The sequence below is a fragment of the Vulpes vulpes genome, chromosome 16 (assembly GCF_048418805.1).
Source record: "Vulpes vulpes isolate BD-2025 chromosome 16, VulVul3, whole genome shotgun sequence".
Taxonomy (NCBI): domain Eukaryota; kingdom Metazoa; phylum Chordata; class Mammalia; order Carnivora; family Canidae; genus Vulpes; species Vulpes vulpes.
Window position 1 is genome coordinate 64,277,516 of NC_132795.1, and position 72,089 is coordinate 64,349,604.

The window sequence follows — 72,089 nt, forward strand, 5'->3', positions numbered from 1 at the left end:
TGAATATTAGCCAGCAAAGTGAAATATTTGCCTCAAATTATTAAAGTCAACATTTTTTGCCTGAAGTAAGTGCAACATTTTTTGCCTGAAGCCTTCCATAGGTAGCAATCCATAAGTGTATGACTATTGCTCCAGCATAGATTCTATAAACAAATTTCCCTGAAAACAAACATTTCAATATCATTTTTCAGTTTCTTTTTTTTTGTTTGTTTGTTTGTTTTTTTTAATTTTTTTTTCATTTTTCAGTTTCTATTGCAGATTTAATCTAACTCCAATTTTTTCTTGTTTTCATCTTAGCCTTGCATTTGGGAAGAGACAACACACCTACACGACATTAGCAAACTGCAGAATCAAAAGCCAAATCTCCCAGCATTTGGAGAACAGTGATGGATTGCCCAGCGCTATGCCAATTACATGGGGAAGATGTGTCTTACTTTTCAAAGAAACTTTAGCTTGCCACCTGCTCTATACCTTCCTTTAGGAAACTAGAACTTGTCTGTTTGGTTAATGATTACAGATTCAAAGGAATTCATTTTTTTAAAAAATTTTATTTATTTATGATAGTTACACACACACAGAGAGAGGCAGAGACACAGGCAGAGGGAGAAGCAGGCTCCATGCACCGGGAGCCCGACGTGGGATTCCATCCCGGGTCTCCAGGATCGTGTGCCCTGGGCCAAAGGCAGGCGCCAAACTGCTGCGCCACCCAGGGATCCCCCAAAGGAATTCATTTTTTAAAGTGAAATTCATGACTCATTGTTTGAATTAACACTCCTCCACCCCAGCCCACCCTCTGTTTTCTATATTGTTAATGTTGATAAAGAAGTCATCACATCTTATTGATTCTGTTCTCCTGGCTTCCTCTACATCAGGATATAGCACAAATGGGAGTCGTCAACTCATTAGAGATAGCCACTTTAATAGTGACCTCATCAATCCAGTCTGTTTCCACATTAGAGATGCCATGAGAATTTCTGCTTCAGAGACTTCATCTTTATAGTTTTGCCATTGTGCATACACCCAGGTGAGAAGAGGTTTCTAAGCTAGTGAGACAGAACTAGAGAAGTTGACATGTTATTATAGAATAAATAGGAAAAGCTCGGGGCACTTTACTAAGGATCTGAAAGTAGATTAGATTTATAACCTGCCTACAGTTATTTAAAAATACACACACAGCTCTTACAGATCGATATTCTTGAAAATGCAAACTGGTTAGTGTTTTCTCTTCTAAATAAAGGAGGCTAGATTGATGGAGAGCCCATTACTTCCAAATTTAATCACCTCCAGGCAATTAAAGCAATTTTGTGTTTTCTACTTTAGTGTTCCCCTGGAACGACAGCATCTGGACAACTTTAATTACCGTTTCAATTCAGTAGAAGGCACAGAAATGGCAAGTTTGGTGATCTAACGGCTCTTTTCCTTATTGGTTTCTTTGTTTTTTTTTGTTTTTTTTTTTTTTTTTGTTGTTGTTGTTGTTGTTTTTGGATTTCTTGACTGTGGGGTTTTATTTTCTGTTAGTGCCAGGGGAAGTGACCACACATTTGAGGCTGCTTGTCCTCCCAGGGAGGACCCTGAGGGAAGGACACCCAAGAGGAAGCTGAGATGAGGGCATTGAAATATTTAATGGACACAGTGTTGCTGATGGACTCTCTCTGATGTAATTCTTGATGTCACTTTAGCTATCTCTTTCAGTCCTCTGCTCATATTCTGTCAGAACTAACAGTCTGAAAAGTAGTCCCTGGAATGCAACCGGAATGTTGTAGAGACTGAATGCCTGATGCTGGCCATTAAGTGACTAGGTCACTGCAATTCGCGATCACTCACTGGGTGCTGCTCTTCACCAGCTCCTAAGGTTGGGTGAGCCCGGCCGCAGTCCATTATATACTGGAAATGGTATATCATGGAGCCTGTCTAGGCAGGGCCAGGGATACAAGTAGTTTGTGTGATAGGAGCTCAGATCTTCTCATCACTGCTTCTATTCTACTAATGTGACTCTTGGAGACAAGACATGCCTGACCATTCTACCCCAAGAACATTCTGTTTAACCTAATTGACTTATAAGCCTGCTTTGCAGAAAGTTAACCTACTGCCACAAGACTGAGTAAGACTGTGAAAAACGGGGAAGGAGTCTTGCAGCTGCACAGAAAGGACCGAGAATGAATAAAAGGAACCTCCATGACAACACACGCGAGATGTCCCCTGACTCCACCATCTTTTCTACTTATGCCATAAGTGCCTAGAGGTCATTGGGTGGCACCTGAGCAGAAGTAGTGAGGTCTTTTTCCTTACCTCACCTTTCCAAATGTCCAATCACCTCCATCCACCTTCCAGATCCCCACTCCCTTGTAAAATCCCGTAAGTGCTCAGGTCCCCCTATCCTGGGGGAGACGAATTTTAGAAATTTACTCCCTGCTCCTTGCTTGGTGCCCAGCAATAAAACTCTTTCTCTGCTGCAAGAACTGCTGTCATTGTTTGGCTTACCATGCATTGAGCAGGACCCTTGTCCAGTAATAAACACTTCTTTAGCTAACAGCTGTGATTCCATAGAAGATCCCTATAATTAGATGATAAAGCATTTAAAATTTCATGCTTGATTCACAAATAAATCAATTTGGTATACTGATGGGAGCAGAAATGGATTGCTGCCACATTGTACCCCCACTAGCTTAGCTTTAAGAGACTGTGGATAGGATACATTCTTCCATTGAGCAAAGGCTGGAGCAGTAAATCTGGTCATAAACTTGCTGTGGAGAGAACGATGGCCTGAGGTAAGGACTCCCGGGTAATGGCTGAGGACTTGTTGGTCAAGTAACTGGAAAAAAAGCAATATATATATATATATATATATATATATATTTTTTTTTTTATTGCAGTCACATTTTAATCCATTTCACATCTAAGACCAGGCTCTCAAGTAACCCCTTCTGCAGCTACCTCACTGTATATACCCATCCTCATTCAGTCCATCCCCAAACAAATTCTGACAATGACACATGAGCTGCACATAGCTGGCTGGCCTACCAGGTCCTTTATGCAGTTGAATTTATAAGGGGACACCAAGGTAAGACAAGTAAAGTTCCAATTTGAGGGCCTCTGTCTCCCTCCCATGAATCCTGATCCACTGGCTGCCAAAGCCAGAAGGGGTTTGGGATAGGGTGCTTGGTCACGGGAAAAGCTGCTATGGTTGGCCCAGCAGATGGGCAGAAGGGAAGGTTTCACTTCTTCACAATCTGAATAATATCCTCGTCCTCCAACGTATGGTCTTTACCCACTTTTTGAGGATTATGTTTCACAGACAGACCCCAGACCAAAGTGTATTTAAATTCTTTGATAAGATTTTTATGAATCTTCATGCAGAAATCCTCCACTGTAGTCCTGGAATAAGTGATCTCCACCACTGGAGATGTGTAATCAGGCAACTGGCCTTTGGGTTTGGTGTAAATCCTCACTAGTTTCAGATAGTCCCAGATCTTTTCCAATAGGTCATCAAAATTCCAGCGGTGATGGGCAGAAATGGGTACACAGTGAGGCACCTTATAGATGATATCCAATTCCTCAATGGAGATCTGATCAATCTTATTCAACACATAGATACAAGGGATATAAACTCTGTTTCCTTCCACCACATCAATGAGGTCGTCTGCTCACTATGCAGCATCACAAGAGCATTGTGAATTTTGTATTCAGCCAGAATGCTCTTCACAGTCTCAGCATCCAGCTCACTCTGAGGGCAAGTGGCCGTGAGATTAATGCCTCCTTTATCCTTCTTCTTAAAGCCAATGTTGGGGGTTTGCTGTTCAAACGAATGCCAAAGTCTTCCAGCTCATTTTCAATTATCTTTTTATGTCCCAAGGGTTTCAGGACATCCAGAACAATCAGGATCAAGTTACATGTTTGGGCCACTGCAATGACTTGACGGCCTCTACCTTTCCCATCCTTGGCACCCTCAATGATACCTGGATGATCCAGGAGCTTCTCCTGGCCCACCACCACCACCACCTTTTGGGGTAATGAGTTCTCTACGAAGCTTAGCAAGGCAAGCCTTAAGCAGCCCTAGGTGGTATGCTGTGGCCTTGTTCTTTTGAGTCCAAGCCATCTCGGCTTCGATCTCCACGATCTTCGCTAAGGTGCTGCTCATGATGGCGAGTCCCTGGGAGGTTGCTGGGGAGCATAGCGGCCTCCGCACAGATGATCACCCCCCAAAAAAGCAATATTGGAAGATGGGAGATAAAGTTAGGGAAGAGGCGTGTGAATGAATCTATGGGAATGGGCAAACAGTATGCAAATATCTGTGTCTCATATCAGTACCTGCTAGAAAGCATCTACCTCAGAGGGAACACTAAATCAAGTAAGTGGATGACTTGTCCCCACCAGCCTCCATAACTGAGCACTCTCTGCTTGCCCAGTGGAACTATGCATTCATCTCTATCATGCATCTCTATTGTAGGGGAAGAGATATCTACCATTGAATTTATGAACTGTTAGCAACAGAGGTAAAAAGAGGTAAAAATGGACCTCCACATGGTCCTATCCTGCATATATTTAAAGGAGATCAACCAGACACTTGAGAACAAGTCAATTTCCATTTTAGGGAAAGTGGTTATTTGTCTATAATGAGATTGATATGTGTGCTAGGTCTGGGTTTACCTCCCTTTCCCCAGTGCCTCAGTGTATGCTATTTGTAGCTTCATAGTGTTTTTGACTTAACTAACATGGTATCCCCCAGGGCCATGGATACATGATTATGGGATCCATTATTTGTACCATTTACTCCATTATCCAGAAGCTGCTGGCCTGATAGAGCATCAGAATTGCCTCTGTAAGGTACAGCCTTGGTGTCACTTTATTTTTTTTTAAAGATTTATTTATTTATGATAGACAGAGAAAGAGAGAGAGAGGGAGAGAGAGAGGCAGAGACACAGGAGGAGGGAGAAGCAGGCTCCATGCTGGGATCCCGATGCGGGACTTGATCCCGGGACTCCAGGATCGTGCCCTGGGCCAAAGGCAGGCGCTAAACCGCTGAGCCACCCAGGGATCCCCTTGGTGTCACTTTAGAGATGATACTATGAGGACTTGGATTCTGTTCTTTATACATGCTGTCCTCTTTGAATCAATAACTTTTATACAATATTGTGTCCCTAATAGAGTACCTGGATTCAGGACCCGCGGAATGGAATTAGTTCTCACCATTTTATCTCAAAATTTCCTATGGAGCACCTATGCTTCCTGTTCCTATAGCTTTGATTTATTGTATCAGAGACCTTCGTTTCAGGTGTGAATAGGGGGTGCTTCTAACCAAAAAAAGACAGTGGAGATTACATTAAACCTAAAATTGTGGCTGGTCATTTTGCAATTCTTATGCCAGTAGGCAATGAAAAAGTTATATTGGCAGAGGTAATGAACTTTTATTATCATGAGCAGGAAGTTGCTGCTACTTAACGTGGGTGGGCAGGAATATGAAGAAACATAGGTAACTCACTGAAGCACTTCTTGGTGCTTGTATTTCCAGTGAAAACTATGAATGGGCAATTGCCCCAATCATAGCCTAATAAGAATACGGTAAGATGGATGGTTAAAAAGGGAAATAATGAATATAATTTCTGTATCAGTGCTCCTGTTAGTTAGATGTTCTTTGATCTGTCTCTGGACACCTTGACCACACCTAGTATCGCCCTGTCTCATCCAGAGAGTTCTCTACTTGACTGGAAATATCCTTAGCCTTCCACAGGAACAACCTGCCAGTATAAGCGCTGTATAAACCTTTATCTATCCTTTCCCCACCTTTGCTAAACTCCTAAATCAAAATCTTTTTCAATGAAGTGTCTGCTTTTGGGAAACCTCCTGTGTCGTGGGGCTCCTCCTTGATGGATTCTCTGAGTCTCACTCCTGGGTTATATGAGAGTTACTATGTTTGAGAATATGATTCTCTAGATCCATAGACATTTTTATACTGCAGCAAATCTTATTTCCTTTATGCTTCTAACTTGAGTCTTTGCAAAACACGATCATTCATTATTTCTTCAAATGCAGTAATGAAAACCTTAAAGTATCGTCACTGGTGTCTTTCTGACCTCCCAAAAATGACTGTACTTCAATTCACAGCTCTCTGAATACTGCTGGGATATTGCTTACATTACCTTTCTCACTAAATTTGAGCCACTTTACTCTAGAAAGCTGTTTTAAGTAACAATAAAGCAAAATGAGGTGAAAATACATAAAACTTACTTGATTTGCCTTTTCTCAGATTGTGAGCTGTGTAATGAGGGACTATAAAAGTCATTTGATAAAGTGGTATCCAATTAGACATATGGAATTATCAGGCACGGAGATTTACAAGCCTGAAAAGTGTGCTAAATGAGAGTTAATTAACTGAACAATGGAACTCTCTCAGCAATATTGTGCAGTTTTCAAAGTAGAAGTTTTTAGATACTTTTCATTAGGTATTTTTCTAGACTCAAGATGAAATTTTCAAATTCTGTTTTTTTTATCATTTGCTGCTAAAATGATATACCATAATTAGTGTCTGATTATTAATCTTGTATTCTGTGTCTTCCTATTTGTATTAGTTCTTTCCAGTGTTTTATTGATTTCCAAAGATTTTCTATATAAACGAACATGTAATTCACAAATAGATATAGTACTGTATTCCCAATTTATATGCTTTTTTTTTTTGACCTTGTAGTACTGGGTTAGATTAGTACAATGTTAAATACAAATGGAGACAGTGGTCATCTCAAACTTGTTCCCAGTTGTAGGGTGCAAATGTTCAATATGTCAGTGTCACAGGGCTAAAGGATTTTTTTTTTTTTTTGTAGATGGTCTTTAGCAGATTAGGTTCTCCTCCTTTCTTAGTTTCTTGAAGAGAGGAAGATTTGTATTTCCATGTGAATGAATGATTGAATTTAGTCAGCATTTTATCTGTATGTATTTAAATTATCATATTTTCCTCCTTTGTTCTATCAATATGCTAAATTTATTGACCAACATTCTATAATTCAACCTAGCATTCCGAGTATAAATCTCTCTTGGTCATGATATTTTATCCTTTTTATATATTTATGGATTTATTTTGCTAATGTTTTGTTGAGAATTTTTATGATAGTTTTATTGGTCACTAGTTTGTCTACTTAATTTAAATTGCAAAGTTTGTTGGAATTTTAATAATTCAATTTTTAATAATTTTTTACTATTTTTTCTTCTTTTTCCTTTTTTAAAATTTAATTTAATTTTTCCTATTCTTTTACAGCCTTTAGGAACTACAGTGATCAATTCTTCTCCATTCCTAATATTGGCAATTTGCATTTTCTCTGTCTTATTTTCTTGATTAATCTATCTACCAGTTGTCAATTTTGTTAAACGTCTCAAAAAATGAGATAATGATTTTTTTAACTTTAGCTCTTATTTTTATTATTCACTTTCTTCTAAAGGTACCTGAGAACCTGGGTTTTAAAAATATTTTTCCTTCTTTCATTTAGAGTGAATACTTTTTATTGAGCTATCTTCATTATTGGTTTTTTCCTCTGTCATCCTTCCCTTAAACAATTTAGTGAATTTTTTTTTTCACTACTGTAATTTTATGTTCTAAAACTTTGGCCCTTTAAAATTATTTTTACTTTCCTGATGAGATTTTTTTAAATAGTTTCACTCAATATATATAAAATATAAAAATATACATAGCTATATGCACATATTATATGGTGTATATGTGTTATGTACATATACATAGAATACAATATATGTGTGTTATACACATACAAAAGACAACTGATACCAACTCCTACATCAGTCAGATGTATTTATCAGAGAGAAACTTTAAAGCAGCTATTATAACTGTGCTCATTGAGGTAAAAAGATATGCATACCAAGCTAGTTATAACTGCTTGTCTTTTCTTATAAAGTTATTTCATAATTTTCCATTAGAAATTATATCCACTGCATGCCATAGACTTCCAGATTGTGTTTTTGACGTTATAAATTTGTGTTGTGGAAAATCTGGATTTTCTCCCAGCTTTGAGGAATACCCCTGTTTTGCCTTCGCAGGGAACACAACCAGATTCACTTGCATCCTTCCATAGTTGGGGTGGCAGCAGCTCAGATCTCAGCTCAATTCTGCCTCCCTTGGCTGCAAATCACTTTTGCTTGTCCTCACACAGGCATGGTCTAGGAATCTTGGAGTTTTGAGCTCAATTCAAAGCATATTTAGGTTGGCATATAATTTTTCAAAACATTTTTTATAATTGTATATCTGTGTTGTTTATAATCTCTTATCTTTCATTCATGATTTTATTTATTTGGCCCCTTTCTCTTTTTTTTTAAATAAATATGGCTAGGAGTTTATTAATTGTATTAATTCTTTCAAAGAACCAGCTCTCAATTTTCATTGATCTGTTCTACTGCTTTGTTGTTGTTGTTTCTGTATCACTTATTTCTTCTCTAATCTTTATTATTTCCCCTCTTCTGCTGGCTTTAGGCTTTATTTGCTGTTCCTTTCTTAGCAACTTTAGGTTTAAATTTAGGTTGTATATTTGAGACTTTTCTTGTTTCTTGAGGTAGGGCTATATTGCAATATACTTCCCTTGTAGGACCACCTTTGCTGCATCCCAAAGGGTTTGGACTGTCATGTTTTCATTTTCATTTGTTTTCATGTACTTTTTTATTTCACCTTTAATTTCCTGTTAACTCATTCATTCTTTAGTCCAAAAACTCCATGTATTTGTGATCTACCTTTTTTTTCTTTTTGTGGTTGACTTCAAGTTTCATAGCATTGTGGTCTGAAAATATGCATGGTAGGAGTTTAGTCTTTGTACTTGTTTAGGGCTGATTTGTGACTCAATATGTGATCTATTCTGGAGAATGTTCTGTGTGGTCTCCAAAAGAATTTGGATTCTGCTGTTTTAAAGATGAAATGTTCTGAATATATCAAGTCCATCCAGTCCAGTGTGTCATTCAAAGTCATTTTGTCCTTGTTGATTTTCTGCTTAGATGATCTATTCATTGCTGAACTGGGGTGTTAAAATCCCCTACTATTATTGTATTATTATCAATGAGTTTCCTTATGTTTTTTATTAATTGAATTATATATTTGGGTACTCTCAAGTTGGGGGCATAACTATTTACAATTATTAGATCTTCTTGAGGGACAGACCCCTTAATTATGATATAATGCCCTTCTTCATCTCTTGATACAGTTTTTGTTTAGAAATCTAGTTTGTCTGGTATCTGTATGGCTACTTTGGTTTTCTTTTAATGTTCATTAACATGATAGATAGTTCTCCATCCCCTCACTTTCCATCTGTGGGTGTCTTTAGTCCAAAATAAGTCTCTCATCAGCAGCATATAGATGAATACATCTTGCTACTCACTTCTGACCTGTTAAGTTTCTGGGGACAGATCTGCTGTGAACCTGATCTTTCTTCCCTTGTAGGTCAAGGAATTTTTTTTCCCTTTCTGCTTTTGGGAGATTTCCTTGTTTGTGTATTTTGTGAATTTGACTATGATGTCTTGGTGATGGCCAGCTTTTGTTGAATTTAATGGGCATTCTCTGTGCTTCTTGGATTTTGATGTTTGTTTTTTTCCCCAGATTAGGGATGTTTTCAGCTATAATTTACTTAAACATGATTCTTTTTCTTTTTCTTCTACTTCTGGGACTCCTATGATATGAATGTTATTATGGTTTAAGGAGTTGCTAATTTCCCCAAGTCTACATTTATAGACTTTCTTTCTCTCTTCTTTTCAGCTTATTTTCCATAATGGTATAATCTATACCACTGATTTGTTCTGAGTCATTCCTCCTCATTATATTGCATGCATTTGGTTTTACAACTTGGTTGTGGCAAAGTTTTATTTTGGACTAATTTTTAGTTCTTTTATCTCTGCAGTAATGGATTCTCTAGTGTCTTCTTTGCTTTCCTCAAGTCCAGCTAGCATCTTTATGATTACTGTTTTAAATTCTGGTTACCATACCTTACTTGTATCTATATAGATTAAATCCCTAGCCATGACTTCTTTCTGTTCTTTCTTTTGGGGGTGAATTCCTCTTTCTTGTCATTTTTGTCTGGATCACTCTTTTTTATTATGTGTGTGATTATTAGGAAAGCTTGTTGTATTCCTGCTTCTTAAAGTAATGACTAATGCTATATTAAGAAGAGGTTAAAAAAAAAAAAAAGGAAGCTAGATCCTAGGGTGTGTTTTTGTCTGCTTGTTAAAAGAAGCAGGCCAAAAAATAAATAAATAAATTTAAGAAAAGAAGTTAGATCCTATTTCTCCTAGAGCTGAAGCTTTGCAGCCCTCTGTGATCAGTAGACTTGGTGAGAATGAAGCATTTGTGCTTGTTGTCTGGGGTGATAAGCCTGCTGCTCTGACTCCCAGGCAGACTTCCCTAGTGGAGATGCACCTGCATGATGCAGCAGGGAGGGATTTAGTACAAGTGACTCCAGGCACCACTGGGTGAGGCGGTTCTCCTCTCTGAAGTTGGTCAGGGTCAGGGTCAGGTCACCCCTGCTGATGGGCAGGGGTAAAAATGGCGTTCCCTTGCTCTCTCATCCCTGGATTGAGGAGCTTGTGCCTACCACTCTTCAGGAAGCTCTCACAGAAGAGCAAATAATAATCTCTTTTGTATCCCCAACTTCCACCAGATCCCTTCCCTCACCCTTTCTGCATCTGAGCTGTCTGCCTGCCAAGTGGCATAGCACTTCTGTGTTTTATCTCAGGCATGTGGTTGTGTTTCAGAATTCCAAATTTTAGAGATCCGCATGGTGCAGGTCCACACTCATTCTCTAGGGGAGGGTCTTGCTGTGCTGTGGCCAGTGCTGGCTTATCCTGGAAATTAGTTGCATGACTGAGCAGCAGCTCGGAGTTTATGGTAAAGTGCAGCTAAAAGCTGACACCAAGTTTTGCTGTCCTCAGCTAGTGTCTTTGTTCCTGTGCTACAGAACAGGGCAGCACACTGGCACTGCTTGTTCTTTTGCCCCCAGAGAAGCTGTGCCATCTCTCCCAAATGCACTCCAAGTAGAGGAACTGTTTCTCCCTATGTGTGATCCAGGGATCTTCAGACTACACTGCCTGCTCTCGGGTCTCTGCTCTCCTTCCCCACAGGAAGTACCACCAAGCCGGCCAGCCATGACCCTGGTGATGGCTCAGACCTCTGAAACTTCAGACTCTATGCTCCACTGTTTATAAAAAGTTGCATTTTTCAGCCCCTCCCCATTTCTCAGTCCATAGTTTTGAGGAATTGTCTTTCTTGTGCAATTCCCTGCATGCATTTTCACTCCTTTTCTTTCTCTCTTGCTCCTCTCTTCATGGTCAGGGCTACCTCCTCTTTGCAGCACCTGTAGCTCTTTCTCCCCCATATCAAGTCTCTGGAGCACCTATCTTCCACAATGTGGTGTTTTTCTTCTACCTCTAGTTGTTCAGTTTTGCCCTTTCAGTCCTCAGATTAATTTCTTAGGTGATCAAAATGATTTGATTTTTATCTAGCGGTGTTCCAGGGACAAAGTAAGCCTAAGATCCCCTTACTTCTCTACCACTTTAACTCCTCCTTCATACTGTGTTTGTCTTTCTCTGTCTGACATGTCACTGAGCAGAAATTTGTCTTAAACTCAAAGGGTGGCTCAATATGAGAATTTCTTTCTCAGTCATGGGCTGGTATAAAGAACTTTTGGCACACAGCTTTGCATGACTTCTAAATCACAGGAGGTATATATTCAGTTTCATTTGCATGTTATTAAGCTCAAAAGAACTGTTGGTCAACAATATGCAATCCAGCTGACAAGCATGCATGTATATAACAATAGATTAAATCTTTAAATTTCTAGCAACATTTAACTAAAGAAGGCAAGCCATCTGATGATATACCCCCTTGTGGCCATTTTATAACTTTATGTACACATCAAATTGCTTTTATTCATTAAAAGTTAATGAGATTCTGTCTAGATAGAAAGCATGTTATTCTTGGCTCTTTGACATTTAAGGTCCTTAGTTTAAATTCAGGAAGAACTTTTACTTCCTTTGAAGGCTCATCAACTGTCAGTAGCCTTCTATATTCTCTTTTCTAGTCACATATGACTACATTTCATTCATTTTTATTTCTATATGCTTTTTCTTATCTCTGTGTCTTGAATTCCTACGCATTCTTAAACATGTGGAAAATTTCTAGCCTGTACTGAAAAGCCACTTCTCTGCATAGCTTTTATTTTCCAGAAAAGGAATGAATTGTCCCTGTCTGTATTTCCTTTGGAAGTAGTTCATAGGGTTGGCATTAAAGTGTGGTAGTAGATGTGTTCTGGAATTATACATGTCTGAATTTGAATCTCTGTGTTATCACTTACTAGTTGTTTGATATTGAGCCAATCTTACAACCTTTCAAATATTTCTTTCTCTGTGAAACAGAAGTAATAATGTTTCCTAGTTCATCAGATTGTTGTGATGCTTAAATGAGATAATGTGTACTTATTCTAGTTCCTGACAGGTATGTATTTGGTAAGTGCTACTTGTTGTTGCTGTTGTTCTATTATTACCATTACCTTTAATATAGTTAATGATGTTCCAACAGTATCCTCCCCAGATGATGAATTCTTTGGGAACAAAGACTATTTCTTATTCAGTTTATCATAATTACTATCTAACAAACATTCTTGCACAGAGCTGGACAATAAGTATTCAGTGGATTTTTGCCAAATAAGTTATTTAACAAACAACTCCATTACCAGTTCTCACTGTCTGTTTAATGTAGTCCATCGTGTTATTAAAATAATTTTCTTGGCAACCATTGGTGATATCACACAATACTATTTGGGTTTAGAATATATTTTTTATTTATGAATACCACTCCAACATTTCAAGATTATTATGGAAAATAATGACATGGATTTGTTTTTTTTTTTTTAATGTTTAAAAAGACTTTTAAATAAGAATAGAAATCTCTCATGGTTGATTATAATTTTAGGTAGGAAATGAACAGTGAGACCCAATTCACTCAGTGTTAGCAAAGAGAATTAGAGGTTTATACAACCATTGAGATGACTGGGGGAGGAAATGTCTCTTTTTTAGAGACATGGGAAGTACACAGACTGTTAGCCCAGCTTCTTCAGCACCATGGTGAGTTATTCTCAGGAGAAGCCCTGGAAGTCAAGGGGAGCTACTGCCAATGATTTGTGTTGTCTTCCCTTTGCAGAACAATGGTTTTCCCTTCTCTTCTGCTTTCCACATATTATGTATGTCCCTTTTATTGACTAATTTTAAAGGCAAAGGAATTCTGGGACATAAAATTTCAGTTTTTTCTCCTGAACTGCTGAAGCTAACACATTGCTAACTTGTACTAGGCAATCCATTTTCAACACATTTTCTAGAGTAAAAAGACAAAGCAAAAAATCAAAATACTTGAGAAAAATGAATTATCTGAGAAAAGTTATAATCCATTGTCAAGTGGATCCTATTTGTTTCTTCATACACCAGCCTCTTCTTTGTATTTCTATTTCAGGTGTCATGGCTTCTAGGATCCTGGGGAAAGCTTACTACTCAGAGAATAATAGATGATATCTTGGTCACATTATGATGTTACTGATTTAAAATGCTGCCCATTCCTGGTTATTTTCCATATTTTCATGGAAAAAATGTAGCTATGTTTATCCCAAATGTATAGCATTTTGAGAGCAGAGAGTAACTAAGTATCATCAATTTCTGTCAATTTCTTCTAATATTTCTTTCTACTATTTCATCACTTTCTCATGGTCACTGCACCACAACCCTAATCCAAATAATTAACGGCCTAGACTGCTGTTGAAAATTTTTTTAAAAAGATGTTATTTATTTGAGAGAGAGTATGCACCAGTGGAAGGGGGAGGGGCAGAGGGAGAAGGAGAAGCAGACCCCACCCTGAGCTGGGAGCCGGATAATGTGGGGCTCAGTCCCAGGACTCCAAGATCATGACCTGAGCTGAAGGGAGAAACTTAACCAACTGAACTACCCAGGTGCCCCTGGTGCTGAAATTTTTTAACAGTGTACATACATCTTTTTTTGCACATAAACATCTGCTAGAGTAAATTTTTTCCAGATGAAAATCTTATCTCTTCACTTTTAGTAAAATAACCTTTAAAATAACCTCTTAAAAAATAAAATGATCTTTTAATATATTCTCATTCAAAAAATAAACAAAATATTTTTTGGATTACAAAATTAACACAAGCTATTAATAAAACACACAAAATTATTAAAAAATTCTATTGCAGAAGTATCCATTGCTATAACTGTAGCGTATATTTTTTAGATGTTTTTCTATGCACTCATATATGCACATATTTCCAAATTAGATAGCAGTTAACATATTCCTCAGGAAAGTTAACCAATATGTTTACATTTGGCAATTCATTATGAATATTTTCAGTGTCAATAGCTTATAGGATTAATACTACAATGTTTGATGGCTAGGTACTTCATACTGTCAGATCATAGGGTCTTCTGCATTTTTATCACCTTAAGCAGTATTTTGAGTAGTGTGTGCAAACATACAGAGTGATGAATGAACACGTTGAGGAATTGTTGGCAATAAATATGTAACTTCATTATATTTTATAGGAGGTAAGATTAAGATATTGATGAAACTAGAAAAATAAGCTACGGTTGAATAGTGAAGAGTCTATATGCTGTAGCTGAAGAATATGAAAAAAGTTAAGTGTGATTTATGTTAATCCTGGCTATAATTTGTCCCCAAAAATGTAAGTGCATATTATTTTTTCACAAAATTTATTCCTCTTTTGAGTTGTTAGAAGTTTAGTCATGTAAATTTCTCACGGAAGTGAAGTTCACATAAAATAAAAGTAACCATTTTAAAGCATGTGATTCATGGGCATTCAGCACATTGACAATGTTATGTAACCACCACTTAATATCACATTCTAAAATATTTTCATCACCCTCAAAGAAAACTCCAAATTGATTACACAGTTGATTCCCATTCTCCCTGACCGCTGGTGCCTGACAACTATCAGTTTGCTTTCTATCCTCTGTGGATTTCACTATGCTATTTATTTCACATAAGTGGGATAATGAAATATGTGACCTTTTTGTCTGACTTCTTTAACTTACCATAAAGTTTTTAAGGTTCATTCATGTTATAACATATGTCAGTACTTGGTTCTTTTTTATAGATGAATAATATTATTATTCATATATATATACCACATATTATTGATTCATCCAACTGTTGAGTGGAATTGCTGGATCATATGTCAATTCTGTGTTTTGCACAGTGCCTGAGACATGTTGCATCCCCACCAGCAGTATATGAGGGTTCCAATTTCTCCATTTCCTCATCAACATTTGTCATCCCCTCCTTTTAAAATTATAACTATCCTAGTGGTGCAAAGTGTGTCTCATTTGGTTTTTATTTATATTTTCTTAATGATTAGTGATGTTGAGTGCTTAGTAGCTATTTATATATTTTATTTAGAGAAATATCAATTCAAATACTTTGCTTATTTTCATATTGAGTGGTTTATCTTTTGTTGTTGAGTTCTGAGAATTCTTTATATGTTCTGGATATTAGACCCTTATTAAACACATGATTTGCAAATATTATCTCCAATTCTATAGGGTATCTTCCACTTTTTTAATAATGTCTTTTGATGCACAAAAGTTTAACATTTTGATTGAGTCCAATGTATCTATTTTTTCTATTGCTACTCTTGCTTTTTGGTGTCATATGAAGAATCCATGGCCAATCCAGCATCATTAAGATTTACACTTATACTTTCTTCTAAGAGTTTAATAGTTATAGTTCTTCTATTTGCATCGTTGATTCATTTTTAGTGAATTTTTATAGATGGTGTGAGGTTGCAATAAATTAATTCATTCTTTGCATATGAACATCCTGTTGTCTCAGCATCATTTGTTGAAGCAACTATTCATTCCTCTTTGAAAGATCTTAGCAATCTTGTCTAAAATCATTTAAGTTTATTTCTGGAATGAATGAATAAATTTATTCTGTTGGTTAATAACTCTATCCTTATGCCAGTAACACATTGTTTGATTCTTCTTTGTTGCTTTCTAATTAGTTTTTTTTTTTTTTTTAAAGATTTTGTTTATTTATTTATGAGAGACACAGAGAGAGAGGCAGAGACCTAGGCAGAAGGAGAAACAGGCTCCATGCAGGGAGCCTGATGTGGAACTGGATCAGGGTACTCCAGGATCCTGCCCCAGGCCAAAGGCAGGCGCTTAACAGCTAAGCCACCCAGGCTTCCCTCTAATAAGTTTTTAAGTCAGGAAGTGTGACTCTTCTATCTTGGTTCTTCTTTTTCAAAATTATTTTGGCTCCTTAGAGCCCTTTGTAATTCTATAGGAATCTGAGGATTGGTTTTTTGTTTCTACAAAAGGTCCATTGGAATTTTAATTGAATCTGTAAATTCCTTAGGGTAGTATTGTGATTTTAACGAGATTATCTTCCAACCACAAACACCAGATGCATTTACATTATTTAAGTTTTCTTTATTTTATCAGTGCTTTGGAGTTTTCAGTGAACAAGTCATCCACTTCCTTGGTTAAATTTATTCCTAGACATTTTATTCTTTTGAATGCTGTTGTAAATGCAATTGTTTTCTTAATTTCATTTTTAGATTGTTCATTACCGGTGTTTAGAAATGCAGCTGACTTTTGCATGCTATAACCTGGCTTAATTTATTTATTAGCTCTAACAGTCTCTGTGCATTTTTATTCCAGCTTTAAGCTCATGACATCTGCAAATAAGGATACTTTTACTTTTTCCTTTGAAATTTGGATGCCTTTAATTTTTTTCTTGACTAATAACCCTGGCAAAAGCAAACATTCTTGTCTTGTTCCTGATCTTAGGGTGAAGGCTTTCAGGCTTTCACCATTGATCATGAAGTTAGTTGTGGAATTTTCATTAATGTTCTTTACCAGATGGAGGAAAATTCTGTTTTCAGTTTGTTAAGTGTATTTTTTCATAAAAGATTGTTGGATTTCACCAAATTCCTTTTATGCCTCAATTGGGATAATTCTATTTAAAACATTGATTCTATAGATGTGCTCATGAAATAAGTCCTATTTGGTCATTGCAGTGTCCTTGAATGTTTGTATTCCCTCTCACCCACAAATTCACCTGTTGAGACACTAATCTCAGTGTGTTGGTATTTGGAGGCAAGGCTTTTGGGAGGCAATTAGATCACAAGGTTGAGCCCTCATGAATGAGATTAGTGTCCTTATGAAGGACACCAGGGAGCTGGCTTTCTATCTCATTCTGCTCTCCACTATGTGAGGGTACAATGACAGCTGGCCATGTGCAAACCAGGAAGCAGGGCCTCACCAAGAACCTGACCCTGATGGCACCCAGATCTCAGACTTCCAACCTCCAGAACTATGAGAAGTTTATGGTATTTTGTTATAGCAGTCTGAGCTAAGATAGTTGTGCTATTAATGTTTTTAATATACTGCTGGATTTGCTTTGCTAGTATGTGAGGATTTTTACATCATTATTTATATGGGATTTGATCTGTAGTTTTCTTTTCTTATGTTGTCTTTGTCTGACTTAGGTATTAAGATAATGCTGTCCTTAAGGAATGAGTTAGGAAGAGTTCTCTCTTCTGTGTTTTAGAAGAGTTTGAGGAGACCCAGTAGTATTTCTTCATTAAATGATCAGTAGATTTCTTCAGGGAAGGCATCTATTCTTGAGCTTTTCTTTCTTGGGAAGTTTTTGATTACCAATTCCATCTCTGTTCTGGTAATAGGTTATTTGGATTGTCTGTTTTTTTCTTGAGTCTGTTTATGTAGTTTGTGTGTTTCTGGGAATTTGTCCAGTTATCTGTGTTGGTAAACAACTATTTATAATATTTTCTTATAATTTTTTATACTTCTATTTGTGCAAGATTGGTAGTAAAGCTTTCTCTTTCATTTCTGATTTTATTCAGTTTACTCTTCTGTGTTTTTTTCCCACTTAGTAGAGCTAAGTGCTTGTTAAGTTTATTGATCTTTTAAAATAACAACTTAGTTTTTCTCTATTTTTTTGGTATTGTCTATTTCATTTATCTCAGATCTTTTATTATTTCCTTCTTTTTGCTGGCTTTGGTTTTAATTTGTTCTTCTTTTTCTAGTTCCTGAAGGTGTACAGTTAGATAATCAATTTGAGGCTTTTCTTCTTTTTAAACATAGGTGTTTATGGCTCTAAATTTCCCTGTGATTTCTTTTTTTGATTCATTGGTGAATTATTCAGGTACTATTAATAATTATTAATTTTCATGTATTTATAAATTTTTCAGTGTTCCTGGATTGATTTCTATGTTCGTTTTATTATTGCTAGAGAAGCTATTTTGGATGATTTCAAGATTTTTATATTTGTCAAGGCTTATTTTGTGCCCTAATATATGATCTAATCTGGAGAATGTTCCATGTGTCCTATTATTTTTAGGAAAAAAGGCAAACATCTTAACATGTCCTACCAAAATAAATAACCTGGCCCTTAACTATTCCTCTAGCCTTATTTTGTACTTAACTCCCCTTACTCTCATTGCTTCTGCCATACTGCTGTCTTTTATGCCCTCAGATTTGCTCAACTTCCTCTCACTAATGGGCTTAATAAAGGCTGCTGCTTCTTTCTGGCATGCTGTTTTCCCCCTAACTAAAATCCACATTATACCCTCTTATTGAACCACATTCTTCTCTCTAACAGAGCATTTCACAGTTGAAACATTACATTTATTTCTGATTATCTGATTCATGCTATTTTATCCACTGGAGTCTAAATTGTGATAGCAGGAATCAAGTTTATTTTGCCTCTTATTTTGTCTCCAGAGGCTAGTACAGTTCTTGGCACATAATAAGTTCTCTATGAGTATTTGTAGAACACATGTATAAATGAAAGTAAAGGATGTGAATCTTCAATCTTCAAATTGCACCAACTATTCCAATTTTATTTAAGTCTGGTCACTAAACCCAAACAGTCTACAATAAAGAAGGGAGTCTAAATGATTAAATTGGCAACTATTATTCAACACATTCTTAGAATTAATATACAAACATTGTTTCACTTGGAAGGAATGATTTCTTGATGGCACCATTTACTGAGTTATTTGATATATTACGTGTATTCTTATGGGAAATTTAAATGCCTATTGTGCAAAGCATTAGACACAGCATATAAAAAATAATTTGATAGTACATTAAGCATTCAGTTTTTCTCTCCTCATTTTACTTCTCCAATCAAAGCATTTATAAACTATAATCAGAGCTAAGATAAAGGGGATGACTTTTGGATTTCTTTGAAACTGAAAAATTCATAATTTTATCTTTGTGCCACAGAATATAAAGATATATCTAGGAAACACTTTACAGATAATCCAATACTCCCTCCTTAATTTACAAATATGTAAGTTGAGGTTTAGACTGACTAAATAATTATTTGAAGGCACAGAGCTAGAAATTTAATCCCAAATTTCTAAAACCCTTAAGAAGATGTATTCCATTATAAAGTGTTGATACCATCATATTTCTCGATTCATTCAATGAATATTTATAAGTTTATTTTCCTTATATTAAAAAAAATGTGGGTGCTTCTGGTTTGAACCATGATGCAGTAATAGATTTCAGACTTATCTTCCCACTACAAACCACGAGAAAACAGCCATATTCAGGCACTGGAGGAAAGACAGCATAGGGCTGGGATCCTTAGGAGAGGGGAATGTCATGAGACAAGTTTCACATGTCCTTGGCTTTCTTACTGGGGGTGCTTTGCAAGCCATGCCACAGGGCATTCAAGCCCAGAGTCTAGTGGGAATACTGGGTGGAGGAAGCACAGAATAAAGTTCAGGGTCACTGAGGTGCCTAGGAATATAAGGAACATGACATAAAAGAAGGTGTCCAGAAGACGAGTTCTGTATAAGAATTTCCTTGAATTTTTACCCAAATACCAGTGCTACATACATGGAATAAGACTCCCTAAAGTCCAGCAGGGAAGAACTACTAGGGCTGTCAGGGTCACACAATGCTGGCAGATGCTGGAGAGCTGTCTTGCCATAGTCAATGCCACAGGCATCCATTTGAAAGCACAACAAGGCCAGAACACAGGGCTATACTAGTCACAGAGTAAGGATGCTCTAGACCAGTCTAAAAATTAGCACGATAGAATATAATAGAATGAAGCTAATTAGCCAATAAATGAGTAAAACAAATTTAAATATTGTCATAAGGAAGCTAACATAAACTCTCTGCAACATAAAATCTATGATTTTCAGAAAGCCATAGAAAATGACTATACCAAGAGATGTTGGAATTATAAAGTAAGGGCTTCTAAACAGTATTGAGCCTGGGTGGCTCAGTAGGTTAAGTAAGCATCTGACTTAATTTCAGCTCAGTTCATGATCTTTGGGTTGTGAGATCGAGCCCCATATTGGGCTTCACACTGGGCATGCAGCCTGCTTAAGATTCTCTCCCTCTCCTCTGCCCCTCCTCACACCTCTGTTCTCCATGTCTAAAAAAATTAAGTAAATAAATAATTTAAAATTTAAAGCAATTATCAGTGTATTCAAGGTTTAAGGGAAAGGGGGATAAAAAATGACAGATGAAGACTCAGCATAGAAATTCACATTTAGAAAAAGAACCAATAAAAATTCTGCATGAGCAAAACACAATATCTGAATTGAAAATTTTTTTCTGATAGGCTTAATGACAGATTAGATAAGTACAGAAGCCAGATTAATGGGATTTGAGATGGGGTAAGAAAAACTGAAGCAGAGAGAGAAAAATAATTGGAAAAATCAATGGGACATGGTCTAACATATTTGTGACTGGAGTGCCAGAAAGAAAGGAGAGAGAAGTTGAGGTAGAAAAAAATATTTACAGAAACAATGATTGAAAAGTGTCCAGATTTAATGAAAAACATAAACCTGTGAGTTTGAAAAGCAGGAAAACACAAAGCAAACCACAATATTTTGGACTGATGTAAACAGACAAAAGGAAATCTTAAAAGCAGTCAGAAAAAAAAGCCACATTTGCCATATTTGATACAGGGGAACAATAATAAAAATAACTGCTAAACATTAATCAGAAACAGAACAATCAGAAGGACGGTAGAATGACTCCTTTTAAATAGCAATATTAACCTTGAATTCTCTATCTTGCAAAAATGACCTATAAAACTGAAGGCAAAATAAGAACATCTCAGATACACAAAGGCTTAAATCATTTGTCTTTGGGAAACCCACTATAAGAAATCCAAAAAGAAGTTCGCTAAAGCTAAGGCAAATTGCAGCAAATTGAAACTTGTATCTACAGAAGGAAGCAAAGAGCACTAGAAATGATAACTATGTAAGCAAATACAAAATAGTCCTTTTCCTTATTTCTGTCTTTTTTTATTATTATTATTTCTAACTGTCTTAAAGGAAAGCTGTTTAAAGCAAATATTAGACACTCTATTCTGGAGTTTATAATGTAGGTAGACATGAAACTCCTATATGAGAGGTAAACGAAAGTGCACTGCTATAAGATTTTTAAGTTACAACAATAATATGAATTAAAGGTGAATTGAAATAAATATGCATGCTATAATCTCTAAAACAATCTATAAATATGAAGCAAAAAAGTGTAGCTTAAAGGCCAACAGATGTCATAAAGTGAAATATTAAAAATTGTTTCAGTGGTGCCTGGATGACTCCCTCAGTTCAATGGCCAACTCTTTGTTGTGTGCTCTGCTGCAACACGATTAGGGTCCGGAGGGTAAGGGGATGAGGAAAATAAAAGAAAAGTAAAGAGATGGGGACAAGAGGGACACAGTGGATGATGTCCAAGCAGTGTCAGCTTTATTCAAGGTTCTACAGCATTATATAGCATAAGCAAAACAAAGATAAGGAAGTGTCCATTCTTAGCATATTTGTGAATCCCTCCAAGCTTTCCCTTTAGCAGCATGTAAGACAGACCCACAGGCGCCAGAAGATTTAGGGTTCTGGTTAATAGATAAGCTTGTTGCTCCAGGTGTATATACCTCGAAGGAACATTATATATGGTTAACAGACCAGCAAGGACAGCACAGACCCTTATTTAAGTTTATGACTAGGCCAGAATAAATTGTATCTATTGCGTTATGTGGGCGATCACGAAAAAGCAAGTTCTGAAAACCATTGCTCAAGCCCTTTCTCAAGTGTCAGGCTCCCTAGCCTTTTGAGTGAATGAGGGATGCAAGTCCAAGCTTGGTTTGGTTTAGTAACTTTAGCTAGTCTGTGGCTGTCCACAGCTCTTGATTTTGGGTCAGGTAATGATCTTAAGGTCCTGGGATCAATCCCTGTGTGAGGCTCCATGGTCAGTGGGGAGTTTGCTTGAGGATTCTCTCTCTCCCTCTGCCTCTGCCCCTCTCTCTGCTTTCTCTCTCTCTCTCTCTAAAAAAAATAAAGAAAGAAATCTTTAAAAAGTTTGCCAAAAGTAGGCAGAGGAAAGAGAAAACAATAAATATAAAGCAAATTAAAAAGAAAAATGGTAGACTTAAACATATAAAGGCATATAAATATCACAGTGAATAAAAATGGACTAAATACACTATTTTAAAAGCAGTGATTATCAGACTGGATAAAAAAGTGAGACAAATGCTATTTGAAAATATATATACTTTAAATAAAAAGACACAGATTGTTAGGAGTGAAAGGATAGAAAAAATACCATGCAAAAACCAACCATAAAAGTTTTAGACTGATTTTTCTATAAGACAAATTAAAATTCGAAACAAGAAAAATTTCCAGAGATAGATACTTCATTATTATAAAGAATCAAATAGTAAAAAAAGTAAAAAATTCCTTAATGTGTAAGCACTTAATAACATATGCAAACAGGCATGAAGAAAGCATTGTTAGGTCTAAGAAGAGAAATAGACAAGTTCAAATACACAGTGGGAGAATTTTTTGTACCCTGTTCTCTGTAATGAGTGTAACATGTAGACAACAAATTCAGTAAAGAATCTGAGAATCTGAACTACCTACCACCTTGACCTAACTGAAAATTATCCAACACTATATTTTTTTCTAGTTTACAAAGATACATTATTATGCTAGGACATAAAGCACAACCAGATAAATTTTAAAGGATTGAGATCACATAGGACTTGTTCTCTGCTCATAGCAAAATTAAAATAAACACAGTAACAAAAAGATACCTGGAAAATTACACATACTTTATAGTCAAGTAACATGCCTTTAAGTAATCTATGGTCCAAGGAAGAAATCACAAGAGAAATTAGGAGCATATTTTGTATTGAAAATTAAAACTCAACCATATCAAAACTTGAAATTTATATTTTTAAATGATTAAAACAAAAAATGTTTAAAATAAAAGATCTTAATCTAGGAGAAGAGCAAATTAAATTCAACATAAGTAGAAGGGAAAAGTAGTAAGGGTAAGGGGAGAAACCCCTAGGGGCTTCTCTGGTGGTTCACACAACGCTGCCCCTAGTGTCTCTATGTTCTGTCTAGGCCACTTTGGTCAGCAGATTCAACCAAATATGGGGAGACCACTAGTCAAGTCTCTGGACACAGTTGGTCATCCATTTCCACCTTTCATTTTGGACTTTCAAATATAGAAGAAACACTCCCTAAACACCCAGTTTCTTTAGGGGTATACCTTCAACCACAAGATTGTCCTGCCAAGGATCACCTCCTTTAGGCTGGCAAAGTCTAAAACCCTATACCTTTCTGTCTACAGCTAGTCAATTGACTCTTACTAGCATGAGAACCTATAAGCACTGGAACAGACCTGAGGGTGGAAGGGGTGAATGCCTCCTTAGCAGATGCCCTGGTGCTGAAGGCCTACAGTTTAAGTTTCCTAGCCCCAAATTCTGCAGTCTTGTTAGTACCCCATGGGTTTTGAGACATTAGTGCTCTAGTCTCAGGCATGGAAGAGTCAACAATAAGATAGTGATTAGTTAAGTTATCCTTCCTAGATCCAGGATATTAATGTTTAATGAATTGATGAATTATAAATAACAATTTAATGTAATAAATCAATGTAATTATACATTAACATAATAAATTAATGAATCTAATATTAAATAGGTTGAGCATAAAAACGGTTTTAAGGGGCCCTTAAAGAAGGACGTAAAATGTAGAAGTTTCTGCCAGCATAGGTATTGGGGAAGATACTTGTGAGCTGGAGTCCAAGGCTTCCTGAGTCATATTGTAGATGAAATTTTCATCTTCTCATAAAGCAGTCTTGACTATACTAGTCTAAATGTGGACATTTTACACTTGGGGCCCTCACACATTCACATTCCTACTCTTCTGCATAAACTCAAGGGATCCCTCAACACTAAATCAGGTAGGGGAGGGGAACTTCTGATTTCATACTTAAAGAAAAAGGGACCAAAAAAAAAAAAAAAAAAAAAAAGGACCACTTCAAAGTTAAAAAATACTTTAAAAACCTTTTAGAGTAACCTTTTAGGCCAAAACAGCTGTTTTATATTGGCATTCCACTTCCTACCATCTAATCATGGCATACACAGGGTAGAGCTGAGAAATACTGTGCCAATACAAGGGATACTGATGAGATAGTTTACAAGAACACAGACGTTGTTACTCTATAAGACAAACACCATATGATCTCACTCATATGTGGAATTATAGAAAGTAGATGAACATCTGTGAGGGAGGGTGGAAAGGAGAGAGGAAAGAAAACCATAAGAGACTCATAATGATAGAGAACAAACTGAGGGTTGATGGAGGGAGGTGGGTAAGGGATGGAATAGATGGGTGATCGGTATTAAGAGGGGCACTTGTTATGATGGGTGCTGGGTGTTCTATATAAGTGATGAATCACTAAATTCTACTCCAGAAACCAATATTGCATTGTATGTTAACTGACTAGAATTTATTTATTTATTTTTAAAAGTTGTTATTCTATAAAACCTTGCCCCAGCCCTCCCCTGGCACTCCCCTGGCACTCACCCAGCTGGGAGTTGGGTCTTTTTTTTTTTCATGCTTCTTGAGTGACTTCTTAAGTAATATTTAAAAACCCTCTACATACATGTTTTAAAAGGCTCTTGAGTGGCATGTCAGAGTCCTCTGCATTCACCTTCAATTTCTTGCAAGGTCTGATGTGTGTTAGGATGTCCAGCTTCCAAAACACTCCACATCAGCCTCAGCCACACCTAGATTCTCTGAGCTACAATGGTGGGTTGTGAAGTCTTGATTGACTCTCCTTCCTTCCCACCTCAAAAGAAAGACTCCATTAACCCCAAGTGTCTCATTCAAATTCCAATCCAGTGCAAAGGTAATCACAAATTGCTTTTCTGGCACATCCCTTGCTTTTAGCTTCTGCACAATTCAACATGGTAGCTACCACAGCATTCTAGGACATACACAGGTTGAGACCAGGAAATATCCACCATAAGGGGCTAAAAGGAAGAAAATCATCTTGCCACACAGTCTGAATGGTTTCCCTTTGGTTGAGAAGCAAATTAAAATGAGGCTTTAGCTTCCTGTAAAGTTTACCATTATATTTACTCAAGCTACCACCTTGATAAAGTTTTTAGAGCTAAGAAGGGTTACCCGTGACACCAGGTGAGAAAAGCTTGTGAATTTATAAAGGTAGGGGAATGGATCTAAGACTTCAGGCCTTCAAATATGTTGGAAGAATTTCTCCTAGTTCCTACAAGCAGCTCTGTTAATCACATCATGGCAGAAAATACAGAGTTGACTGTTTTGATATTGTACTTAGAAAGCTAGGCTTCACTCCGTAAAGTACCTGATAAACTTAGGTTGTTGAATTACAATGGAAAATCCATTGTACACACACAAACACACAAGAACTGGCGACTATTCCATCCTCAATTCCTGGCACTGCTGAGACACAAAGTAAAAGAGTGAAGGATACTTAATCCCTAGAGATACTTTGGCTGTGGTGATTTTAAAGGCGCTTTGGCCCTTCCTGGGACTCTGGGTGGAACCAGAAGTGTGTAAATATGGGTGTCGCAGGGGGCCTCCACAAAACAGGACCACAGGCTCTTCAGATGTGAGTGTTAGACACCCACCCAGTGAAACCTTTATATGGGGATTTTACACCTCTTCTTGGTAATAAAACCAAACCTGTTTTTATACCAATGAATTCCAACACTGAAATTTCACATATGAAGGACTTTCATGCATAGGGGAAAACTAAAAACTCTCTTCTCACAGCCCTGCCTCCCTGTAGCACACCAAGGGGCTACCATTTCCCATCCTCTGGATGTAGCAGCTCTGCTCCTACCTGTCAGATGCATTTACAGGACCAGGGGGCAGGACTTCCCACTGGATGGCTGTGAGGGAAGGGGAGGATAGGAGGAAAAGAAGGCAAGAAGCTTAAAATGAACTTCAGAGTTGCCACATCTTCTATTAGATCTTAAAGAATTACTAACTTGAAACCTACATAGACAATGTCTCTTTTGTAATTTGTTTCTTTTGTAAAAAGAATTATGCTATGCCCAGTAACAATTCAAAATAGCTAAATCAAACAAAACTGAAAAAGATTTTGCCTTCCCCCCTCTTACCAGCTATATATATGGGAGATGAAAGTGGATAGGACCAAGGCAAGGAGCCTGAGAGGGAAGGTATTAAATTTTTTAAGTAAATTGAAACTGAAATTATAAGTGAGTTGGATTTAGCGAAAGACATGATTCCTACTACTGAAGAGAAGTTTTCAGGTCCTGTCTACACTTTGGTGAGATTTTCAACAGCTTGGTGAAATGAATGAAGGTTTATTCCCGATAGATTCATCAGGACAACCCCACCAAAGCACCTTTGGAGGACAGTGATAGTAAGTGGCTAGCAGTGCACTGCTCTTGTTGGTTGGGTCCTCCCTTCCTCCTTTCTTCCCATCTCTCTTGAAGATGCTGCATTTTTGTAGTTTCCAGAGAAGAGCATGAGAAACAAACCACCCTAAATATGGGATGATGGGGGCACAATGGTGAATGTGGGAAGTAATCTCCACCCAAATGCAGTCATGGAAACTGAGGCTGATTTATCTTTGTCCCTTAGTGATGAGGAATTGAATTTAAAAGGAAGAAAAAAAATTTGTCTATGCAGTATTCAAATGTTAGGTCATTTTTCAGAGGATCCTTGAGTTATAAAAAGTTTGAATTAAGAAAAAAATAAGCTTTTGTAATTTTTAAAAATGATCTGAACTACTATAAGTCCACAAGCAATGGCTCAGACTTGGTGCTTTTTTTAACCCTAAATCATAAAACAATGTACTAGTTTTTCTTTATTGGGAGCATTAAATCAATTTGGATTAAAATTTTAAATTATTTTAATTTGTTTAATGAATTAATTTTGTAACATTTTAATCTTCATCAGAACTCTTTAGATTTCAACTTTTTAAACCAGATTTAAAAATGTGTCTTTTTACCAATAAAATTAATGAACATTCTTTTTCTCCGCCAATGGCCTTTCTGCAGCAATTAATTGTTGGCCTATTGTTAATTTATACATCTTTATAAAAAATTTTTTTAAAGATTTTATTTATTTATTCATGAGAGACACACAGAGGGAGAGGGGCATAGACACAGGCAGAGGGAGAAGCAGGCTCCATGCAGGGAGCCGGATGCGGGACTTGATCCGGAGACTCCAGGATCACACCCTGGGCTAAAGGCGGCGCTAAACCGCTGAGCCACCCAGGCTGTCCCTAAAATTTTTTTATATGTATATTTTTTTATTGGAGTTTGATTTGCCAACATATAGTATAATACCCAGTGCTCATCCCATCAAGTGCCACCTCAGTGCCCATCACCCAGTCACCCCATCCCCCCACCCACTTCCCCTTCCACTATCCCTTGATTGTTTCCCAGAATTAGGAGTCTCTCACGTTTTGTCACCCTCTCTAATTTTTCCCACTCATTTTTTATCTTTTCCCCTATAAGGTGCTTTTGAAGTATTTCATCCCTCCCTACCAGGCAAAAGCTGCATGGAGAAAAGAATGGGCTCTCTACCTCAGTTTAGGGATCAGGAACCAGAGGGCACCATTACTGCTGGGCATGAGTGCCAGGAGTAGGCATTCCAGGGGGATTGGCAGCCATAGTCACTGGTGAGCACACTAGAGGTCCGAGGGGGTGAAGCAGCTGGCACTAAAGAAATCCATGATGTCACATTGGCACTGCTGACAGATGTACTGCACCCATCCATTGTAGACGAGCCCATTCATATGCTAGATGAGCCCATTCAAGCCTAGTCCTTCACAACAGCATGGAGATAGGAGTGATCTATGGCCTGTCTTGTGTTAAGCGGTGACTGAAGGCAGATTGCCAAAGCCTGTCCAGAAAATCGAAGACCTCAGGGCTGACAAGCTGCTGGTTTGCATTGTGGTCAAACTGTTCCCATTGCTTACAGGAGCATCTGCCCAGGATATCATTGAAAAGTGGGTCTAATTCCATGTTATATTTGTCAGTGTAGTCATACGACATATATAATCTTCTGACCCCAGAACCGAGGCTATGTTCACTGACTGAATGTAATTTCCACTGTCAGTGGAAAAATGGCTCCTTCCAGAAGATCATGCTTGCCACATACAACCCAAGCTCTACCTATCCAACCTCTGTAGAATCATACATCTGATAGTCTACAGTAGCTCAAGACCTCTGAAGTATCAGAAAGCAGTTTGGATGTTATATTCTTGAGCAGGATGGTAAAACTCAGCCAATCCAGAGTCTGTTAGCCATAGCTTTCTGTGCTCATGACCAGTCATGACATGAAGGGGCTTCACTTCCCATGAAGTATTGTCTTACGCTGTGACAATACTCCAGGGCCTTCAGGATCTCATACACGTAAACCAAGTATCATTGTCTGTTAACAGTGGTACAGTGGCTTGAAGTCTGTGTTATTCATGTGTTCAAAAACTGAAGTGGGCTTTGTGATACAGAATCTTTCACAATGCCTGCCAGTGAGGTGATGTTGGGATCACCTCATAAATTCTTCAAAATTTTTATTTCACACTTGATTTTCTTTGTCTTTATTGGGTTGAGAAGTTTAACAACCTTTTCATTATTTGTAATGTCAATGTTGGCATGGGTCCAACGTGTCAGACAGGATGGCCAACAAAGCTGGATTTGACATTTGGATATCTGGCAGCCCCCAGGTTCCAAAGCCTTGGTAGGCAGACCTGGTTTCACATCTGTTTTCTTCACACTGCAAGGAAAGTGGCAGCATTGATTCTGGAACCTTAGCTTTGAACCTCAGTTAAGTTAACTTCCTTCTATCCCCAAATCATTCTTTTTACTAGTAGACTTGTTTTTTGTTTTTTGTTGTTTTTTTGTTAAGATTTTATTTATTCACTTGAGAGAGAGAGAGAGAGAGAGAGCGCACAAGCTGGGGGAGTGGCAGTCAGAAGGATAGGGAGAAGCAGTTTCTCCCTGAACTGGGAGCCCAATGTGGGGCTCAAGCCCTGGACCTGAAGATCATGACCTGAGCTGAAGGCAGACACTGAAGCATCTAAACCACTCAGGCGCCCCGTGGTAGACCTGTTTTAAGAAAACTAATTCACATATAAGCAAACAAGCAAACAAATAACATTTGTGGGAATTTATTTTCTCTCTTGTTAAATAATAATACCTGCATATAACCTTGATTTTGACTTCTGGGTTTCAAAGTCTAAAATATTTACTTCTGACTCTTTATTGAAACAGTTGTTTTAAATCCCTAGTGTAATACCTCTTTTAAGATGAGGCATTTTCTGTATATTTGTGAAAAATCACTGCATTTTTGCACTGTTTGCAGTTAATATGCCTTGCACAATCAAAGTACCTTGAGTAGAAACCATATATATATATAATTTTTTCCTTCCTCGGTGCAACCTGTTACTTTTTTGAGGGTCCAAATGGTTCATATGCACCAGGAATTGATATTATTAACTTATACTTGAAAGCATAATTAATAATTTTGACTATGAAAGTACAAATAGTTTTAACAATGACTTCTACCTTGTAAAAGTCAGTGGTGGTTTTTGAGACTCCTTTTGGACAAAATACCAATCCTTCCTTTGTTCTTTCCTGGAAGCCATTTGTTCCATGACAACTGCTCTGTTTTCCTCCTGCCTTTCTGACGGTATCTCCTCAGGCCTGTTTCTTAATTCTCCACCTTTATTAAATCTTCAAACGTTAAAGTTACTCCAGCCTTAGTCATTAACTCCTTTCCCCCTCCACAATCTCCTTTGTTTTTCTCAATCATTCCCAAAGGCTTCAGCTACTATTTGATAATTCCCAGGTAATTATCTCCTTTCTAGATTCTCCCTCACAGATCCAGACTACCCAGGAGCTTTTCCAGAGTTCCAGATACTTAGTAAGCCCCGTGATCAGGAAGATACACTGATCCTTCAACCTAGCATATCCACACTGAGCTTGTGATCGTTCACTTCCCAAACTGACTTCCTTCCTGGTTCTTATCTCAGTGGAAGTTCCCCTTAGACACCCAGTTGTGCAAATCACATACTTGGGCATTGCTCCCTCAGCCAGTCAAGGCCCATCACCTATAGCTCAAATCAGGTGTACCATTTCCACTGATGGTTATCTATGACCATGAAGTGTGGTGACCAGTTGTCCTCGTGTACCCAGGACAGAGGAGGTTCCCAACACTTGGGCCTCTCAGCCTTAAAATCAGATGGTCTTGGGAGACTGGTCCCCATTTCCTTGAGATAGAGAGGTTTCTGGGGATGTAGTACTCTCAGTTGTGAAATTGGGAAAATCTAAGACAAACTGGGGTAAGTTGTTCACCTTAGTTTTTGGACTAAGTAGTTTAAGTTCTTGAATACCCCACCCCTCTTTCTTTTGTTCTCCCAGTTCCTTTCTATGACTGTGTCATCCTGCTTGCTACCTCAGGGCCTTTATTTGTGCTCTTTTTGTTGCTCTTCCTTTTCCTGTAAATTATCTCTTCCCAACCATCAGATTTGAGCTAAATATTATTTCCTCAGAGACGTTTCCCTGATATCCTAGACTAAGGCAGATGTCCCTGTGATATTCTTGCTTATTATTTGTGCACTTTTTAGAATAGTAATTAAGTTATTCAGTGTGTGTGTCTCTCTGGTGGAGAACACTTAGAGGGGGGCAACATGCACATGTGCTTCTTCAACCTGATACCCAGCGCTTGGCACAGTGCCTGCCACAAAGTAAGTATGCATGAGTTATATGTTGAATGAATGTCTTCTTTTACCATCCTATGATTATAATGTCTATTTCCACAGTCACAGTAGTTCCACAGCAAAATGCTCAGGTAGCCCTATTTTCTGTAACTTATATATTTAATCAAATCATGTTGCAAATTCCTAGAACAATTGACCCCTCCCTTTGTTTGCATTACAATTCCCTTTCAGCCAATTAAACTGACTGAATGACACAATCCTCCTTTCCAAAGGTTAAATTCTGGGGAAAATGATGGGCACAACCATCTGTAACCATATGAGCTACTATCCGTTAAGTAGCCTCCATTTGTATCCTGTGTATATTTCAAGAAGTCTGAAAAATAGACCCACTCTATCACATATCACCAAATGAGTAATTTTAGTAAGGATACCACGGACTCATGAAGAAGAGGAATCGCCCTGCAAGCCTCATAATGGGAACTGAAGGAACTACTCCAAGGGATGGCTCTTGATGTCATTTTTCCACCTCTTTTACCTCTCACTGTGGCCTCCAAAATGGTCCTGTCTTGCTCCAGGATAATTCAGGCCCTTCTTATGCTCTGCATACCTCCCACAACAAAGCGAAACCCCAACTCAGGCCTATAAGTCAGTTTCCTGTGCCTTAAGCGCAACCTTGAGAGGTCTTGTTTCATTTCCTTTCCACATCGCTTCTTTTCAGGAAACTATATTTTTCCATCCATAATACATAAGCCCATAAGGAGTCTTAAGGCAGTAATTATATAATTAGAAAAGACAACAAATATTTATCAAGGAAAGACAGATGAAAACTTGGCTTATTATTATTATTATTATTATTATTATTAGGGAAAAAAAACCAACAAGGGAAATTGTACTAAAGTTTTGGTCAATAGGGGGCTAGTAACAATTCTCTCCCAAGGAGGCTCTCCCCTCATAAGCACAGAGTGCTTTACCACATGCTGCTCAACTGAACCCAGGCATAACCCTGCGCAATGGGGCAGACACAGAGAGGTGGTTCTGTGGATGAATCCAGACTTTTTGTCATCAGTTTTGCCTCAGAGGTCTCAGCTAGAAAGAACTGGCTGCAGGTTCTCTGGACCCCACTGAGCTAATGGGGCAAAGAGAGGCAGAGGAGCCACCAAACATGCAAAAACTACAAAAATATGAGCAGAGCAAAAGTCAGTATAGCACCTTCCAGGAAAGTCCCGCGCACAGAGAAACACACTGTCATGGGTCAACTGACATCACAATGCCACACATTCTACTCTAGTTATCTTTGCTGCTTTCTCTGTTGACTAAAACTAGCCAGTCTTGGAAGAATCCTAGAGCCCAACAATATCAGGGATGGAAGAGAACTGACAAATCATCTGGCTCCTCTCCTTCACTCATTAAATAATAATAAAACTCAAGCTTAGAGGGATTTGTGCCACTTGCTAAAAGGAAAGTCACTCAGTTACTTGAATATAATGAAAACAACAGTCCTTCCAGTTGCCAGCTAATTGAGATCCAATCTTCAATGCTACTCAATAAGAAATTTCCCCTAACATATATGGATTTGTAGTCTAGAAAATCAACACGATCCATGGTGTCCATTTTTTAAAACAAAAATCAGAGCAAAATGAGTTTTAAAATGAAGAGTTGATTAAAAATAGACTTAGCGGAAATAGTTGTAGTCATTACTCTGCTGTGAATGGCTTGGAAACTTAAAGTGATTTTTAATCATTTATTTCTTTCCCAAAAGTTTTATGTTCATCTTTAAATAAACAGCAGGATTTAATCAGTGGAGTTGGATGAGCAATTTCTCTCTTGAGAATTAGCACAGTATTGAAACTCATTGGGTTTCATAGTTTCCAAACACAGCCTGTTTCAGTGGCCCTTGTATTTCTAGATATTCCTCTAAGTAATTGTGGATAGCCATATGTTGGTCACAAGTCACACTACTAAAGTCAGAAGTGAAATATATTGACATCCCATTTAAAGTATAGGGGAGCATATTGACCCCAGGAGATATGGTATCACAGAGCTCTGATCTTTTTACACAGCTGCTCTCCTGAAACTGTTTCATATGGGGCAGCCATTCAGGAGCCCCCTGGGAGGTGAGCAACAAATCAAATTCATTTAGCATGGGAAGACAGTTTATATTAAGCACCCATTTTATGCAGGAATAGCTTTTCTTTCTTAAAGACTTCAAGGCTTTTTTAACAGTTCCAATCCTTATCATTGTCTCTCTCAACACTATGCCGGGCACGGAGCAAGGCCGTAATACATATGAACTATTTGATCAGAGACCTACAACTTAGTGTGTTTTATTTATTTATTTATTTTTAAAGGTATTTTTATTTATTTATTTATGATAGTCACACAGAGAGAGAGAGAGAGAGAGAGAGAGGCAGAGACATAGGCAGAGGGAGAAGCAGGCTCCATGCACCGGGAGCCCGATGTGGGATTCGATCCCGGGTCTCCAGGATCGCGCCCTGGGCCAAAGGCAGGCGCTAAACCGCTGCGCCACCCAGGGATCCCACTTAGTGTGTTTTAGACTTTACATACCTTCTCTTGTTCCATCTTTATATTAGTCCTGAGGTAGAACAGAAAAGGTGTTGTCATCACTGTGTTATAAATGAAGATGTGCATGTAGAGAGATTGGGCATCTATGCTGAGGTTCAGAGATGCATGCATGCAGGGGTCCTAATCTCTCTCTATTATTGTCACAATATCAGTTAAAGGGAAATGGTAGGGGGTCTCACTTTCTATTAATTGTGTGGGTGATGAGTGGGTAAAATGGTTAGCAAAAACTGAGAAAAGTGTCTATACTGTTTCATACTTCCTTTCTCAGAGACAAGAGTGTCTGCGGACTGTGGTGTCACCAGTGATGCTGGGCCATATATTTCCTGGCTATTCTAGAAGCATCTATGCTAGCTTGGCTCAGAAGCCTCGGTGTCAGGGTTCTAGGTTACCAGGTATCACATCAGGAAATGAAGACAGATATTCCAAACAAACAACTGGACTTCATGTCTCTAAAGATTTCTTCAGTTTCAACATCTTATGGCCTCCATACTTTTTTTCCTTCACACATGGCCTCAGACACCTGGATGTCACCTGCTTGTCTCCAGGGCTAAGAACAAGGTCTTTTGGCTTCAAGGTCAGTGCCATTTCAAAATCCTACAAATAGTGTGCTGGAGTATAGTTTAGTAATTGAGTTTGAACCTGGATTTGAAGCAAACTCTGCCACTTACCAGATTTGTGAATAGAGGCACGTTACTTATCTTCTCTAAAGCTTCCATTTTTTATACTTAAAATATGAAATGATGGTTGTTGAGAAAATTAAATGAAAAATGTGAAATATGTTGTGCACATATAGAAAATTTATAAGTGGTAGCCATGATGGCTATTAGTGCAATTGTTAATATTGCTATTCCTGACTTATGTTCAGAAGAGGGAGCACATGCCTAAAATTCCCTGAAAACTTGCGGAACATAAATTTGATGGAAAGTTTGAAGTTGGCCCTCTTTAACAGAGATGACAAAAATCAATTAATCAACATTGTTCTCCCTCAGCCCCAATCAGTGCTGCCACAAGGGTGAAATAAGTTATAGGTGGAACTCAAGAGACAGAAAGAGAGAGAGAGAGAGACCCTAAAACCCAGTATAGTGTCTGGCACAGTCCAGCCCACCCCTCCAAATCAAATCTGCACACTTTTCCATCTTGTGTGTGTGGAGGCTGACTTCTTTGCATTGTATTAACCTAGCTTCCTTACTCACTGTAAACAAGTGAATGATGAGACAGCACCCATATCAGGCCCTGATAGGGAAAACTCAGGAAGATGACATCAGTAGGACCAGTATGGATGCTCATTTTCCATCCTTTCTTGAGCAATACTTGGAAGTCTAGCAGGGTTGGATGTTGTAATAAAACCTTGGGTTGTGGCATTTTTAGCTGCATGATTAGGGAAACACAGATCTATTCAGATGCACAATATGCCGAACACTTTGACTCTGGTGTTTGCCTTTCAGCTGAGTGTTTGCGTGTGTTAGAGGAGCACCAGCTTTGGGAGCCCAAGCCATGAGGTTATCCAGGAAATGTGGTCTTAAACACTGGGCTCTAGCAGCTTTCCATGGAACTTAGAAGGTGACCTGCTATATTGCTTGGAGATCAGTCTGCATGGATCACTCTTGGACAAATTACCTTTACCTTTTACTTGTCAATTTTTCGTTGTGTTTGTACCAGTGAGAGGCTGCAGAGGGGACAGAGAGGAGGGGGCATATTGTCCCACCTCTCTGGGGCATCTTGAGTCTGGTCATGGCCTGCCTTCTTGCACTCAGCTCTCCCATGGTGACAACCTGTGGCATCTCAGCCCTTTCTCTTGCCCCTTAGGACCTACAGTTGATGCTAGTTCTGGTGACTTTCACCACCTTCTTCTTAGGCTCCTCTGAACCCACACTGTAGGAACTAATCCTGACACTGAACTTCTTGTATTTGCTCATGGGAGTGACCATCTGTTTCCTGCTACAACCTTTCCTGGCACACCATGGAAAAATGTCTTATTTATTTAAGATGTGAACATTGCTCGTTTTAGTCACTTGGATCCATATAGGTCTCTCTAAACCATCACAATTTCTCAATATTTTCAAATGCATCTTTTACTCTAAAGAGAAAAATATAAGAAGGAAAGTGAACTCATGTTACAAAGACAAATGACTAAAAATACTTTCCTTTGTCCTATTTCACTATCTTACAAGTGATTGAAAAAAACAAGTGTTATTGGAATTCCATAGCTTGCTGTGTAATCAAAGCAAATGTAGAAATAGGAAAGTTCCGTTATTAGAGAAAAATTTCTCAAATGGTTCTGCTGCTCAAAATGACTCATTTAGACATGTCACAGTTCTTTGTTTTTGTACCACACTCTAAGCAAGTACAAATAAAAATAGCCAAGGAGGAAGCTTACGTATAAGCTCTGGTACTAGGGTTTTTCCATGGGAAATTGATTTATTCTTCACAAGTCTATAAATTCAATTTATCCCCATGACTTCCTGTATTGATACAAATGTCATGGATCCAGGGAAGGCTTAAGCAGAGATGTCTGGAAAATATTTCCCATTTTTCTTTCTCAATTAGATGACCTAAAATTGCATTACAGACTACTCTGCTCTGAAAGACCATAAATATATCTAATACCCACTGTCTGGAGAAATATAAAATTGTGCAGGCATCTGCCCTCTCGACCCTGGCTTGTAATTTTCTCACGTCTTCCAGTGAAGCCAGTTTTCCTCATAGTCGTTGTTAGCTAAGAGCTGAAGAGACTGCCCCTGGCTGCCTATTTTTATTTTACATTGCTGAAGAAGTGGTTGATTTTCTTACGTACACTCATATATAAATAATAAAGTTTTAACTTGGTTCACCAAGCTTACGATAACTGGGTTTTAAAGCTGATTTTGGAAAAATCATTTATCACTCATTCATTCAATTCATTGTTAGGAACTTTCTGTGAACATACTAGCCCTTCTTAACATGACTGCAGAGGAAATTAAATAAGACAAAGTAAAAATGTATAATTCATCTCTGAACATTTGAGAATGTGCCAAATACTGTGGTTTGTGCTGTGTTGGGAAATGAGTGACACAAAAAGAATTAAAAGCTGTGTCTCCATCTGGAGGGGTGTGGTATCCTGTTGGAGAATGAAGGGGTAGAATCAATAAAATGCTACTAATCAAAATTCTGGCTTTGTTCCAGTGAACACATGAAATATTTTTCAGTGAACTTGTTATTTAAAATTTTGGTACTTTTCCACTGTCAGTTGGAACAATTGCTTATTCAGCACCCTGGACAGAAGGCTAGTTTTAGTCAGTATTTTTATGTGTTGGTCATCTTCAGCCTGTCAGAAGACTCTACCTGGCCTAACAGAAGCTTGTTCCCAGTAGAACTGCTAGCACATTTTGATGAGTACATCACCTCTCATTGGTGTTTACTGGGGGGAGTAGTCTACAAGGGTCTTTGAAAGTAGACAGGAGAACATACATCTAAGAGCACAGGTTCTAGAAACAGATATCCTGAGTGTAAAAGCTGCTTTTGACAAGTGACTTAAATTTTCTGGGATTCAGTTTCTGTGTAGGAAAAGTGTAAATAATAACAGGACCTATGCTAGAGCTTGTAAAGCATTTAATATGACCATGAAAAATAATCACCGAGTATCAGCTATTAACTATTGTTATCAGTACTTTCTGAGGCTGTAGGACCCTAAAGACTGGTCTATGTCTAAACAGGTGACTGGTAAACTGACAAATTACCTGAAAAAGCACATTGGTGCTATTAATTTTTTCATTTTATATACATTGAAATATTTCTAGAAAGTACTTTGAATACTTAGTCTTATTTAAGATAAAAATATACTTATCTTTGTATAATCAAAAAGAAAATTATAATATTCTGCTCAGTGAGTCAGTACAGAGAAAAAAACTAGAGAGACAGTAATCTAGAATGGGAGCCTCTAAAGAAATGCTCATGGGACCTGACATAAAGTGGCTTAGGCAGGGAGGTGATGAGGGCTCTAGTCATGCCCTATAACATGATGTCCATGAGGGAATGACAAATAAAAATTGAGAAAAATCAATACTGTCCCTTAGTAGTTACTCCTAAAATACATTATTTTCAGTGAACTCTTATTTGATTAAAGATTAATAATTTTAACTATATTCTTTTAAAAAAAGATCTTATTTATTTTTTTGGGAGAAAGAGAACACAAGCAGAGGGAGAAGCAGACTCCCCACTGAGCAGGGAGCCTGAAGTGGTGAAGCGGGGCTCAATCCCAGGACCCTGGGATCATGACCTGAGCTGAAGGCAGATGTTTAACCAACTTTGCCTGAGCTGAAGGCAGGTGCCCCTAACTAGATATTTTCAATAAAATAAAATGCCAATGCTTCCCATTCATTCATCCAAAAAATGTACTAAGAACATACATGAGGCACAGTGGATGCAAAAATTAATAAACTGTGTCTTCCATGACCGTGCAATGCAGGAAGGAGAGACATAACATGGATATGTAGGTCAAAGGTTGGTCTCCAATGAGGAGCTTTAGAGGAATGTGCAATATATTAATGTATAACTAGAAAATAAAAACAATTTAAATAAATTATGTAAATTACTCAAAATATGTTTTGATACTGGTATTTTCATTTGGTTCATATGTCCAGCTGTTGCATGTTATGGGATTTATAATACATCCTCTGTGCTATGTATCGATGTATTGTACCGTGTATGCTTGTAATATGTATGTGCCTAATAAAGCATTTTTGTGCCTTCTGTTGCCTACCTTTGGCTAAAATAACCTTCACAACATGGATGAGGCTTACAGTAGCTTCCTGCAAGAAAGCTGCAGTCTGAGGATAGTACCAAAACTTCCAGGAAAGCTGCAAAAGGAAAGAGAGAGTGATAACACCACCCCACCCCTATTCCTAGTGGAATATTTCATCAGCCTCAATATGGATAAAAACTGTGACAATCTAGCAACTTCTTCAAGAATTAGATTGAAAGGAATTCTAAATAACCAGAAAGACTGATATGTATATTTATATCCAATATTATTGTCAGTGAATCTCATCTCAAGTGTGTATTCGGTCTTGAGATTTTCATGAATGATAGAAGTGTAGATTTACTATTTATAAATATATTACGTTGATAATGTGTGTTCCAAATTTCTTAATGATAGAGGCATGTGATCAACAGTTTGGAGACTTCTGGATTTATGTGTTATAATTCCAGGGGAGCAGCCAGGGGACACAGGCTTTATTTTCAATATTCTTTTAATCTGCCTTTTCTAAAAAATATTTTCCCCATTTTATTTTATGTTAGTTTATTTTTAATTCAAGTATAGTTGACATACAATGTTATAGTAGTTTCAGATGTACAATATAGTGATTTGACAATTCTATACATTACTTGGTGCTCACCATGATGACAATTGACACCATCTGACACGATACAACAATATTATAGTATTATTGACCATCTTCCCTATGCTGTACTTTTCATTCCCACAACTTATCAATTTTATAACTGAACGTTTGTATTTCTTAATCTCCTTCACCTGTTTTGCCCATCCCTCCACCCTCTGAAGAGATATTATTCTAAAGAACGCATCCAGATGGCAAACAGACACATGAAAATATGCTCAACATCACTTATCATCAGGGAAATGCAAATAAAAACCACAATGAGATAACACTTCACACCCATTGGAATGGCTAGTATAAAAAAGGAAATAACAAGTGTTGGCAAGGATGTGGAGTAAAGGAAACCCTTGTTCACTGTTGGTAGGAATCAAACTGATGCAGCCACTATGGAAAGCAGTATGGAAGATCCTCAAAATATTAAAAGTAACTATCATATGATCCAACAATTCCACTTCTGGGTATGTATCCAAGGAAAATGAAAACACGAATTCTAAAATATATGTGCACCCCTATGTTTATTGCAGCATTATTTACAATAGCCAAGATCAGGAAGCATCCTAGTGGTCTATCAATAGATGAATGGATAAAGAAGATGGTGCATATATCTATATTAATAATATATATTATGTACATAAGCAATATATTATATATATATTATATATATATAATGGAATATTACTCAGTATTCATTAGGTAGGTTTAAACAGCTTTACCCTCCTTATATACCTCATTCCATTTGTACACTGAGAGGTTTTCTTTGTGGTAGATGTGGAAGGACTATTCCAAAGTATCCCATCCAGGTGTGGAGATGCATTTTACTTCTTAGAGATGATACATTACTATTAATTATGGTGTACTGCTCATTGTACAGTTGACACTGCTATTGTCAAAAGATTTAAAAAGTACTGCCCTTGAAAAATAGAAGTTTTCAGATTTTATATTCTATTTTTTGTATTTAGACCTTACTGTTAATGTAGAAATGTACTGTAATGTACTGTTAATGTAGAAATTCTAAAGATACTTGGAAAATGCATTTTGAAATTTCTGAATAAAAGTATCTTTTTAAATATAAATGATTTATTAAATTTTGGTACACTTGTTTTTGAGAGCTTGTCTCTCTCTCTCTCTCTTTTTTTTTTTTTTGGTTTGGTAATAGCACAGGGACACTCTTGTCTTTTTGTTTTGATAGCATTTGTCATTCTCAAAGCATTTTATGCACAGCATCTTGCTTGGCCTCATAGCTGAACAGAGGAAGGTAAAGGGCTCTGAAATGAGGTTGACTGGATTGCCAGTTCTGGTTCTTACCAGTGGGAGCCCAGTCTGTGAGCAGCAACCAACTCCCAGGCTCACTTCCCTCGTCCATCGACAGTGAAGACCCAGTCCTACTCCAGGAAGGCTTCAAGGATCAGATGTTCTCATATCTATGAATTACCACTCATTAGAAATTATTTAAGGAGTGTTGTTATCTCTTCTCCCTGCAACCTGGCTGGACTGGTGTGCATGAAGAGGGCCTGTCTGCCCAGACAGTGTAAGAGGCTAAGCCACAGGTAGTTTAAAAATGACTTAGGAATAACAGAAGCCAAAGACATTGAAAATATCTGCATGATGTATTCATTTTAATCTTCCCCTCCCCACTTTGAATAGAGTGCATGCTTATTGTATAAAATATGGAAATTAGAGAAAATGTTAAGGAGTAAAAATCACCCACTACCCAAAGGCTTTCACTATTAACATTGTAGTGTTTGATCACACTGTGCATAAATGTGTTCTGCCATTTTGTTGAATATTATAACATAAAAGTAGTCAATTTTGAATATATATAATGTATATATATTTGAATATATAATAAATATTAATTTTCCAACTGTATTAATTATTTAACCTGCATTTATCATGCAGACAAACCATTTTAAATACTGGTGGAATGTCCCTTTCTTTGTCTAAGTTTTTCTCATGTATTCTTTTAAAAAGATTTCCCAGAAATGGAATTACTAGGTCAAAGGATATGGATATCAGCCACAGAATTTCAAGCTTACTTATGATAATTTGGAAGTGGCCTCTTTGGTTTCAAATACCAGCATTTCAAGGAAGATATGAATCTATAATTTAGTATTTCAACTGGGTTTATCATTTTTTAATCATTTGTGCACAAATAATTTTAATCATCCTTAGGGACAGCATTTTTTTTTTCCTGTTCCTTTTAACCAACTCTTTAAAAAAAATTAAATGTACAAGTAATCAGCATCCAGGAACAAAATTACTTTACTCTGATTTTCAATAGCTGAGTAGGTATCCTATATATACAGAAGGGGAACATGTTAGCTGAAACTTACTAAATGTTGTGAGTAACCAATCTATAGTAGTTACTTTGTTATATTAAATACTTCTCAGGGGTGCCTGGCTGGCTCCGTTGGTAGAGTGTTTGACTCTTGATTTTGTGGTTATATGGTCAAGCCCCATGCTGGGTGTAGAGATTGTTTAAAATATATTTCTCTACTCACTCTGTGTCAGTAAATCATTTGTGAATTGAGTACAACATAAGGCAGAATTTAAGTGGCCTTTGCATTAGAAATAAAAATATCGACAAGTGAAAAAATAGTTTTGTTTTAGCAGGTGTATTACTGAAATGGGCATTGAGGTTAATTCAAAATAGGAGGCAGGATTCTATATTCAGTTAGTGTGGAGTGGGGTTTGAAAACAGACTTCAGGACTGTATGTCATTGCTAAGTAAATATTCATTGTTGTTCTCAAATCTAGCTTTCCCACCTATTCGATAGTGACAAGATCTAAATGCTAAGAAGTTGGATGTAGAAAGCTCTGTTCTGAGGCATTAGGTACATTTTTTCTTTTTTTTTTTACTTTTTTTTTAATTTTTTATTTATTTATGATAGTCACAGAGAGAGAGAGAGAGAGAGGGGCAGAGACACAGGCAGAGGGAGAAGCAGGCTCCATGCACCGGGAGCCTGATTTGGGATTCGATCCCGGGTCTCCAGGATCGCGCCCTGGGCCAAAGGCAGGCGCCAAACCGCTGCGCCACCCAGGGATCCCTATTTTTTTTTCTTTTTTCTTTTTTTAAATTTTTTCTTTTTTTTTTTTTTTAAAGATTTTATTTATTTATTCATGAGAGACACAGAGAGTGAGAGGCAGAGATATAGGTAGAGAGAGAAGCAGGCTCCATACAGGGAGCCCCATGTGGGACTCAATCCTGGGACTCCAGGATCACACCGTGGGCTGAAGGCAGACGCTCAACCACTGAACCACCCAGGCATCCCGCATTTTTTCAATCTTCAAAACAGTCATATGAGAAGGAAATGTTTTCATCCTCGCCCCACTTCACATGGGGAAAACAAACAGAGCCCTCCAGGACTCCTGCAGGGCTGTAGCTGGGGAGGTTAGGACTAGACGGGCCATCCTGCCTCGCCCTCTGCTCCTCATGTTTAATTCTGCTCACCAGCTGCATGTTACTTACCCCATCAGAGCTTCCCTTTGCTCATTATAAAATGGAAGTGATAATAGATATTCTGGGGATGTTGGCTATTTGGAAGTAGAAGTGAAAAAGCTATGTGCTCCAGTGTGCTATAAAAGGTTAGTATCGTTGCCTAACTTTCTAATTAGTAAAATTAATAATAAACCTGTTTTATAACACCAATTTCTTTTCTCCAGTAACTAATACAATGTGGTCTGTTAAAGAGCTGCCCTCTTGCTTCTTTTGATTTTGTCAACTTTCCCTGAGTGTGCTCAATGGTGTATGATAGCCATATATGAGCTGTGGAGCTAGATGGAGTTTGGGAGATGCTAAGTCCAGTGAAAACCTTCAAATTATAAAAGAAGGGGGAAACACACAGCAGTTAAGTTCACTAAGTCATCATGGGTGACTAGAGAAGTACAGGGACATATGTACAACTGCTTGCAGACAACCATATCCTCCCAGCCTCACTCCAACTTTACTTCATGGAATCAGTTGTTCCTTAGGCCTGGTCCCATTGTTTACTTTTGGGCCTGTTTCCCAGGTCTTTACTGATTTTAGAAAGTTCTACATCCTGGGAAATCCTTCTTAGGAGGCCAAATGGGACTGTTGGTCACTGTGAGACATGGCGCTTTGGCTTCAGTCTCCTTTCTGGGAGCTTGTCTGGTGGAGCTAGACTTTATTAGCTGCAGAAAGTGGATGAGTAACGTAAGAAAAGCAAAAGTCAAACAAGTTGTGTACAGACTTGTTATAAAATAGATGCCAGTCCAGTGTCTAAGAGTCACAGTGTTATTCTTTTCTCTGACAAACTAACTACAGAACAATTACAGGCAGGATTTTACCAAACTCTGCTATCGGGTGTAATCTTAACTAAACCATCCGATGATTAAAGATAGACCACAAGTAATTTCCATCCACACCATACAGCCAAATCCCAAAGTTATCTACCAACTGAATTCATAAGGCACCTGTTGTGAAGAAAACCCACATGTATGGTATCCTGTGGTACCTCAGACCTCCAGTGTGCTAGGGTGGCTTTCCATCCCTAAACCAGATTATTCCAGAAAGACAGTTTCCAACCTGACCTCTACAGCTATAGCTATAAATATCAGGGCTTCCTTCCTACACACTAATATTAATGTACAGACAGCCTTCCTTAGAAGCTCCGGGGAAGTCAAGATAAACAAGAAGAGCCGCACTTTAATAATAATAATTGTACCTACCTATTGGGCTCTGACAATCCCCATGCTTTCATAAACCAATGGAATTACTTTTAATCCAGTTTTTCTTTAAAAAAAATGTTAGATGACATACAAAGTTAGACCAAATCAAGCAAAAAATTTCCAAAGACTTAATGTTGAGAATCCTTTTGGAAAACACATGGATCCTGTAAGCACAACCTCATTTTGGGGGGATTTTCGTACCATAGAGAGGCTCAATTAGGCTGTAGATGGTCCTTCTTGTTTTTAGAAGTAAGATGCTGTTTCAGATCAACCTCAGTGCACGGGTGGGGGCGGGGAGGGGGCGCGGCAGGAAAATTTGCCAAGTTTCTGAAAAACAATTTATGGAGCTCTGGAATGATTTTCTCCTGTTATAATCATATTCTCTAAATTCTGAGGCCAATTTAACTGGTATAGGAAATGTGATAGGTTGTGCCTGAGGCCACTGTGGGTTTTAATCAGGTGGATGTAGCATCTGGAGCCAGCTTCTGGGTGAAGCAGTTGCATCTCCAAGCCCTACCACCCTGGCTTCCTGGACTCACTGGTGCTGAGATCACCCAATGCAGGTGCTCTCTTTGAAAACCCGCCTATTCTGTTTTTGACAGACTTCAGGTTCACAGATCTCATTGGGTAGCTTCTAACATTTCCTAGCAAGTCCTGAACTGGGACTGAATCGCCTTCTACCTCCCCAAACTTTGGCCTGCAAAACCCTTGCTAACTAACACAACACTCACAATGGCTGGCCTCCGAATGCTTTGGCATGGTGCTCTGCAGAGTGACAGGTGCCCTATCTGATCCAGCAGCAAGCACTCAGTTGCCATCCTGGCTCCCTGGCAGCCCTCGTTAATTTCCCTGGTGTCCATAGCTTATTGCTGGGGATGTGGCTGTTCCTGAATCTTTGGTGCTAGACATCAGAGCCTATAAAGAGGAACAACAGGAAGATGTGAGGGTAGGTTTCTAACATTGTAGGGAAGACCAGAAGACGAAGATTTACATGATCACCGTGTGTAAAAGTAATAAAATAGCAAGAACCCTTTGCAACCTCTTTCTCTTCAGTCAGCCATACTCAGAGTCAGCCCTTTCACGAACTGACCCCAGCTAGGCTCTCTCTCTTCATCAGATTCCAAGGAGAAGGCATAAACATTGACATTGCTAAGTCAGCTTGGAGCGGTGGGGAGGACACACTTGTTTTTCTCACATCCCAATGGTTAAAAAAAAGGAGCCAGAGAAGACAAGATGGAACAATGAAAAGCACATGGCATTTGTTGGAATATTTGTTTACTGCTAATTTGTGGTTCAATTTGGTTTTTGATAGACTTTTTTTTTAACTATCACAAAAACGCATTATGATAGAAAATAGACATCAGCAACAGCTGCCACAAAGTACCTGCAGTTTGGGGTAACTCAGCCAGACCTTATCTTGCAGTCATTAACCTCCTAGGACCTTCTCATCTCCTGTGGGAAACTGTCAACTTTCTGATCATGTCCAGCTTGTGAAGCATGAATTTCCTCCACATATGTGTTTCTAAATCTCCTTTGATCTTTTAATATGTCTGCTGTGGTTGATTGTGGCTTCTTTCTTGTTAATTTTACATTTGAAAACACGTCGAAAAGCCCAATCTCTTTTCCCCTTTCCTGTCTCCTTGGCCCTATTCCTTTAACATTCCTTCTCTTCTCTCTTTCTCCCACTCGTGTTTGTATATCATCTAGTTTAGAATACCAGGTGAGGGTTTGAATGGAGTAGCCCTGTCCTAGTGCACAGTGAAGGACCAGGACAACAAATATAAGTACCTGCATACCTGCATCTTGTGCCCTCCTTACCCTCACACCTACCACAGTGATCCCCATCCCAAAGATTCTACTCCTCCTACCACTCCATGTCCCAAGCACAAAGTTTCCTGCAGGGATGGCGAGGGAGGGAAGCAATGGCTCAGAGCAGCTGTTACGCTCAGGCGTGAAGGATTCTGCCCTTTTCATGCTATTCTATAAACCTTGTTAAGGGCCACACAAATTGCCATGAGGATTTTTAGTCTGAAAGTTTGACTAGAGGTTTAAGTCTAAAAGTTTGGCTAAGAACCTGCTGCATGTCTACAGCTGTTTCCAAGTACTGGAGCCTCAGAGATTTGAGGGCCTTTCTACAAAGTTATGGGATAAGACTAGTTAGAGATTAAGCTGCACTGTAGGTCTGCTAAAATATGATTGGTAAAGGCTTACTGGGGTTTTCCATTTCTGGTGCTCTAGAAAAAGATATTTTCATAGCTTAAAATGACATAGAAAATTCTGGGCAGCGTGAATCCAGAGCTTCCCCTTTCTTCCAACTGCCCACTCATACCATTCTCTCTAGAGGAAATGTCCAGGTGATCCTGTAGGTTCTCCTTCCACACTCTGAGACTTCTGTAGCATTCCAGGGCCCACTGGGAAACATTCTGAAGTACCTGCCACCTGCTATGTCCCAAGGTGCAGGAAGACACCAAGAGACAGGTAATTACCTCTCCTGGCTGCCTTATATCCCACACCTTCTGGGACATTTAGGGTAGTCAAAGGTGGAGAAGAGGCTAAGTGTGGACTCAGTTTCCCTAGGAGTAAGGACAAGCTGATTTGCCTCTTCAGGGAAGATTCAGATAGTAACTACCCCTTAGGTCTGGGCTGCCCTGGGTCTCTGCTCTGATACCTCTAGATCTAGAAACGTGGCCTTCCCTCCTGGTGCCTGCTTCCCAGTCCTTTGGACTAACCTGTAATTGGACTGGGGGCTTGTCTTTGGGTTTCCTTAAGAAGTTTTCTTCTTAAACTTTCCTCATCTCTTTAAGCTCCTTCTGGACTTTCACCTGCTTGGGATTGCTGCACTGGACTCAGATTTTCTGACATACTTGAAGTATTGGGGCATTCTGGTCACTCCACTGGATGCCTTCCCCTATGTGCAGAGTCCTGAAAATTCTTGATGTTGCTGAGGATCCATTTTACAAACTCTGAAACTGAAGGGGTATCTCTCATACCAGCTCTGGATGACCGTTTTTGGGAATAGGTGGCTTGACTACTCTCTGTGTGGCCTGAGACATTTTAAATAGTGCTTCAGGTTTCTGAGAGAAGTCATTTCCTATCTGTTTGACTAAATTCTACTTGAATTTCCAAATTTAGTGGAAAAAGCATTTGATTTTCACTAATAAGTACGATGTAAGTTTTTCAAAATTCCCTATTGTCAAAGGGATTGAAGAAATTTTCTTCTTCATTGCTGAAAATTTTTATGGTGAAAGGATGATGTCAAATGCTTTATCTTTATGATCTGAAAAGGTCATATGATTTTTCTTCTCTCTTCTCTTTGCCTGATAAGCTTGGTCACAGTATATTACATTCAATTTTTTTTCAAATATTTTATTTATCTGCGAGACAGAGTGTGCATGAGCAGAGAGGAGGGGCAGAGTGAGAAGGAAAGGGACAAGCAGACTCCCCTCTGAGCACAGAGCCCAATGCAGGGCTTGATCCCAAGACCCTAACCATGACCTGAGCTGAAGCTAGATGCTTAACTGACTAAGCCACGCACACACCCTGCACATTGATTATTTTTTGATGGGTTTGATTTTCCAGTACTTTGTTGAATATTTTTTGTCTGTGTTTATTAGGGTTACTGATCATAATTTTCTCTTGTTATAATGACATCATGTGGTTTTGGTATCAGTTTGTGGCTTCAGAATATATGTTGGGTAGTGATACCTCTTCCTCCGTGATCTGAAAGTCTTTGTGTGAGACTGGTAGTATTTTTCCCTTAAATGCTTGATAAAATCTACCAGTGACACTATCTCAGCCTGGAGCTTTCTTCATTGGAATGTTGTTAGTTGCTCACTAGATTTCTTTAACAGATAATGCTGTTAAGGTTTCTATTTCTTTTTTCTGTCAGTTTTGATTCATTGTGTCAAAGAATTTATAAATTTTATATAAGTTTTATAGCTTATTGTCATAATGCATTCATAATATCCCCTTGTTTTTTGTTTAATATCTTTGTGATCTCTGTGATGTCTCTCTTTTTTAATTCCGATAGTAATAATTTGTGTCTCTTTTTCTCTTTTTCTTGGTCAGTTTTTCTAGAGGTTTACCAATGTTACTGATCTTTTTGAAGGACAGAAACAACCAATATTTTTATTTCATTTATTTTCTCTTGTTTATCCACATTCTATTGGATTGATTTTTATTCAATTTTAGTGTTGCCTGTCTTTTGCTGTTTGGGGCTTAATTTCTTAGGTAGAAATTAATTTACTAAGGTAGTAAATTCCTTAATTCCTTAATTTACTAAGGTAGACTTACAAACTGATTTAAAATTCTTCTTCTTTTTATTATATTCATTTAAAGCCATAAATTTATATTTAAACACTTCTTTTGCTATATCCCACAAATACTAATATTTCCATTATCATGGAAATGGATATTTCCATTATAATTCAATTTAAAATACTTTCTAATTTACATATAATTTTTTCTTTGACTTGTGGATTATTTAAAAATTTGTTGCTTGATTTCTAACTGGGGCTTTCGAGAGCTCTCTTTTTAATTTAATTCAGCTGTGGTGACAGTACAGACTCTGTACCATTTTAGTCCTTTGAGATTTATTGGCATTTTGTTTAATAATAGACATTTATATTTTTTAAAAGATTCCAGATAATTCTTATATACAATAAGGGTTGAGAACAATTGGGCCAGTTTATATTAGGGAGTCTTTCTTCATTTAGTAATCTAGGATTTCCTCCCCCCCCCCCTTTTTTTTGTTAGAAAGAATATTTAAATAATGGTTTTTTAGACAGAAGTGGTTTAAGAAACCTAACCCAATGGCAGGTGAGCTTTGCCCCTTTGACACCTGTTTTGCCAGGAGCCCACTAACAGTGCATCAGCTGTCCCTCAGAGGAGGCATAGAGTTATTTGTTCCACGCTTACATGACAGGCTCCAGTTACCTTGATTCATATCTTTTACTGTCCTGACTTATTTCCAAGATGCTTTCAAACAAGAGACAGAAACAGACTTCACTAATAATAATAATAAAAAAAAGCTATTAAGCTTTTCTACATTGCAGACATGTGGCTTGTGCTTTTAATAAAAGAGGAGAACTTAATGAGCTTGATTCATTTAGTAGCCTCACCGGGTGACAGATCATCTGCAGAATATATTAATTGGGTGTATCAAAGAGTAAAGGAATGAATATTGATATTATTAAAGACCTTGTATCAAAATAACTTCCACTGCCAAGTCATAAAAATATGACACTGGAAGGAGATGATTTGTACATAGATCAAATCCATCTCAGGTGCTTGTAATGTGCAGTTCCTCTTTGCTTGCATTATTTGGAAGTTAACTCTGCTAAAACATCTATTTTGGCAGGAAAGTCATTGACAGTCCCAGTGTAGTCCTCTCTTTGACAGAGAATGTGGGGAGAAACATCTCACCAGAGCTTCTGAATTAGTGTGAGATGACCTCTTAGGTCCTGTTCAGTGGGAGACTTTGTGATTCCTAAAATGATCCTTGAGTTATTTTCATGGTTCTGCTTTGTTTGTGCAGGATTCTCAATGGTTGGGCTCTTTGTCTTTCCCTTACTTGTCCTGATTCTCCAATGAACCCATTTCATTACGTGCCTACAGGAACAGCCTGCAGAAGTTGGGAAAGTTGATAGCTAACAGATGTGTTAGTTGAAAGGAACTGTTTTTCTTTTCTTGTTCCAGGCATAGTTCAACATTTTATTTTTAATTTGAACACAAACATTGCAAAGTAGATATTCTGATATATACTTTTACAGATAAGGAAACAGGAAACCAAGGCTTAAGAAAATTAAAGATCATCTGCAAAGTTTATCTGATTCTCACGTCTGTATTTTTTTCCACATTGCTCTTAAAGTAATACATATGACTCTCAGGAATTCTCTTAGTGGCCATGAAGGACCATTCATCTGAAGGTTCTCTCTAGCAGTCTTTGTACCACTCTGGATTTTTTTTAAGGCTTTACTTATTTGACAGAGAGAGAGAGAGAGAGAGAGAGAGAGAGAGAGAAAGTGCACAAGCAGAGAAAGCAGCAGAGGGCAAGGGAGAAGCAGGCTCTCTGCTGAGCAGGGAGCCCAATGTGAGTCTCCAGCCCAGGACCCCAGGATCATGATCTGACCTGAAGGCAGACCCCAGGATCATATACTGACCTGAAGGCAGATGCTTAACTGACTGAGCCATCCAGGTGCCTCTGTATCATCATGAATTTTAAATTCTAGGTTGGGGACTGGAATTCATAGAGATTGAGAGGTAGTGAAGTTGTATACACATACATAATATATATGTTGTAATATACAACATGGTTATATAATATATATGTTGTATATGTTTGTATACATAACTATGTTATATATAGTATGTGTATTATGTTAATATATACAAATGATGAGAGGAAGATTTATATAATCTAATAACTGTATTCTTGAAGAAATACAATTTTTTAAAATTGAGTTTTTAACAATGCTTATTTTTATTTTACCTGGGGCAAATTTTAAGTGGTTTGTTCTAGAAATGTCTGTTGATTCAGGAATGGTAGAATTGGTAGAAATGATAGAAATATCTAATGTCTGTTGATTCAGGGATGATATTTCAAATAAAGAACAGCATCTCTAGTCTCAAACAAAATACAATGAAAACCAAAACAAACAAAAATATTTTAGTGGCTGAAAATGGTTTAATGTGTTATGTTCTTTGACAACATTTTCAAATGGGGAATTTCAGTAACTTCAAATAAAGCAGAGATTTCAGATGACCAGACAAAGCCTGCAAGGGAGATCTATTTGGACAAAGATAGACTTGGGCACAAGACAATTTGAAATGACCACGTTATGGGCAGCCTGAGAAGAAAAGCAAACCAAGCCCAAATAGGACAGGGCCCGGGGACCTGAACTGGGCTACAGCTGTATTTGGTAAAGTGTGATTCAGGGTCAAGTCTATTTCAGATCATAAATGATGTGGTGGAATGGAGAGAAGTGTATTTCAGGGCAAGAAAGGCCCTACCATGTCACATGATGGAGATACTAGCATTTCCCCATAGCAGAAAATAGTCCCAGGGCACCAAGCAGGCCACTGGAACTTGTTTCCAGTCTTTAGGACATTGGGGCTGAAGCTGAGCCTGATAATACCTCCTGTGATGGCCAAGAGTGGCCATCAAGTGGGGTGGGCTGCAGTGAGATGGATTCACAAACCAAGACTACCTTCCCCTTGGATACAGAAATTGACTGCTAAGCTCGGCTACTCCCTGGCTACCCAGGGTCCATTCCATAGGACTAAATGAATAGAAGGTGAAGATGAATTCCCATATCTCACATAACCATTTAAATTTTGTGTGTAACCATGCCAGGTGAATACTTCAGTTTCTTCTAAAGGTTTATTTGTTTACTGGCTCTAATTTGTTTATTTATTTGGTCTGATTTTGGTAGTGATTGATGTGTTCATTGTTCTCTACAAGGATTTCTCATGTAATTTTTCCAAGGGCAAGGATTTGTCAGAATATCCCTTATTTCTTTTATATATGGTGATAAACAGGTGCATAAAAACAGTTTTTGAATAATAGGTCATCTTCCTTCAGGGTGGGACATTGGATAATAAATACTGGAGGGAGTCTGCTATAGCTAACAGGGTCTATAAACAGTTTCCCATGATCATCTACAGTCTGTCATGGTTAATGCATGCTTTTTAGATATCACCTTGCTCTAGGACAGTGGCCCTCATATTTAGTGTACATGCCATTACCTAGAGATATTAAAACTCACATTTCTGGCCACTCATCCAGAATTTCTGGTTCAGTCTCGAATAGGGCATATCTAATAAATTCCATAGAGGTGCTGATACTGCTGGTCAGGAGACCCACTTTGAGAACCATTGCTTTAGGGAGTAAGCTCAGCATATGAGATAATAGGAAGTTGAGATTGGCTAGCAAATGATTGAAAAACTGACATAGAAACTTCTTGGGCTTCTTTTCTTAAGAAGTTATGTATTCATTATTAAGTTCTTATAATTAAGGTATGTAATTGTTCCATATGAAATGGATGACTTGCCCTTTAGTAACTGATAAGGATGGATGATTAATTGTTAATTCAGTCTGAAACATGTAATGCTATTAGCAACAGCCTGCCCTACTCTTCACTACCCTGCATTTAGGACAATCTCTTCTGAATAGAGGTAATCCTAAGTAATATATGACCAATATTAATGAAAGATGTGGCTATAATTTAGGACAGTCAGCAGTGCATCCAACCAGAAGTAATTATCTGTATTAATTCTACTGGGTAGCATCAACTGGGGTAGAGGAGTCCAACTACAAAGAGCACCCCTGAATTTCCTCCAGCCTTTTTGCCTCTCTGTGTCACTATTTGCCTATCTGTATCAATCTGCTTGGCAACTATAACAAAATATTGAGAAGGAGGTAGCTTAAACAACAGACATTTATTTCTCACAGTTCAGGAAGCTGGGAAGTCTAAGCCCAAATTGTGACTAAGCTGATTTCATTCTGAAGCCTCTTTTCCTGACTTGTAGGTACCACTATCTTACTGTGTGCTTACATTGCAGAGTGAGAGAGAGGGACAGAAAGAGAGAGACAGAGAGAGAGAGAACTCTCTGGTGTCTCTTCTGAAGACGTGAATCCCATTACAAGGTGCCATCATTGTTTGATTACCTTCCAAAGGTACCATATCCAAATAGCATCACACTGGAAACTAGAGCTGCAACAGAAGGATTTTGAGGGGGACACAATCATTCATTCCATAACACTGAGCGAATTGAATTATTACCAACACCAAAGAATCATCATTTGGACTAGGTGGGGTAAGGGGTTGGCCTAAGTTAATGTAATGTTCAAGTTCTAAGAAATTTTGAGGAATGCAATTCAATATGGAATAACAAATGTTACATTAATCCAAGAAAGACATCAAGTGAATTGAACCACATCAGTATGCATATCAGTGGCCTTGAAATCACCTTGTCTCCTTAAATAGATGAAACATTTTCCACTTATCTCAATTACGTTATTGATTTGTTTAATGACTCTAGTCATTCCTGGATATAATGATTACTTACTCCCAAACCATGAAGTCAGAATAAATATATTTTATTAATTTCTTTTATTTCTAATTTTTGAGTTTATTCCTTCTTTTGGGACGTTTTACTTGCCTTCATGCTGTAGATTATAAATACCAAATAACAAAATAAAAATGAGATAGTGGATGATGAAATGTTCTGTGGCCTCTTAAGGTAGACACATAAGTGCTTATTAGTAGTTGGCCAGGGTATAATTCAAAATTTGACTTGGGCCTTGAAGTTCCACTTGGCTTGAGTCTGGTTACTAAGTCTTATGTGCTTTGTGACAGGTTCCTATAGAATAAGGACTTACTGTACATTTCTGGACTTTTCCAAAATAATACTTAGCTGTGAATTTAAATATGCTATTGATAAAGGCAGCCTCAAAAGCTCTTAAGTGTTAGTGCTTAAGCAATAGATCCACTGTTGTCCACTGGGAAAATCATACTCTAAAATGTTTGTTTGGGGGGCATCTCTAGTAACCCATTATATGTGAACGTAACTATGTGCAAAAGGTTCTTTTCTTCTTTTCTAGAAAACCCCATGGATTGTTACATGGAAAACAAGCGGATATGATTATCTTCGATTATGTAACATAGGATATCATGTTTCTAATATTGTGACTCTCAGAGAAATGCGGGTTCAAGTGTCAGATAGGACAGGGGAGGGAATCTATTATTTATTGAAAAGTTACTATTTGCCCATTAGTGTGCTGGGCTCATTCACATACTCTCTTTCATGTAATTCTTTCATTAACCCTATGAGACTAGAACCACTATTCCAATTTTTATGTATAAGAAAATTGAGGTTCAGAGAAATTAGTAAATTACTAATTTTAAAAAAATGACTAGTGCCAGTCTCCACCCTCAGCAATTTTGATTTATTTGGCTTGGAGTAGGAACCACTGGCATTTGGCTTAGAATAGGGCGCTGGCATTTTAACACAATGCCGCATGTCTGAGTAGGTCTAATGTGCATGTGCTTGGCCCACTGCCCTCCACTCTGCTTCTTTTGGAAGAATAGTATTATTGAACACTATCAGCTTGTGAAAAAAAATTTTTAATTATTTTTTAGAAATTTGAAAATAGGCTTGTGACAGGGATGAGGACACTTCTATTCTTGGCTCCTTATCGCCTGATACATACCTGGTGCCCAGCTAATCCAAAACTGCCCTGCAGCATTCTACATAGCAGGTGATAGAGGACAAAGGGGGAAACCACTCCTTGTTGAAATAATTGTGGAAAGGAGGTCACATGAAAGACGCTTATCTCAGAATCTCCACTATAGAGTGAACATGCAATGTTAGTGTTTTAGACAAAATTAGCTGGAACACACATATGGATTACAAAAGATTTTCATATGGTTATTCTGAAGATGAATAATGTACATGAATGGGCATTGTAAACTACAAGACACTTTGAAGACAAATGTAAATACACTAAAAATTAATTTTATAAATCACAAAATATAGTGAAAATAACAAAAATAAGTTCTTTCTCCATCCCTGTTCACTGAGTTGTCTCAATCCTCCCATTCGTATTGTTTTTACAGAAAGGAATCAAGTGCTGTGGAAGGCAGCATAATTGAATCCATGATGAGGAAAATGAGGATGTGCAAAGATATGGTTTCTGTAGAAGCTGTCAGTCAACACTTACAGGAAGTCATCTAAGTGTTCCATATCCAACTTAAAGTGAGGATATTTTAACATTAACAATTTTTTATATATTTCAAATATTATCTTAATCAAGTAATTATCAAATCAACTGAGCAACCCAAGAATACCAGAGAGCTGAGGCCAAAGAAAAAGCAAAGGATTCCTTAAAGAAGGAATCTGGAAAACAGGGCAAATAATGCTAACATTAAAATTAATTTAATGTAGTTGTAAATTTTTTACTTTAGTTTTTTTACTTTTTACTTTAGTTATGTAGGTAGTAAAGTCACTTTTTACTTTAGTTATGTAGGTAGTAAAGTCCTTGACTTAAATAGCATTGAAATGAGATATTCAAGAGCAGTCAGAGATCCCATAAACTGACTAAAGTATTAAGCATGATGTATAGCATTAAAGGGTAAAATGAAGCCAAGTAAAGTTCAAAAGAGAAATGGAAGAAAATTATCTTATTAAATGGAGTTTGGAGATCCCATCTGACTCAGCAGGAAGTCAAAATATTTCCCTTTCCCACTGATAATTATTCTCCTCACACCCCCTCTCCCTCCACTCTGGCTGCCTAATCCAGAGAATAAAAAATTGGGGGTAAAACTATGGATCTCAGGCTGAATATTCTGAAAATATAGTGTGTTTAAGAAAGGAGTACAAGGGAAGATTTTTAAATTAAATTTACAAACTAGCTCAGATTATTTTAGATAATCTCCAATACCTTTTTTCTCCCTGCTGAAATATTCTTTGAAATTATCTGAAATAAAACTCTATTCATCATCGCCTTCAGAGAAGCTGTCCATATGGTCATCCCCTCATGTGATAGACTCAAAGCCTTTCATCACCGCAGGCACTCATGGGGAGTTTGCCTCTCTTATGACTGGAATATACTCAAACAAAACAAAACAAAAAACAAGCTTCCTGTCTTGGTACTTGCAAGAGACGTTTGCATTTTAGAAAGTTTTGCAATCAGAGTGCATGGCTGTTTGTTTATTCTGTCAACTGGCAAGCTCCTTCCAACCTGGAGAACAATTGTAGGAGGTGGTACAAAGTACATAGAAAAGCAACTGTGTAATGAGCTAGCAGCACACTACTGCCAGAGAAAGCCTCATTTCAGGGAGCACCAGCCATCACAGCAGAGTTTATTACAGTCATCATCATCCCTGATTTAGTTTGAAATGAGCAGAAAGGAAAAAAAAAGGATCTTCATAAAAGCTTTCAAAAATCTGGTGGTGAAGAATTACACTAGCAAGTGTTCTTAGGGGCAAATGGGTCAGAAATCAAAATGATATGTGTGTTTTTGGATAGCACAAACCACGATAATCTTTCACTGCAGATCTAAGGTAAACAAGTTGAAAGCTTTGCTCTTGTGCAGGGAGAGGAAACAACTCTAGGTTATAGGCATATTTCTTTTGGAAGTAGTGTTGAGCAAAAAATTGTTTCAAGGAGTGACAATTCTGAGGCTAGTAATGGAAGTGAGGGAATTGGAAACTTGTCAGCCACTTCTTAGGAGACAATGGGATGTCCTAAATATGGAGGCTCCATGGGGCTGGAGTAGAACCAATTCTAGTCTAGACTAGAAGAAATAAGCAGAGTCGGAGATTTCTGGGCTGGAGTACGGGATATGACCCTAGCCAAGCTGCTTGACTTCTGTAAGTCCTATGTCTCTCATTTACAGAACAAGGATAATAGTATCTAACTTATCAGAAAGTGGTAAGGAATAGGTAACACAGAAAGGGGCTTAACATAGTGCCAGACACATAGAAAGCATGCATAATGTTACAAATTATGAATATTATAGAAAGGAGTGCTTCTGGACTGTAGGAAGAAACACAAGTATTTAGGGACAGGGATGCTTCAGGAAGAAACACTGTTCTCAGAGCTTGCCTACCATCTCTCAGAGCCAAGTCTTAGAACCTCTATTGTACCCTCTATTGGAATCTCCCTCATTCACAGATCATTGACTATATCACTTCTTAAATTGATGGTGGAAAAAGGAACAGATTTCCTGTTCACGGCAGACTAATGCTTTTTATAAAGCACAATAAAAAAACATTATTAGAAAATAACAAAAATGACAAAACCTAAACCTGCCAATCACATGCTTGGATGTCATGGTAAGATAAATTGCTATAAAAACTTCTGTGTGGCAGTCTGGGTAGCTCAGTGGTTTAGCACCACCTTCAGCCCAGGGCCTGATCCTGGAGACCCGGGATTGAGTCCAACGTCAGGCTCCCTGCATGGAGCCTACTTCTCCCTCTGCCTATGTTTCTGCCTCTCTCTCTCTCTCTGTCTCTCATGAATAAATAAATAAAATCTTTAAAGAATAAAAAGAAAAAAAACTTGTCAGTGCCCACTGAGAAGTTTGTACTTATCTTACAACAGACAGTGATTGACACCAATAGGCAGTCCCCGTTTTGAGAATCACTGGCATAACTTCCCCATAACCCATATTCTTTCTTTAGATCACAATTAAGATGTCATTTGGAATGCTTTCTCTGATCTCCCCAAATTGGGCTCGTTACCTCCTATGTTCTTCCTTTGCCGCTGTTCTTCACCCAAGTGTACAAGGATTTGTCTTATTCACTCTCCTGTTTTCATTGCACTCAAAATCTGATGCACAGTTGATGCTCAATAATAAATGCTTTCTTTCAAGTAAGGAAAGAATTGAGATGCCCATTGTTCAACTCCATGATTACCTGAACTTAGGATAGGATCATTCATTGTACCTTTGGGAAAAATGCTCCCTTGGTAAGAAAATGAAATTAATAAGGCACAATATATTTAGACTCTGGGCAAGTCTCAGTGATAGAACTTACTCATGAAGTGAATTTTATTCATGAGCTTCAGAAAGGAAATTGAAGTTTTAATTTCTATCTTTTCCTTAAAGGTGGATGGATATATCTTGGAAGCTTTTCCTATCTTTAAGATATACTGCTTTAGAAGATTTGTCTTTGACAAATCGTGATTCTGATGGCTCACAGAAGACTTAGTAAGAGTGTAAACTGATGTATCCAACATTTTTTTCAAAACCAGCAAGAGGTAAGGGAATACCAGTGACTGCCTCATCAAGGAAATAGGTAAAATTTTAATCATTTTTTTCTATTTTGTAAATGGAATTTTTACATTTCATCATGTACAGAAGAAAATTCTTTTTTTTTCTATTTTATAAATGGAATTTTTACATTTCATCATGCACAGAAGAAAATTCTCATCTTCACTTAATAGAATAAGACATTGTTCAGATGGTCAAAGGAAAACACTGTTCATTTGAAAGATGACCAAATAGCTTTCCTCCTGGTAGCAGGGATCAGTCATTCTCTAGCAATTGGGACTAAATAAATGTTTAAAAAGTGCCCATGTGCAAGATGCAGAGCACAGTGTTATTTGGCTTTGCTCTGAAGAGAAAAGTGACTTTCTTCCTCTTCTCTGGAGACTGACCTCAGCCCTTGCCCACCATTCACCTCAGGCACATGGATTCAAAACTGGCCACACGACCCTCTTGTCAGTCTCAGAAAATCCTTTTTGTAGCATGGGAAAGAGGACTAAGACTGTCTTCATGATGCTAAACACCTTGGGATAAACCAAGAAGTCTCATTTGACCAGTAGGAAATCTATCCACAGTCTAAGCACATAGATCCAGTGAGGTAAAGGTAGACAATTGCAGGGCTGTGGAATCAAAGTCAGGCATCTGGACCCCAAATGTGCACCATGCATGATCAGTAGATTGAACACATAACTTTTCTTGGCCACATGTAGGGCTATTCTAAATGTATGTAGATTATTATGCTTAATAAATTCAACATTTAAAAAAGAATTATTGCATATATCACATAATTCTTCAGCATTATGTTTTTTCTCAATCAACAGATAATAAAAGTACCATTGCTACTATCACGTGTAGGATCTGAAAAATGTTTACAGTAAGGAGAGCTCCTGAGTCTCTGTAAAGATTAGAATTTATGATGTGTGCCCTTTTGGTTTCTCATTCTGCATTTGCACAGGCATGTGTAGGGCAGAAAGCCTCTGGAAACTCCAAGGAGGATTTGGCTGCTTATACATAACAGAGAAAGTAGGTTGAGGACAGGAAGCTGGAAGGAGTCTTTGGTGAAGAGAAATCTCAGTGTATAGTTACTCTAACCCTGGTTCTGTCTTACTGGATGGTGACTTAAGAGGTATATGGAGGTCCTTATGTTCTCAAACATCTCTCATACTGGATCTTCAATGCTCTATGTTCCTATAATGAAGAAAGCTTGCCTTTCACTGTGGAGAATTCTGGTTTAAAATGAAACCATATTGGCTTAATGCCATTTAGAAGTGACAGATCTTTTGTCTTCTCTTCTTGAAGAAACACCTTGATGAGGGGAGAAGTTGACAAGGCACGAGATACAGGGAATATGGGAAGTGAAGGGAGTACCATGGAAGGGAGGAAAGTTCTAGGAAGGGAGGAGAGTCATTTGCATATGAGGTTTGATTTCTCTGTGTCAACATGGAATGGAGTGAGGAGGCAGGAGCTTGTCTGTAGGATATTACCACCGAGGAAATTAATAAAGGGAAACCTAACAAAAGTCAACTTCTGATGTTGGAAGGAGAGCCTAGAATGCGTAATCCTACACCAATACTGATTACAGGTATAATTATCATTTACAGACCCAATAGAAGAATCCTCAATGGGAAAGAATTATCAATTACAGACCCCAGCAGGGAAAGGTGTACATGTATGTTCTACAAGGAATCAGCTATCCCTATAACTCAGTCTATGAGAAACTGTCATCATCCTGAAGTCTTGCTTTTTTCCAATGGACTTTCATTCAAAACAACCCTTTCTCTATAAATAACATTCTTCTCCTAATGTTGGACTTGCCTATGGTTTTGCCATAGCTTGCTTATACTTAATTGCAATTCTCAAATAAACACATTTTTTTCTGCTGATGAAATAACTCACTCTTCTATTTTTAAGGTAAACAACACCCAGCAGAACAGAAAATGAGGGATGGTGGACATGAAGGAAGAAATTCAGCCACACAGGGGAAGCTTGATTACCAAAACAACCATGTTTGAGGCAATGCTTGGCTCTGGAGCTCCAATGTGGCCCTAACAACACAGAAATAGAAACACGAAGATATGCAAGATTAGGGCTTTTCTTGGGTTTTAGATCATCATCCAGAAAGTCTTTTTTTGGAGATCAAAGGTATTTATCACCAAGTAAACTTTTAAGGACCTGGCTCCAAACATCATGACGGGATGGACACAAGACTACACCATCACAGAAATGGCAACCAAGTGAGGTCACAGATCCAAGTGGTTACATGTGGAATACGTAGCAGAAAAGACCCCTCAGGGACTAATATGGGAATCCAATGGTCAGTACTTTAACATTAAAGCCTGGGACAAGGATAAGAACTAAGCCTTGGAGGGATACTGATAGGAGGGTGTGGGATGTAGACAGACACAGTTTAAATATAGTTAGATGCTCAACCTGCATCTGAGTATGTTTACAGTGCTCACTTCACATTAGGCAAATGAACAAAGGAGAAGGAAATCCTCTACCCAACCTGGGAGGAAATGACCACATTTGGTCTGCATCCTTCAGTAACCTTAGCTTAGAAAATGGAATCACAGCATGTCCTTCTATAAGCTGCAGGAGTTTTTCATTGAATCTGGGGACCAATCACAACTGCAGGTAAAATGTTTCTTGGCCATGTTTGCTTTCCTTGGTGCATAATGGCTCTCAGAAAGCTCATGGAAAGGAGAGAGCAGTCAGATCACACTAGGATTCAGACATCCCTTGTTCTCTTCATCAAAATGTCATCACTAGACTTGTCCTGATTACCATTTCAACTGTAAAACTTACTATGGAGGAGGGATGAGGGGAGTAGCATCCTTTGCAGCATTTCCTGGCATGAGAGAAAAGGGAATGAGAGGACTCACTAATTATGCTTTCAAAGTTAAACCCTAGAACACTGAAATTGAAAACTGACCCTAATGGGTGACTCTCTCTCTTCCATGCAGGTGGATTCCTACTGAGAGGTAGGGCAGAGTGATAAACATGGCAGATTGGAGGTGCATGGGGCAGAGACCTTGCCAATCCTGTTCAATTGTTCTATCACAAGAACCAAACTCAGATCCTGACACATGGGAGGCCCATAATGAGTATTTGGTTACGTTTTGAATGAATGATTTCTTTCTCTTAAAGGCTAACAAGGACCTGTGTAGACAGATTTACTTACTTGAGTTTTACCAAAATGGCATTCCTTCACCCTTACTGACTCCTTCCATTATCACTGTAAGGTTATCATTTGTAGTAGATCCAATAAAAAGATCATTATCTCTGGAGAGATTCTAAAAGAAGCCAATGGGAAACACTCTCCCCTTTATTCATAAGCAGATCTGTTGCTATACTTCCTCAGGAAGCTAGCGGATGTCAAAATCTATGTCACACGTGACTTTTCCATACAAGGTGTGTTTGTACAACAATGCCCACAAGTGCATGTAGAAAGCATTTTTATTGTATAGCATGAAATATGCACCTTATATTCATCATTCTATTTGTGTGTGTGTGAGGAATGAATGAGATTCATGTCATGTACCTAACAAAGCTCTAGGGTGAATGGAGTCACCTCTGGCACCAGTCATAGGGGCTCTGTCACTGTTCATTTACAGGAGATTGCTTCCCCTTTAACGTTCTTTTCACTTATTTTTCTTCTCATTTCCATGCTCTCCTTCTTCTGTTCACTCTATTTTTTCTGTTTAATATTCTACTTTCTTCTCCTTTTAAATTCATATCTATTCTAGAATATCCCAACTTTTGCTCTCCACTTCAAACACACTCATGCAGAGTTCAGTCATAGAGGGGGATGCTCAGCTTTACATTTGGTACACGTTCGTTTAAGAAATCCTCTTCCCATGAAGAAACAGGAATTTTCTCCAGGAGATTATGCTTACAAAAAGTTATTTGTTTATTATCTGATATTTGCCACTAGAATTACAAGCTACTAGAGAGTAGTTTCTGGAACTGTGCCTAATATGTATACCCCCTGAAAAAATATTTGTTGAATAAATGAATAGATACTGAATGCCTATGCAGATAGACATGGTAAGTTTTACTGCTTGATGTAAATAGATGTGGTCTGTCTGCATCTGTGCCATCTGTAAATGGTGACCAACCCGCAGCTTTGCAAAGACTCCATTGAATCTCGAGAAAGCAAACCTCTCACATTTCTTTCTTCTCCATCCCTAGGTCTTGCTCTGATTTCTCCAAATCCACAATTTGTGTTGTGCCAGACCATGACTATTTATCTCTGTGATGAATACTTAATGCAAATGGCAAGCCATCCTGAGACAGGCTAGCATCCATCCGTACCCACCGCGAAGGCCAGCGAGCAGTGTGTGAAGCACTGATGTCAAAGGCCATTAACACAAATGAAAATTAACATTTTTCATCAAGGTCTAACAGTGTGCCACCAAACAGGCCAACCACTGTGCCACTTGTTTATAGAAACACATTGCTAATCAGTCAGTAAAATCTGTAATATCTGTGCTTCTGCATACTTGCTTTTCAGTCTTTTGAGAGCATTAAATTAGTCTCAATTAGTAAAGCTAATGTGTGCAGAAATAGTGAACATTTTAATTTAATGGAAAACACCCTGCCGGGTGAGAAATATAATTTCTATCTGGAGCTATAGGCTCCATGTCTTGAAAGGTTAATCACAGGTTTATTGCAATCCAAGACACTGATGTTGACTTTTTTTTTTTTTTGCATTTCTTACAAATCATTAAAAAGCTTAATATTCATTTTTCCATCGAAGAAGCTCTATCAAGAAGTTAGTGATCTAACGTATGCATTTGAATTTTATCTTTTCTCCTGTTGAAGCAGCAGAAGGGAAGTTGCTACATCATGAGTGTTTTCTATCATGTGAATAGTTTCCATACAAATAAAACAGTAAAATATAACCAAGGAACAATAATGAAACAATTGCTCCTTTCCCTTATGATAGCCTGTACGTTTTCAGTTCTGTCTTTCATTGCTACTGTTAGCTCTGGTTTATTACTGTGCCTGAGGCCCAATTTCCAATGGGAGGTCTGGTATAATGGAATGCCAGTAGAATTCTAGCTCCCTGTGATTTACATGCTAGCTTTATTCTTGATAATAAAGTGAAAGCACTAGACACAGGTAATGAGAAAATACATTTTATTTACTGGCCAATGTTTAGGTGGAGTATTGGAGTGGTTTAGATTTTCAGCCATAACTAAACTTCCCGGAGTTGGTGACTGACAATTTCCAACCTCCCCATGAATGGTGACAATGGGAGGTAGGCAGGTGGGATGTGGCAGGTAGAAATGCATAAAAAGCACACAGCCATCAAAAGATAGTACCCCAGTAATCAACTACAAGATAAATTAAATGTCATAAAGTGATAATTTATTCTCACCCATATGATCTGAAGGGCACAATGACTCATACCTTGTTGTGTCTATGAAAAAAATATCAAAATGAAAATAGGAAAAAGGTCTGATGTTGACTCAAGGGAGAGGGAAGTACAGAGAGGAAAGGAACTGGATTGTGCCCCATGGGAGTTCCTTGTCTGAAAATAAGGAACATCTTGACACTGATCTCTGGTGGGGTTTGGACAACGGGAAGCAGCAGCAGAAATTAGAGGAGGGAAAAGGATGACCAACATGCTGACAGCAGAGGTAACACTGAAGACCCCTCTGACACCATTCCTCAGAAGAACCACCAGCCTCATGGTGACCACTGGGCATATAGACCCCAACTCATTGTTTTTGTGAATGGACACACATTTCAGTTATGGATTTGAATTCCTACCCATAGGTCTCCTGTTAGAAACGCTATTCTTGCATTTAAAGGAATCCTTATTCATTGCCATACTATATTACCTCTGACCAAGGGATGCACTTTATGACAAAGGAAGTGTAACAGTAGGCTCCAAGCCCTGGGATTCATGGGTGTTTACCAAGATCCTTGCTATGGTTTGAATGTCTGAGTCCCCCACCCTCAAAGTTCATATATTGAAACTAGAAACTATACTCCACAAATGATAGCATTGGGAAGTGGGGTCTTTGGGAGGTAATTTGATCATGAGGGTGGAGCCATCATGATGGATTAATGAATGCCCTGATAGGAAGAGACAGAAGAGAGCTTGTTTTTTTGTTTTGTTTTTTTGTTTTTTGTCTCTGGTCTCTGCCATGTGAGGACAGTGAGAAGAAGCCCAAGGATAAGCCAGGAAGAGAGCTCTCCCTAGGAATTTAATTGGCCAGCACCTCAATCTTAGACTCCTACAGCCCTATGAGAAATAAATTTTTGTTGTTTAAGTCACCAAGTCTAAGGCATTTGTACAGCAGCCTTAGCTATCAGGCTCCCAGAAATCTTTGGCTATTTAAGACTCTTGTGCGGCTCCATATGAATGTTAGGAATATTTTTTCTACTTCTCTAAAAAATGCCACTGAGATCCTGACAGGAATTGTCCTGAATCCATAGATGGATTTTGGTAGTGTTGACATTTTAACAATATTAATTCTTTTAATTTATGGTATCAGTATACTGTCCAGTTATTTGTGTCTTCTTTGATTTTCATTAAGCTCTTATAGTTTTGAGCGTGGAGATACTTTTCCTCTTTGGTTAAATTTATTCCTAAGCATTCTATCATTTTTTATTCTATTGTAAATGGTATCGATTTCTTTATTGTTTTTTCAAAAATTTCATTGTTAGTGTATTGAAATGGTACTAATTTTTGAATGTTAATTTTGCAACGTGTGACTTTACTGAATTCACTGACTAGATATAACAGTTTTTTGGTTGAGTCTTTAGGATTCCCCGTATATAAAATTATATCAGAGAGATGATTTTACTCCTTCCTTTCCTGTTCTAATTCTTTTAATTAATTTTTTCTCACCTGATGGAATATAAATGTTACACACACATTATCTGCAATGATTTAAAATTTCCAAAAGTACATTTTCTGAGCAAAGGGATGCAAAAATTATAAAAGCAATTATTTTAATTAATTGACAGGAAGAAAACTTATCAAACTTATAATCTACAATTTTGAGAAACTCAGTTTATAATTTTTCTGTAAATGTACCTAGTATTGGTGTTGTTCATGAGAAACTTACAGACCAGTATAGGATGTAGATAGGTAAACAAATAAACTGTGAACATACACAACTAAAATTACATTAAAAATAAATCATAAATATAAATGAGAAATTAATTATGTCTGGGAGATTCAGGTAATGTTTTAGCAGAATTTAAAGTAGGCCAAGAGCAGAGAAGGACAAGACACCTTTGGAAAAGGGAATAGCATATGAAAGGCACAGAGGCACAGAAGAACAGGCTCTTTGGGGAACTCTGAACTCTTCAGGATTTCTGCTTAGTAAAGTTTGAAGAAGGAAATGATGAGGATGACCGTTTGGGGGCATTAAATGGAGGAATTTCTGGCATAAGTAAAAATCTGGGTGTTTATTCTCAAGATTTGGAGCTTTTGGACAGATTGATTAGATGAGTGACATAGGTTTTTTTTTTTTTTAATTTTATTTATTCCTGAGAGATGGAGAGAGAGAGAGAGAGAGGCAGAGACATGGACAGAGGAGAAGCAGGCTCTGTGTAGGGAGCCCGATGTGGGACTCGATCCCGGGACTTGAGAACCATGCCCTGGACCAAAGGCAGGCGCTAAACTGCTGAGCCACCCAGGGATCACCCAGGGATGGGTGACATAATTGATATGAATTTTGAAAGCTGTTTCTGGAAAAGCCTACTGTGTAGATCTGAGAAAGTTGAACCTGGAGAAAATGACCCAGGTGTGTGATTGGAAGAAGTGGAATTAAATCAGTACCAGGGAGACTGGAGAAGCAAGGAAATGAGGACAGAAACACATGAAGGCCTTGGTGGCTGCAGGTGTGGGATTGATGATCCCCTGGCTCTGACTTAGGCACTTCCATGGATGTTGGTGCCACAAAATAGGAAAGAATATCCAGGAAGAGTAAGTTTGAGTTGGAGACATAACAAAATGCATCCTACTTTGAACAGGAAGTATTTGTGAGGTCAGTGGGAGTTTTCAGTGGAAATGGAACTACCAAAGAGACATCTGGATTAAAAATACGGATTTGAAAAAAAAATACGGATTTGAGAGATATTGGAGTGTAGATGGTTGTTAAAGCCAAAAATGTGGATACAATGACCTCGTAGGATATATACAAGGAGAAAGACCAATGACAGAACCCTGAATTTAAGAGTGGGAGAGGCAGGGACTCAAGCAAATATAGGATGGACACAAAACTAAGAAGAGGGCCAGAAAACAGTGCTGTTGAAGAGTGCAAAGGAGGGGGCAGCTGTGAGAACTGGTTTGGAGGCAACAAAATGAAATGGGTAAAAAAGGACAATAAAGGCAAAGACTGGAAGTATGCTTCCAGAGATCTGGTTGAAAGGGGTTTTGAGTGGCCTTCTTAAGAGGTGCTTGGAGAGCATGACATTACATGACAGATTCAGGTGTGAAGAGTTAATGAAGCAAAGCCAGGATAAGTTAGTTTTTTGGGAAGCTGCAATGAGGAGGCAAGGAGAAAGCAGGCTACTATTCCCATGGGCATGGCCAGACTCAGGACCAGTTACTTCCACAAAGGCCACAGCCCCAACCTCCTGTTTCTGCTCTCACTGTCCCCCAGATCCAGCCTGTATGACAGCATCATATGATTATTTCTAAAGCAAGTAAGTAATTCTCCTGCTCCAAACCTTCACAAACCATATTCACTACTTGGAGAAGATGGGCCAAACTCTTCAGCTTCTCACTGAACTTAGCTGCCTGCACTCCACTTCTCTAGATTTCTGGTAACTTCTGTAAGCACATGAGGTTATCAAGGATGTCTCCTTTCCATTCTCTGATCATTTGGCACCCCTTTCCTCTGCACCTACACTGTACCATTCCCTCCACCGGGCATTTCAAAGAACTTCCTGACAATCTATCCCTCACTACCTTCTCTTTCCTCTCTCCAGAGCTGAAAATGGCCCCATTCAAATCTGTTATTTAATCCTGTCCTTAAGGAGAATTTCCAGAGCATTGATTTAGAAAGGAAATGAGTCTACATCAAATCCACTTGATTTTATAGTCGGTTCTGCTCTAATGAAATATACAGACTTCAAAAACCAACAGTGCTACGCAAAACTTCACAACAAATTCCACAGAGTTTATGGGAATAGTGGGATTAGGGACACAACACTCAAAACCTTCATCTAAACAGGTAGGAAGAAAAAAGTAGGATTCTAATAAAAATAACAGTGCCATTTTGTACATGTTCGATGGTCTAGAGAAACCTACAAACCACAAAAAAATATGGCATTATACCACAAAAAAGCCCCAGGCTAAGCTGGATGAGGGTGTAGCTTGTGAGTTACAGCAGGGGAGTGATGAGATGGAAGAAAGGTGATGGGAGATTGGATGGAAAGTCGTAACACAATGTGGACACATGGTGAGCTGAGGGCATCTGAGGTGCACACATGTATGTACTGTATGTGTCCCGATGTGTCCCCTTGCAGTCAGGGGCAGTTTTCTTTTTCATCAGTATTTCTATGGATGACATCATGTATAAGCAAAAACAAAACTTGCCTTGTGCTCGGTTCCCTAATGTATCAATCACATTGGAATAAACTTGTGTTTTCCAAACCTGAGTTACAGCAGAACTGACTATAATTTTTCTCTGACCCCTGCCATCATCCTAATTACTATGGTTCTACCTTGTTCCATGACATGTCCTCCAAATTATATATTTTTTTACCTACCATGTGACTGTCTTGATCAGCTACCCACTACCTGAACCTGCTGTGTGCCTCTCAGCTTCTGTTCTGTGCCTGGGGCCCTATCACTTCTTTCTGGGGTCTGTGATTCACATTGCCCACCTGCCTGCCTGTATCCTTGAGTCTGCAAATATTGCCTCTACCCTTCCAGCCTTCTCTTTCTTGCTGGCCCTCCTTGTAGAGAGGACCATCTGTCTGTTTACAACATGGCTTTCAATATTTGTTTCAAGTTAGAATCAACTGGGGAGCTTTGAAAAATCCCAGGGCTCACTTGGTGTCCCAGGTCAATTAAGGAATCACTGGGGAGTAGGTTCAAGATTAGTATTGTTTTTAAAAGGTGTAAAATTTCTTAAGTCTAAAAACAAAGTAACTGCAAAGAGCTACTGAATATTGGATAGTTCCTTATTTACAAGTTGTATTGCAGGAAGTATGTTTTAATCACCATTTCAAATAATCAGAGGAGTATAGTTTTTTTCAGAAACAGCAGTATTTCACTCTCCAGGTAGAAGTCTACTGAAAACATCGAGTGATTGTCCCAATCAGAAAGAGATAAATGAATACCTTAAACAAATTTTAAAAAGAGGTAACTTCTACTTGAATATAAACCTCCCCAAATTACTCTTGGGCCTAATTCAGACAATGGCTTAGAAAAGGTAACCTCTTTGCCCCCCAAAAAAGTAATACATGAAAATATCTTCATCTAAGTACATGCCCTCAAGTGAGTTTTATTTTTTATTTTTTAAAAGATTGATGATTGATTTTAGAGAGAGAGAGAGAGCACGAGGGGAGGGAGGAGAAGAGCAGAGGTGGAAGGAGAGAGAATCTCAAGCAGACTCTCCACTGAACATGGAGCTTGAGGCAGGGCTCAATCCCAGACTCTGAGATCAGGAGCTGAGCTGAAATTGAGTCCAATGCTCAAGTGACGGAGTCCAAGTGTCCCAAATACATACCCTCAAGCAAATTGTGTTGTTGTTGTTGTTTTATATATTTTTTATTGGAGTTTGATTTGCCAGCATATAGCATAACATCCAGTGCTCATCCTGTCAAGTGCCCCCCTCAGTGCCTGTCACCTGGTCACCCTAAACCCCTGCCCACCTCCCTTTCCACTACCCCTTGTTCATTTCCCAGAGTTAGGAGTCTCTCATGTTCTGTCACCCTCACGGATATTTTCCACTCATTTTCTCTCCTTTCCGCTTTATTCCCTTTCACTATTTTTTATATTCCCCAAATGAATGAGACCATATAATATTTGTCCTTCTCTGATTGACTTATTTCACCCAGCATAATACCCTCCAGTTCCATCCACGTCGAAGCAAATGGTGGGTATTTGTCATTTCTAATGGCTGAGTAATATTCCATTGTATACATAGACCACATCTCCTTTATCCATTCATCTTTCGATGGACACTGAGGCTCCTTCTACAGTTTGGCTATTGTGGACATTGCTGCTATAAACACTGGGGTGCAGGTATCCTGTCGAGTCACTGCATCTGTATCTTTGGGGTAAATCCCCAGCACTGCAATTGCTGGGTTGCAGGGTAGTTTTATTTTTAATTCTTTGAGGAACCTCCACACAGTTTTCCAGAGTGGCTGACCAGTTCACATTCCTACCAACAGTACAAGAGGCTTCCCCTTTCTCCATGTCCTCTCCAACATTTGTTGTTTCCTATCTTGTTCATTTAAGCCATTCTTACTGGTGTGAGGTGGTATCTCATTGTGGTTTTGATTTGTATTTCCCTGATGGCAAGTGATGCGGAGCATTTTCTCATGTGCTTGTTGGCCATGTCTACGTCTTCCTCTGTGAGATTTCTGTTCATGTCTGTTGCCCATTTCATTATTGGATTGTTTGTTTCTTTGCTGTTGAGTTTAATAAGTTATTTATAGATCTTGGATACTAGCCCTTTCTCTGATAGGTCATTTGCAAATATCTTCTCCCATTCTGTCTGTAGGCTGTCTTTTAGTTTGTTGACTATTTCTTTTGCTGTGCAGAAGCTTTTTATCTTGAATAAGTCCCCTAGTTCATTTTAGCTTTTGTTTCCCTTGCCTTCATAGATGGATGTTGCAAGAAGTTGCTGTAGCCAAGAGCAAAAAGGGTATTGCCTGTGTTCTCCTCTAGGATTTTGATGGATTCTTGTCTCACATTTAGATTTTTCAACTATTTTGAGTTTATCTTTGTGTATGGTGCAAGAGAGTGGTCTAGCTTCATTCTTCTGCACTTGGCTCTCCAATTTTCCCAGCACCATTTATTGAAGAGATTGTCCTTTTTTCCAGTGGATAGTCTTTCCTGCTTTGTCAAATATTAGCTGACCATAGAGTTGAGGGCCCATTTCTGGGTTCTCCATTCTGTTCCATTGATCTATGTGTCTGTTTTTGTGCCAGGAGCACACTGCCTTGATGATCAAAGGTTTGTAGTACAACCTGAAATCCAGCATTGTGATGTCCGAGCTCTGGTTTTCTTTTTCAATATTCCCCTGGCTATTCAGGGTCTTTTCTGATTCCACACAAATCTTAACATGATTTGTTCCAACTCTGTGAAGAAAGTCCATGGTATTTTGATAGGGATTGCATTGAATGTGTACATTGCCCTGGGTAGCACTGACATTTTCACAATATTAATTCTTCCAATCCATGAGCATGGAATATTTTTCCATCTCTTTGTGTCTTCCTCGATTTCTTTCAGAAGTGTTCTTTAGTTTGTAGGGTATAGATCCTTTACCTCTTTGGTTAGGTTTATTTCTAGGTATTTTATGCTTTTGAGTGCAATTGTAAATGGGATTGACTCATTAATTTCTCTTTCTTTGGTCTCATTGTTAGTGTATAGAAATGCCACTGATTTCTGGGCATTCATTTTGTATCCTGCCACACTGCTGAATTGCTGTATCAGTTCTAGCAATCTTGGGGTGGGGTCTATTGGGTTTTCTATGTACAGTATCATGTCATCTGCAGAGAGGGAGAGTTTTACCTCTTCTTTGCCAATTTGAATGCCTTTTATTTCTTTTTGTTGCCTGAAGGCTGAGGCTAGGACTTCTAGTATTATGTTGAATAGCAGTGGTGAGAATGGACATCCCTGTCGTGTTCCTAATCTTAGGGGAAGGGCTCTAAGTTTTTCCCCACTGAGAATGATATTTGCTGTGGGCTTTTCATAGATGGCTTTTAAGATCCTGAGGAATGTTCCTTCTATCCCTACACTTTGAAGGGTTTTGATCTGGAATGGATGCTGTATTTTGTCAAATGCTTTCTCTGCATCTATTGAGATGATCATATGCTTGTTGTTTTTAGTCTTGTTGATATGATCTATCATGTTGATTGCTTTACGAGTGTTGAACCAGCCTTGCATCCTGGGGATAAATCCCACTTGGTCATGGTGAAAAATCTTCTTCATGTACTGTTGGATCCTATTGGCTAGTATCTTGTTGACAAGTTTTGCATCTGTGTTCATCAGGGGTATTAGTCTATAATTCTCCTTTTTGGTGGGGTCTTTGTCTGGTTTTGGAATTAAGGTGATGCTGGCCTCATTAAATGAGTTTGGAAGTATTCCATTCCTATCTGTCTTTTGGAACAGCTTTAGTAGAACAGATATTGTTTCTTCTTTAAACTTATGATAGATTTCCCCTGGGAAGCCATCTGGCCCTGGACTTTTGTGTCTTGGGAGGTTTTTGATGACCGCTTCCATTTCCTCCCTGGTTTTAGGCCTGTTCAGGTTTTCTATTTCTTCCTGTTACAGTTTTGGTAGTTTGTGGTTTTCCAGAAATGCATCCATTTCTTCTAGATTGCCTAATTTATTGGTGTATAGATGCCCATAATATGTTTTTAAAATTGTTTGTATTTCCTTGGTATTAGTTGTGATCTTTCCCTTTTCATTCATGATTTTTTGTAGAGTCTTTTCTCTTTTGTTTTTATAAGGCTGGCTAATGGTTTATCTATCTTATGAATTCTTTCAAAGAACCAAGTCCTGATTTTATCTGTTCTACGGTGCTTCTGGTATCTCTTTCATTGAGTTCTGCTCGAATCATTATTAACCCTCTTCTTCTGCTTGATTTAGGTTTTATTTGATGTTCTTTCTCCAGTTCCTTTAGGTGCAAGGTTAGGTTGTGTATTTGAGTTTTTTCTAATTTTTTGAGGGATGCTTGTATTGCGATGTATTTCCCTCTTAGGCTGCTTTTCCTGTATCTCAAAAAATTTGAATGGTTGTATCTTCATTCTCATTAGTTTCCATGAATCTTTTCAATTCTTCTCTAATTTCCTGTTTGACCCTTTCGTCTTTAAGCAGGATGCTCTTTATCCTCCATGTGTTTGAGTTTCTTCCAAATTTCTTCTTGTGTATGAGTTCAAGTTTCAAAGCATTATGGTCTGAAAATATGCAGGGGACAATCCCAATCTTTTGGTATCAGTTAAGACCTGATTTGTGACCCAGTTTGTGGTCTATTCTGGAGAAAGTTCCATGTGCACCTAAGAAGAATGTGTATGCAGTTGCATTTGGGTGTAAAGTTCAGTAACTATCTTGAAATCCATCTGGTCCAGTGTATCTTTTAAAGCTCTTGTTTCTTTGGAGATGTTGCACTTAGAAAGTCTGTCATTTGCAGAAAGTGCTGTGTTCAAGTCTTTCGATATTAGTATATTATTATCTATGTATGTCTTAACTTTGGTTATTAATTGATTGATATACTTGGCAGCTCCCACATTAGGGGCATAAATATTCATAATTGTTAGGTCCTCTTTTTTTTTTTAAAGATTTTATTTATTTATTCATGAGAGACACAGGGAGAGAGAGAGGCAGAGACACAGGCAGAGGGAAAAGCAGGATCCATGCAGGGAGCCTGATGTGGGACTCGATCCGG

The 72,089-nt window shown here is 38.1% G+C and overlaps 2 pseudogenes; both read right to left on the bottom strand.

Annotated features, from left to right (window-relative positions):
- Positions 1-2,994: 2,994 nt before the first annotated feature.
- Positions 2,995-4,162, bottom strand: LOC112915312 (developmentally-regulated GTP-binding protein 1 pseudogene; annotated as a pseudogene).
- A 23,808-nt stretch (positions 4,163-27,970) lies between these two features.
- On the bottom strand, positions 27,971-51,600 carry LOC112915367 (casein kinase II subunit alpha pseudogene; annotated as a pseudogene).
- Between the last annotated feature and the right edge of the window lie 20,489 nt (positions 51,601-72,089).